The 70,044-nt window shown below is 42.7% G+C and overlaps 3 protein-coding genes across 9 annotated transcripts in view; all 3 read left to right on the top strand.

The window, feature by feature from the left end:
- si:dkey-21p1.3 (collagen alpha-2(V) chain) overlaps positions 1-16,301 on the top strand; it is a 19,716-nt gene extending 3,415 nt beyond the window's left edge. Inside the window, exons 18-54 of the mRNA XM_024421636.2 lie at positions 1-5; positions 102-155; positions 1,255-1,308; positions 1,402-1,455; positions 1,583-1,636; positions 1,764-1,808; positions 1,905-1,949; positions 6,979-7,086; positions 7,197-7,250; positions 7,362-7,415; positions 7,592-7,645; positions 7,735-7,842; positions 7,957-8,010; positions 8,133-8,240; positions 8,366-8,419; positions 8,505-8,558; positions 8,727-8,780; positions 8,885-8,938; positions 9,026-9,133; positions 9,237-9,290; positions 9,932-9,985; positions 10,091-10,144; positions 10,253-10,306; positions 10,412-10,465; positions 10,598-10,651; positions 10,764-10,817; positions 10,932-10,985; positions 11,072-11,125; positions 11,250-11,303; positions 11,420-11,437; positions 11,520-11,582; positions 11,711-11,785; positions 13,790-13,934; positions 14,087-14,193; positions 14,407-14,487; positions 14,574-14,783; positions 15,014-16,301. The exon at positions 1-5 is cut by the window's left edge and continues 49 nt beyond it. Coding sequence (XP_024277404.2) covers positions 1-5; positions 102-155; positions 1,255-1,308; positions 1,402-1,455; positions 1,583-1,636; positions 1,764-1,808; positions 1,905-1,949; positions 6,979-7,086; positions 7,197-7,250; positions 7,362-7,415; positions 7,592-7,645; positions 7,735-7,842; positions 7,957-8,010; positions 8,133-8,240; positions 8,366-8,419; positions 8,505-8,558; positions 8,727-8,780; positions 8,885-8,938; positions 9,026-9,133; positions 9,237-9,290; positions 9,932-9,985; positions 10,091-10,144; positions 10,253-10,306; positions 10,412-10,465; positions 10,598-10,651; positions 10,764-10,817; positions 10,932-10,985; positions 11,072-11,125; positions 11,250-11,303; positions 11,420-11,437; positions 11,520-11,582; positions 11,711-11,785; positions 13,790-13,934; positions 14,087-14,193; positions 14,407-14,487; positions 14,574-14,783; positions 15,014-15,163 — 2,564 coding nt within the window. The 3' untranslated portion in view covers positions 15,164-16,301. The remainder of the gene's footprint in view (positions 6-101; positions 156-1,254; positions 1,309-1,401; positions 1,456-1,582; positions 1,637-1,763; positions 1,809-1,904; positions 1,950-6,978; positions 7,087-7,196; positions 7,251-7,361; positions 7,416-7,591; positions 7,646-7,734; positions 7,843-7,956; positions 8,011-8,132; positions 8,241-8,365; positions 8,420-8,504; positions 8,559-8,726; positions 8,781-8,884; positions 8,939-9,025; positions 9,134-9,236; positions 9,291-9,931; positions 9,986-10,090; positions 10,145-10,252; positions 10,307-10,411; positions 10,466-10,597; positions 10,652-10,763; positions 10,818-10,931; positions 10,986-11,071; positions 11,126-11,249; positions 11,304-11,419; positions 11,438-11,519; positions 11,583-11,710; positions 11,786-13,789; positions 13,935-14,086; positions 14,194-14,406; positions 14,488-14,573; positions 14,784-15,013) is intronic.
- A 477-nt stretch (positions 16,302-16,778) lies between these two features.
- Positions 16,779-26,418, top strand: soat1 (sterol O-acyltransferase 1). 4 transcript variants are annotated; one of them, XM_024421638.2, is made up of 16 exons: positions 17,893-18,110; positions 18,796-18,905; positions 19,800-19,858; positions 20,983-21,131; positions 21,255-21,317; positions 21,465-21,572; positions 21,664-21,946; positions 22,061-22,139; positions 22,244-22,337; positions 22,460-22,505; positions 22,606-22,735; positions 22,916-23,013; positions 23,168-23,266; positions 23,463-23,598; positions 23,710-23,855; positions 24,010-26,418. In XM_024421638.2, the coding sequence occupies exons 2-16, from the start codon at positions 18,797-18,799 to the stop codon at positions 24,082-24,084; spliced, it is 1,674 nt and encodes a 557-aa protein (XP_024277406.1). In that variant the 5' UTR covers positions 17,893-18,110; position 18,796; the 3' UTR covers positions 24,085-26,418. The 4 variants fall into 4 exon arrangements, with proteins under 4 accessions (XP_024277405.1, XP_024277406.1, XP_024277407.1 ...); XM_024421637.2 differs by lacking the exons at positions 17,893-18,110; positions 18,796-18,905 and adding an exon at positions 16,779-16,816; XM_024421639.2 differs by lacking the exon at positions 17,893-18,110 and having other exon boundaries at positions 18,796-18,931.
- A 658-nt stretch (positions 26,419-27,076) lies between these two features.
- On the top strand, positions 27,077-68,911 carry LOC112251019 (tyrosine-protein kinase ABL2). Of its 4 annotated transcripts, none has more exons than XM_024421631.2 (11): positions 27,077-27,841; positions 35,886-35,960; positions 55,722-55,886; positions 57,273-57,568; positions 57,735-58,007; positions 58,307-58,391; positions 58,507-58,869; positions 58,967-59,119; positions 59,258-59,347; positions 60,409-60,600; positions 64,955-68,911. In XM_024421631.2, exons 1-11 carry the CDS (start codon positions 27,631-27,633, stop codon positions 66,727-66,729), a joined length of 3,678 nt encoding a protein of 1,225 aa, XP_024277399.1. In that variant the 5' UTR covers positions 27,077-27,630; the 3' UTR covers positions 66,730-68,911. The 4 variants fall into 4 exon arrangements, with proteins under 4 accessions (XP_024277399.1, XP_024277401.1, XP_024277402.1 ...); XM_024421634.2 differs by lacking the exon at positions 64,955-68,911 and adding an exon at positions 60,126-60,219 and having other exon boundaries at positions 27,083-27,841; positions 60,409-60,545; XM_024421633.2 differs by lacking the exon at positions 35,886-35,960.
- The last annotated feature ends 1,133 nt before the right edge of the window (positions 68,912-70,044 follow it).

Genomic DNA, 70,044 nt, shown 5'->3' with positions numbered 1-70,044 from the left:
CCCCGGTAAGATCCCATCATACTGTATGTGTCCTGTGCCAGAGATGGTCCTGTGTTTAATTCACTCAGAGGTGTGGTTTGACCATGATCCCTGTCCTCTAGGGACCCATCGGAGGAACTGCATCTGACGGGGATACTGGATCTACTGGACTAAGGGTAGGTATTCTACAACTTCAATGATTATTTTCTATTGTTGGCTATTTGGTCATTTTTTGGGACTACTAGACCTTACAGTTGTGATACACTATATATACAAAGGAATGCGGACACCCCTTCAAATTAGTGGATTCAACCTTTTTCAGCCCCACCCGTTGCTGACAGGTGTATACAATCAAACACACAGCCATGCAATCTCCATAGACAAACATTGTCAGTAGAATGCCCTTACTGAAGAGTTCAGTTCCAACAAGTCAGTTCGTCAAATTTCTGCCCTACTAGAGCTGCCCCGGTCAACTCTAAGTGCTGTTATTATGAAGTGGAAACATCTAAGAGCAACAACAGCTCAGCCGCGAAATGGTAAGCCACACAAGCTCACAGAACGGGACCACTGAGTGCTGAAGTTTGTAGCGTGTAAAAATTGTCTGTCCTCGGTTGCAACACTCACTACCGAGTTCCAAACTGCCTCTGAAAGGAATGTCAGCACAATAACTGTTCGCTGGAGCTTCATGAAATGGGTTTCCATGGCCGAGTAGCCGCACACAAGCCTAAGCTCACCATGCGCAATGCCAAGCATCGGCTGGATTGGTGTAAAGCTCGCCGCCATTGAAGTCTGGAGCAGTAGAAACGCGTTCTCTGTAGTGACTCCACCTGCCCAAATCCATAGTACCAACTATAAAAGCTGGTGGAGGAGGAATAATGGTCTGGGGCTGTTTTTCATGGTTCAGGCTAGGCCCCTTAGTTCCAGTGAAGGGAAATCTTAATGCTACAGCATACAATGATATTCTAGACGATGCTGTGCTTTCAACTTTTTTGGGAAGGCACCTTTCCTGTTAAAGCATGACAATGCCCCCGTGCACAAAGCGAGGTCCATACAGAAATGGTCTGTTGAGATTGGTGAGGAAGAACTTGACTGGCCTGTACAGAGCCCTGACCTCAACCCCATCGAACACCTTTGGGATGAATTGGCACGCCAACTGCGAGCCGCAAAGGGGGGACCAACTCCATAATAATGACCATGATTTTGGAATGAGATATTTGACGAGCAGGGGCCACATACTTTTGGTCATGTAGTGTATATTTATATATAATTTCATAGGGAATGGTGGGGAAGACTGGGGCACCAGGGATTCAAGGTCCAGTTGGGAAGAGTGTGAGTATTGTTCTTGGCTATACACACTAATTTACAACAGGCGATGATAAAATGATCATACTGACGAAGCATGGGGATATTATTTGTCAACAGGGGGATTCTGGTGGTAGAGGGATCACTGGTAAGCCAGGAAAGCCAGGAGTCAGGGTAAGTCCTCGTTACCCCATAAACATTCTCTAACTCTTTTACTTAGCTATGTCTGACAAAGCAGTTGTGTTTGTCAGTGTATCAGCGCAATCTTTTTTGTCAGTTTGTTTTACCATCCTTTACATAGGGTGCCAAAGGTAAAGAGGGTCCGAACGGCCTTCTGGGAAATCCTGGCCTGAAGGTACTGAAATGGACCTCCTAAAATACAAAACATTGAAAATTGTTTCCCATAAAGCAATAAAGGAGTTATAAACTGTTTAGTAATACTATAGTGTGGACATAGCTTACTGATATGTTGATTTCGGAAGGGAAACAGAGGTCAAGAAGGTTCGAAGGGGAGACGCGGAAGTCCAGTAAGTGTCAAATTAGTTCTATTCTCAGAGCTTTATAAAGTGTGTCTGACTGAATCTACATGGAGACTCATGACATCTTCTCACATTGTGTTTCAGGGCGTGCAGGGATTGACAGGGATACAGGGATACAGAGGAGCTCCTGTAAGACTAAGCCACATTTTAGTCATTGTAACAGGGGCCATTTTTTTAAATACACGGCAATTCAAAAGTTTTGGTCATTTAGAAATGTCCTTGTTTTTGAAAGAAAAGCACATTTTTTGTCAATTAAAATTACATCAAATTGATCAGAAATACAGCGTCGACATTGTTAATGTTCTAAATGACTATTGTAGCTGGAAACGACAAATTTCATTATGGAATATTTACATAGGCGTACAGAGGCCCCTTATCAGCAACCATCATTCCTGTGTTCCAATGGCACATTGTGTTAGCTAATCCAAGTTTATCATTTTAAAAGGCGAATTGATCATTAGAAAACCGTTTTGCAATTATGTTAGCACAGCTGAAAACTGTTGTTCGGAAGAAGAAATAAAACTGGCCTTCTTTAGACTAGTTGAGTATCTGGCACATCAGCATTTGTGGGTTCAATTACAAGCTCAAAATGGCCAGAAACAAATAACTTTCTTCTGAAACTCGTCAGTCTATTCTTGTTCTGAGAAATTAAGGCTATTCCATTCGAGAAATTGCCAAGAAACTGAAGATCTTGTTCAACGCTGTGTACTACTCCCTTCACAGAACAGAGCAAACTGGCCCTAACCAGAATAGAAAGAGGAGTGGGAGGCCCCGGTGCACAACTGAGAAAGAGGACAAGTACATTAGAGTGTCTAGTTTGAGAAACAGACGGCTCACAAGTCCTCAACTGGCAGCTTCATTAAATATTCCCTCAAAACACCAGTCTCAATGGTCATCAGTGAAGAGGCGACTCCGGGATGCTGGCCTTCTAGGCAGAGTTGCAAAGAAAAAGCCATATCTCAAACTGGCCAATAAAAAGAAAAGATTAAGATGGCAAAATAACACAGACACTGGACAGAGGAAGATTGGAAAAAAGTGTTATGGACAGATGCATCTAAGTTTGAGGTGCTTTGATCACAAAGAAGAACATTCGTAAGACAGAGAAAAAATGAAAAGATGCAGGATGAGGGCTTGACGCCATCTGTCAATCATGGTGGAGGCAATGTGATGGTCTGGGGGTGCTGTTGTGGTGGAAAAGTGGGAGATTTGTACAGGGTAAAAGGAATCTTGAAGATGGAAGGCTATCACTCCCTTTTGCAAAGCCATGCCATACCCTGTGGACGGCACTTAATTTCCTCCAACAACAGGACAATGACCCAAAACACAGCTCCAAACTATGCAAGAACTATTTAGGGAAGAAGCAGTCAGCTGGTGTTCTGTCTATAATGGAGTGGCCAGCACAGTCACCGGATCTCAACCCTATTGAGCTGTTGTGGGAGCAGCTTGACCATATGGTACGTAAACAGTGTCCGTCAATCCAACATGTGGGAGGTGCTTCAGGAAGCATGGGGTGAAATCTATTCAGATTACCTCAAAAAAATGGACAACTAGAATGCCAAAGGTCTGCAAGGCTGTAACTGCTGCAAATTGAGGATTCCTTGACAAAAGCTAAGTTTGAAGGACACAATTATTTTTTCAATTAAAAATCATTATTTATAGCCTTGTCAACATCTTGAATATATTTCCTATTAATTTTGCAACTAATTTCATGTATGTTATTATAAAAAACAAAGACATTTCAAAGTGAAACCAAACTTTTGAAGGGTAGTGTATATACAGTTGAAGTCAGAAGTTTACATACACTTACTGTGTGTTGGAGTCATTAAAACTAATTTTTTGTTAACAAACTATAATTTTGGCAAGTCGGTTAGGACATCTACTTTGTGCATGACACAAGTAATTTTTACAACAATTGTTTACAGACAGTTTATTTCACTTAGAATTCACTGTATCACAATTCCAGTGGGTCAGACGTTTACATACACTAAGTTTACTGTGCCTTTAAACAGCTTGGAAAATTCCAGTAAGTTATGTCATGGCTTTAGAAGCTTCTAATTTTATTTTTTTTAACCTTTATTTAACCAGGCAAGTCAGTTAAGAACAAATTCTTATTTTCAATGACAGCCAAGGAACAGTGGGTTCCTAGGCCGTCTGTTCAGGGACAGAACGACAGATGTACCTTGTCAGCTCGGGGTTTGAACTCGCAACCTTCCGGTTACTAGTCCAACGCTCTAACCACTAGGCTACCCTAATTGACGTCATTTGAGTCAATTGGAGGTGTACCTGTGGATGTATTTCAAGGCCTACCTTCAAACTCAGTGCCTCTTTGCTTGATATCATGGGAAAATCAAAATAAATATCTGAAGGTACCACTTTATCTGTACAAACAGTAGTACGCAAGTATAAACAACATGGGACCATGCAGCCGTCATACCGCTCAGGAAGGAGACATGTTCTGTCTCCTAGAGATGAACGTACTTTGGTGCGAAAAGTGCAAATCAATCCCAAAACAACTGCAAAGGACCCTGTGAAGATGCTGGAGGAAACAGGTACAAAAGTATCTATATCCACAGTAAAACGAGTCCAATATCAACATAACCTGAAAGGCCACTCAGCAAGGAAGAAGCCACTGCTCCAAAACCGCCATAAAAAAGCCAGACTACGGTTTGCAACTGCACATGGGGACAAAGATCGTACTTTTTGGATTAATGTCCTCTGGTCTGATGAAACAAAAATAAAACTGTTTGGCCATAATAACCTTTGTTATGTTTGGAGGAATAATGGGGAGGCCTGTAAGCCGAAGAACACCATCCCAGCCGTGAAGCATGGGGGTGGCAACATCATGTTGTGGGGGTGCTTTGCTGCAGGAGGGACTGGTGCACTTCCCAAAATAGATGGCATCATGAGGTAGGAAAATTATGTGGATATGTTGAAGCAACATCTCAAGACGTCAGTCAGGAAGTTAAAGCTTGGTCACAAATGGGTCTTCCAAATGGACAATGACCCCAAGCATAGTTCCAAAGTTGTGGCAAAATGGCTTAAGTTTAACAAGGTCAAGGTATTAGAGGGGCCATCACAAAGTCCTGACCTCAATCCCATAAACAATTTGTGGGCAGAACTGAAAAAGCGTGTGCGAGCAAAGAGGCCTTACCAACCTGACTCAGTTACACCAGTTCTGTCAGGGGGAATGGACCAAAATTCACCCAACTTATGGTGGGGAAACTCGTGGAAGGCTACCCGAAACATTTAACCCAAGTTCAACATTTTAAAGGCAATGCTACCAAATACTAATTGAGTGTATGTAAACTTCTGACCCACTGGGAATGTGATGAAAGAAATAAAAGCTGAAATAAATCATTCTCTACTATTATTCTGACATTTCACATTCTTAAAATAAAGTGGTGATCCTAACTGACCTAAGACAGGGATTTTTTACGAGGATTGAATGTCAGGAATTGTGAAAAACTGAGTTTAAATGTATTTGGCTAAGGTATATCTAAACTTACGACTTCAACCGTACCAATAATCCTGAATATTTACACTTACGGTCAAAAAATTTGGAACACCTACTCATTCAAGGGTTTTTCTTTATTTTTACTATTTTCTACATTGTATAATAGTGAAGACCTCAAAACTATGAAATAACATACATGGAATCATGTAGTAATCAAAATAGTGTTAAACTTATCAAAATATGTTATAGTTGATATTCTTCAAAGTAGCCACCCTTTACCTTAATGACAGCTTTGCACACTCTTGGCATTCTCTCAACCAGCTTCATGAGGTAGTCACCTGGAATGCATTTCAATGAACATGTGTGCCTTCATAAAAGTTTATTTGTGGAATGTCTTTTCTTCTTAATGCGTTTGAGCCAATCAGTTGTGTTGTGACAAGGTAGGGGGGTATATAGAAAATAGCCCTATTTGGTAAAAGACCAAGTACATATATAGCAAGAAAACCTCAAATAAGCAAAGAGAAACGACAGTCCATCATTACTTTCAGACATGAAGGTCAATCAATCCGGAGCATTTCAAGAACTTTGAATGTTTCTCCGCGCAGTCGCAAAAACCATCAAGTGCTATGATGAAACTGGCTCTCATGAGGACCGCCACAGGAATGGAAGACCCAGAGTTGTCTCTGCTGCAGAGAATACATTCATTAGAGTTACCAGCCGCAGAAATTGCAGCCCAAATAAATGTTTCAGAGTTCAAGTAACAGACACATCTTGACATCAACTATTCAGAGACTGTGTGAATCAGGCCTTCATGGTCGAATTGCTGCAAAGAAATCACTCCTTAAGGACCCCAATAAGAAGAAGAGACTTTATTGGACCAAGAAACACAAGCAATTAGCAATCGAAATTAGGCCAGTGGAAATTTGTCCTTTGGTCTGGAGTCCAATTTGGGAATTTTTGGTTCCAACCGTCGTGTCTTTGTGAGACGCGGTGTGGGTGAACGGATGATCTCTGCATGGAGGAGAAGGTGTGATGGTGTGGGGGTGCTTTGCTGAATACACTGTCTGTGATTTATTTAGAATTCAAGACACACTTAACCCGCATGGCTACCACAGCATTGTACAGCAATACGCCATCCCACCTGTTTTGGGCTTAGTGGGACTATCATTTATTTTTCAACAGGATAATGACCCAACACACCTCCAGGCTGTGTAGGGGCTATTTTACCTAGAAGGAGAGTAATGGCGTGCCGCATCAGATGACCTGGCCTCCACAATCGCCTAACATCAACCAAATTGAGATGGCATATGTGGGAACTCCTTCAAGACTGTTGGAATAGCATTCCAGGTGAAGCTGGTTGAGAGAATGCCAAGAGTGTGCAAAGCTGTCATCAAGGCAAAGGGTGGCTATTTGAAGAATCTCAAATATAAAATAAATTTTGATTTGTTTAACCCTTTTTTGCTTACTACATGATTCCATGCGATATTTCATAGTTTTGATGTCTTCACTATTATTTTACAATGTAGAAAATAGTAAAAAATTAAGAAAAACCCTTGAATTAGTAAGTGTTCTAAACTTTTGACCGGTAGTTTACTACATTGTCCAAACACCCTGGTTTTAGCACTAGACTAGAGCATGTCGTGTTAAGTACTTGATTTCAGAGTTTATGTTCTTAAATGGTGTGTATTGATCTTATTTATACAGGGCATAGCAGGCAATATAGGACCATGGGGTGAGGTGGGCCTCCAAGGGCCACCAGGGGACAAGGGGCCCCCAGGATTAGTTGGGCCCCGTGGAGTTGTAGGTTACCCTGTAAGTTACCTTGACAATTTGATTGATTGCTGTATTCTCAACGATTGTGGGGCGATTGACATTCTCTTTCATTTTGATATCTTCACATTGTGAATGTCCTTAAATTCTAGGGTAAAGATGGACCACAGGGAGGTATTGGGCCATTGGCAGACAATGGGGATAAGGTACAACTATACTCTATACTACTGTATATTCTGTCATTATCCATGTCATTGGGGCATCAGCTGTATCCAGTGTCTTTTTATAATCCTCTGAAATATCCTGTGTTTGTGCAGGGGTCCAGAGGAGCTATCGGACAGAAGGGAGTTGCTGGTGTCGATGGTGAGGAGGTAGATTGATTATACTGTATTGATTATTTAGTCATTCTATTTATTCTAAATCTAGATTTGGTAATCCAAAATACAGGCATAAGATTTTTGACTAAAGAGTCTGATGTAAATCCATTGATCCTCAATGGGTAAAGACAATGATTGCATAAGAAGGGACAAGTGTTGCTGTGCTTTAGGGCCCGACTGGATTGTGGGGTCCAATGGGGCCACCAGGACTGAAGGGGCTACCGGTGAGTATCACAGGATTTATTGATCATGGTTGACAATAACTGTGATATTCAACCGACAAAAGGATCAATATGACATTTGAATATCTTAGGGTGAAAAGGGGAAGATGGGCGCTCAGGGGGAAAGAGGTGGAAAGGGGATCCAGGGAGACAGAGGCAACCAAGGTCAACAAGGACCAAAGGGCCCACTGGGGAAAGAAGTATGTTTTGTGTTTTTTCTAAAAATGTGATTGTGATGGCTCAGAATCAGTCTTCCTGTGAGTTTACAGTAGATCTTTAAAAAGGAGCTAATGCTGGTGTCCTCTGATTCACAGGGATACTTAGGGCCATCAGGGGACAGAGGGAAAGAAGGAGTTTCAGGACTTAAGGTGAGTCACAAACCATCAAACAAGAATTTTTTTCAACCCCACATAAATCCATAAATTTGATTGAAATGAGATGAGATTCCTGATTTCTGATGTCTCCTGATGATGTGGATGTGTCTTGACAGGGCCAGCCGGGTATCAGAGGCCCTACAGGTCTCGCTGGGCGTTACGGACCAGGGGGCAACACCGGAAGAGGCCGTGCCAAGGGAGAGAAGGGGCTCCCCGGAACCACAGTAAGTGTTGTTATGGTACCACTATTTGTAAATATACAGTACAGTATGAAGCTGAAATGTTGCTGAGAAAGATGTTCTGGGTTGGGAATGAGTGTCTGACTGGTGTGTTCTCTCTGATGTTATAGGGGCCTCCTGGAAGGTTTGGGCCTCCAGGCTTAGTTGGACCAAAAGGACCAACAGTAAGGACAGATTTCAAGGCACATTATTTAGAGTTAATTTAACCTGAGAATACATAATAGGACACTTAATGTCCTGTCATTGCAGGGTTTACCAGGAAAAAGAGGAGTCGATGGAAAAAGTGGACTTGGTGGACTTAAGGTGTAATGCACCATTCAATCTGTTACATTTACATGACCATGTTAGTCATTTAGAATATGCGCTTATCCAGATACCTTAAGGATGTTGAGTAATTCATATTATTTAACCAGTTTATATGGATTTGAGTTACCATGATGCAATTTTAATACAATTTGTGTTTGATCCCAGGGAGATTATGGGGAGAGGGGAAAGACTGGGGCTGGTGGTATCAAAGGAGACGTGGTATGTTTTGCTCTGCAACTTTTAAATAAATAACAATTCAACTTTTTTTCATCGTTTTAGCCTCCACATCTACTCTCCTTCTCCTTCCTTTATGTTTTTCTCAGGGATTGCAAGGTCCAAGGGGGAAGAAAGGAGAGTCTGGAACAGGAGGCAAAATGGTGGGATATTTCATTTTGATTTAATACAGAGTTTACTAGCTGTTTTTGATTAAAGTTTGAATATGTTTTGTGGATGTTTGTACACAGGGGACATTGGGAAAGAGGGGGTTCACCGGGTCTCCAGGAGGTAAAGGCAGATCTGGGCCTGCTGGTGCCCCTGGAGAGAAAGGTGGTAAAGGAATAGAAGGGCCAAAGGTGAGAGGTTGTGTCATGCAGTACACAATCCCTCTTGAAATATCACACTCTTCATATGAAGTGGTTTTGTCTGACCTGATTTTCTCATTTATCTTTGATGAAGGGATTGCATGGCAGCCCAGGAAAGAGGGGAGGCAGGGGAGTTAGAGGCAAACCAGTGAGTTGAATCAGTTCTTTCTTTCAATGCTTGCTCTACACTCTACCAAACTCTCTCGCCACAATCAGGGTTGGGTAGGTTACTTTCTAAATGTAATCCATTAAAGTTACTAGCTACCTGTCAAATTGTAATCAGTAATAGAGTTTGGATGACCCAAACTCAGTAAATCAGTCTGATTATTTGTTACTTTTGGATTACTTTCCCCTTTAAGGAATTAGAAGAAGACAAAAGGGATCCATCAAACGCATTTGGTGTGTCATCATAGCAGTCTGACTTATTTTCAGACTTGCTCAGGTGGAACAAACTTAAACTTGCCTCTTTTTCAGCGCTGAATTGAATGTCCTTGAGAAAACAGAAATGTGTCATAATGGGTTTTTTTTTTTTTACAAACATCCTTTGTGAATTTAACATGTAATCCAAGAAGTTATCTAGTTTTTTTTAAAGTATCTTTAATCTGATTACATTATTTTAGCTGGTAACGTAAATGATTACAGCTACAGTTTTTTGCAATCAGATTACATGTAATCTGTTACTCCCCAACCGTGCCCACAATGATTTCCCCCACAATGTATTGAAGCGAAGAGTCAATAGTACAATTTGAACTTTTCTTCTGTGCCACATTTTCCTCCTCTTGCTTATAGGGAGAAGAAGGCCCATTGGGACCGGATGGACCAGTTGGAAGATCTGGAAAGCCAGCAAGTATCCCTATAGGGCAATGATCCTATCACAGAAAATACAATATAATGTGTTATGATGTTGATCCTATTGAGGTGTTTGTTACATTGTCTTTTCTATCTCAGGGACTTGCTGGTTTGGATGGATTGCTGGGGGTTGAAGGAAATGAAGGAGATAATGTAAGCATTGTCTGGTTCCCAAGCATAACCTTAATGTATATATTTGTCAATCAGTAGCCCCAGGACATATTGTCTAATAGATCTTCCTTTGATTCTATTTGTCTCCAGGGTGATATTGGTTACAGAGGAACCCCTGGGAGGTCTGGTCTACCAGGGAAGATGGTGAGTGAAATACAGACTTGACTTAAGCATAGTGTTTTTAAGGCTGTATAAGTACACAGTATGTTGGAACTTGATGCAGCCCTACTCTAATGATTAATGTTACAGGGTCAAAGTGGACAACCTGGATTGAGTGGTGGTCACGGAGCACCAGGGTCAAAGGTACGACCTGTGTTTGACTAAGTGAGATATCCAACAGTGCATGTACATAGAAATACAACAAGAGCTATTTGGCCAAACATCTTTATTTTGCCATGGTTTACATTCGGAACCTTCCACCAATGTTTTGTCAAGGGTAATCTTGGATCAAAAGGAAAACGAGGACCTGCAGGGCCAATGGGGCCAAGGGTAAATACATTTAAAACATTAACGTAAAGGTTTCACAAATCCCTGCATATATTCTCAAACATTTTTTCTTATGCTTGATAACTAAGCATTCTGATATTGCTATTTTGCATAGGGTATTCCAGGGTTTGGAGGAGCAAAGGGGAAGTTTGGCCAGCATGGATCAAAGGTGCTGTATATGTCTCAACACTCAATAACACCTACAGTATGTTATAGAGTAAAACAACAGAATTAGTTTTCTATGTGGTCACATCATCGCTCCTTTATATCTGTTATCTCTCAGGGTCAGGCAGGCGGCAGAGGCCTGCAGGGACATATTGGACCACGAGGAATCAAAGTAGGTCATTTGGAATGTATTTGGAAATCAATGAACCACACCTCATATTTAGAGAGCAGATGACTCTTCAGTCTGTTTTCTTTTAGGGGAATCCAGGACTGCTGGGGAATAAAGGGCGGCTAGGCCCAAAAGGCATACAGGTTAGCTGGTGGTATCTCTTTTCCATATGAATTGTTTTAAAGGAATTATATCCTGATACATGTTGCACAACAGTATCAGCACAAATGTATTATCAATGTATGTCAATGTATTGGTAATTTATAGGGAGACATTGGTCCTCGTGGTCCACCTGGGAAAAAGGGCTTCCCTGGTCTACCTGTATGTATTTTGTCCATATTTCACAAACCTTCTTAGAGTCTCTTCCAGTATAAGTTTGCTAAAATTATGACATTTTGAAGTCTTGTTTGGTAAATTGTGTTTGTTTTATTTTACAGGGTCTCTTTGGAAATAGGGTAAGTAACCATTTCGCATTCTAATGTCTATTGTTGGGTATATTTCCATGGTTTCCATCTAAATCCACCATGCTCTTCACAGGGAATGAAGGGGATACAAGGAATGCCTGGAGTTAAGGGACTGAAAGGTGTGCGTGGACAACCAGTACGTAGAATTATATTATTCATTATAGACTTATGATCCAAATTAGTAACAGTAACTTAATCATCCAGAATGCAGAGTACAGTACATAATGGATCCCATGTAAATGCAAGCCTCCATTTATGTCACAGGGAAAACCAGGTCCTCCTGGCCGTCCAAGAAACAGGCGACCTGGAGCCCTTGGTAAAAGAAGAGGATCCAAAAAAGTTGGTACCCGATTTATTGTAATCTATACCTCTTTATTATACTGTAAAATGGAGGAATCATACGCCACAGTCCACACTAAATGTTTCCTCAAAACAATTGCATAACCTGCACTCCTGCACATAACTTGTTCTGGGATTCATCTGATGGCATTGAGGAGTTTATCACATCAGTCACCGACTTCATTAATAAGTGCATCGATGACGTCCTCCCCACAGTGACCGTATGTACATATCCCAACCATGGGATTACGTGCAACATCCGTTCTGAGCAAAAGGCTAGAACTGCCGCTTTCAAGGAGCAGGACACTAATCTGGACGCTTGTAAAAAAAAATCCTGCTACGCCCTCCAACAAAATATCAAACAGGCAAAGCGTCAATACAGGACTAAGATCGACTGTGTGATCACAATCTCCATAGCCAATGTGAGTAGAAACTTTAAACAGGTTAATATTCACAAGGCCGCAGGGCCAGACAGATTACCAGTATGCGTACTCACAGCATGCACTGACCAGCTGGCACGTGTCTTCACTGACATTTTCAACCTCTCCCTGACCCAGTTTGTAATACTTACAAGTTTGAAGCAGACCACCATAATCCCTGTGCCAAAGAACGCTAAGGTAACCTGCCTAAATGACTATCGCCCCATAGCACATATGGAACCATTAAATACTTTGAAAGGCTGGTCGTGGCTCACATCAACAACATCATCCCAGACACCCTGGATCCCCCAAAAGATCCACATGACACAATCTCTACCTGGACAAAAGGAACACCGATATGAGAATGCTGTTCATTGACTACAGCTCAGCATTCAACACCATAGTGCCTTCCAAGCTCATCACTAAGCTAAGGAGCCTGGGACTGAACACCTCCCTCTGCAACTTGATCCTAGACTTTCTGACGGGGTAGGCAACAACACATCTGCCACACTGACCCTCAACACATGTGCATGCTTGCTTAGTCCCCTCCTGTACTCCCTGTTCACCCACGACTGCGTGGCCGTGCACAACTCCAACACCATCATTAAGTTTGCCGACGACACGACGGTGGTAGGCATGATCACAGACGAACATCAATCTTTCCCTCAACGTCAGCAAGACAAAGGAGCTGATCGTGGACTACAGGAAAGGGAGGGCAGAGCATGTCCCCATTCACATCGATGGGGCTTTAGTGGTGCAGGTTGAGAGCTTCAAGTTCCTCGGTGTCCACATCACTAAGGATCTATCATGGTCCACACACAGCAACACAAAGGCTTAAAAGATTTGGCATTGGCCCTCAGATCCTGAAAAAGTTCAAGAGCTGCACCACTGAGAGCATCTTGTCTGGCTGCATCACCGCTTGGTTAGGCAACTGCTTGGCATCCGACCACAAGGCGCTACAGAGGGTAGTGCGTACAGCCCAGTACATCACTGGGGCGGTATAGAGGAAGGCGCAAAAAATTGTCCAAGACTCCAACCACCCAAGTCATAGACTATTTTCTATGCTACTGAACGGCACCAATTCACCAAGTCTGGAACCAACAGGACCCTGAACAGCTTCTACCCCGAAGCCATAAGACTGTTAAATAGTTAATTAAATAGTTAACCAAATAGCTACCTGGTCTATCTGCATTGACCCTTTTTGCACTAACTTTGTTTCATAACATACGCTGCTGCTAATGTTTATTATCTGTCACTTTAGTCCTAGTTATATGTACATATCTACCTCAATTACCTCGTACCCCTGCACATCGACTCGGTACTGGTACCCTGTTTATGTAGCCAAGTTATCTTTACTCATTGTGTATTTATAATTAAATATATTAATATGTATTTTACTTTTCTATTATTTCTCTTTTTTTCTCTACATTGTTGGGAAGGGTCCATAAGTAATAATTTCACTGTTAGTATACACCTGTTGTTTACGAAGCATGTGACAAATAAAATGTGATTTGATGATGTATCAGTCTTTATTTATTAGTTAAACCTATTGTGAGTCGGTTTTTGGATGGCCCTGTTTTCCCAGCAAACTCGGGCCATGACCAGGAGAACGCTTACCTCACTGCCTGACCAGAACCCAAGCAGCTCCATCAGCTGGCCTCAGGGCAGCAAAGACAGCCCTGCAACCACCTGCCACGAGCTGGGGCTGATTCGTCCACACCTGCAGGATGGTGAGTAGAGCTCAGCAGGTAGCAGTTAGACTGAACACTGAGCTGATGTAGGTAACAGATCTAGTGAAAGCCAACCTCCTCTCCTCCTTTTTACAGCTAGAGTCCTTTGTCCAGTAATATGTTTTGTAAAACTAACAGTCTGATCTTTCCAGGACACTTCTACATGGACCCTAACCAGGGCTGCCCATTTGATGCCGTGCAAGTCTTCTGTAACTTCACTGCAGGAGGGATGACCTGTATACCTCCTGTCCAGTCACAGGTAAGTAGCTGGTCCTGGCATCAGTCAGGACACTGGGGAAAGTGGTTGCACAGAATATCTGAGTATGAATGATTTATCTATAACTTTGCCTCTCCCTTGAGCAGAATATTAAGGAAGGCTTTCTAGTGAGCATCAATTATGGGTCACACCATTTCTCACTTACACGTATTGTTTTCATTTTGAAAAGGCATGTTGTGGTTTATCTTTCTATAGATAATAGGAAAATGGGAACCAGAAAAAAACATGTCAAAAAAGTATATCCAGTGGTTTAGCCAGCTTGATGGTGGCTATAAGGTAAGACATACTGCATGTTACATTTAGAATTCATCTAGAACTACATTACTGTAACTGATCCAAATCATTTCCCCCTCCTACTGTAGTCGGAGTATGCTGGTCTTGATGTGGTCCAGCTCCGATTTCTACGGTTACACAGCCACTCTGCCTCTCAGCACCTGACCATCGCCTGCCCGTTTAACCACAATAGTAGAGAAATCAGGAAAAATGCAACAAGCAGGGTTCTTCACTTTCTGGGTGACTCTGGTGGGGAGATTGGTTCAAGCTATATGACAGTATCGAAGAATGGTTGTGAAGTAAGACCCAAAGAACAATGTAACCCTTTATACACACCAAGTACATTTGTTGTTTTATGTCAGCTACAGAACAACTCATTCTACACAACCATTGTACTTCATGGGCTGGCCACTTGATGTCAGTCAAGACCAATACAAAGACGACAGGGCTACTGCAATGTGAGAACAATGTTGTGTACTGTAATGACAGCCAGGTATTTTCAGCTTGTTTTCCCATGTTTGTCACTCAGGTGGAGGTGGAGGTACGAGTGAGGGGAAGCACAGAGATCCACAGAGGGGACATGGAGCTGCTGCCCCTCAGGGATGTTCGTATGGAGGGAAGGGGAGACCACTGGGACACAGACCTCAGAGCTGTCCTGGGACCTTTGTGCTTTTTGTAGCTTCAGCTTATCCATAGAGAAGCAGCACGCTCTGACCAGTGTATGGGTCAAGAACATTTGGGTGCAATTCCTCTTCAGGACAAAAGAAATCATCATGTTGTGTGATCGCTGTAGCATTTGTGTAATTGTGATAAAAACTAGAGCTATATAATAAAATGTAGTTTTAGAGTTATTTGTTAATCTTATCATGTGTCTTTTATAAAGAAAAATATAAAGCTGTTGTGTTTATCTCCCGCATTTCTATTTTTTTGAATGATTCATTTTTCTTAGTGATGTACTGTGTATATATATGCTTCATATTAGATTCATGTTGTATTTAATTGTTAAGCTTTTGTAAGTATGTCTTTGCTATGAATTGATGTCTTGTTTTTTATTCCTGTCGACTAATACCTGAAGTCTTGATGAACACCAATATCTGGATGGTCTAAACTTCAAATTGTTATAAATTGAAATGTTACTTCAGTTTACTTTACAATAACTTGAGCACACATTTTATGGTTTATACCTCAAATGCAGTAAACAGTAGTACACCCTGTTGTCACAAATGGAATTAACCGAAATATGTGCAATGAATTATATAAATTGTTTTCATAAGATGATGGAAAACTGTTGTAGTAGGCTGCTGTATTTATTACAGAACATAATTTGCAGGACAATAAACCCATGCTGGGTAAAACTGTTGTTCATACAGACAGTGTGCAGTAGGTTACACATTCATACATTGAGGACTTAGGTGTAGGAATGTGTTCTCTCTTGTGGTGTCACTTCCCCATTACACATCCTCTCCTACCATGCTTTTAGACCAGGGGTACTCAACTACTATTTGAGAAGGTCCGGTCACACACATTTCCTAGGCTGCAGTTTTTAAACTAATTTCCTGCAATTCTACACATTACGCCTCCTGTGTTCATATGATACCTTGAGTGAGTCAACAAAATCAATGTGGTCCCCCTGGGTGTCAAGGACCCCATGGGCACAATCTGGCCATGATAACTACAAGGTTTAAATAGCTGATTAGCCTAATTTACCTAACATGGGCTAGTAGTTGATCAACTGGACATTTCTGACAGGTTATATACTGTAGTTTACAAAGACTGTTGTTTAACATTCTGTTATCAATGTTCTCTCTCACCATTCTCCATGGTCAACATAACTTTGGTGACATTTTGCCTAAAGCTATGGAGGACAGTATCAGTGTGTCTTCTGACTGAGGTTTCTTACATGGACAGCTTGGCATGGAAAATAAAATGTAATTTCCCAAATTGCTTGAAAACCATGTAGACAGATTTAATTCACCACGCTATAGCACATGTTTACCATTATACCAGCGTGGTCTCATAGATTAAACGTAATATAGTAAACGTAAATCCAGGAAACTGACATTAGTATTATATGTTACATTTGGTATGGTTACATAAGAAAGAAGCTTACTTAAGGCAAAAATGATATATAACGCAAACGTCTAGCATCCCAAAGGCTGCATGTTCGAATCTCGTCATGGACAACTTTAGCATTTTAGTATGCTGGGGATGACAGTGTCCTGCGCTGCCGCAGCGCTTTACCTAAGTTTGCCCGCCATTTCAGACCTGGATGGTATGGGTGGAGAGAGCAGCAATGGAGAGAACCCCTGCAATGGAGAGATCCACAGTAATGGTGCGAGAATGGAGCTTGATTAACAGGTGTCAGAGCTAAATGCAACACAGGTGGTTGAACAGTTGGAAAGTGTTTATGCTTATGAGTAAGAATGATCTATGTGGGGTGACATTATCAGGATATAGATGGTGCAATTCTTAGGTCATGGGTTGAGCTCTCAAATGTCATTGTTTTATTTCCACATAGTCAATGGTCAGACCTGTTTAAATTCTGAATGCATTTTTCAATTAATGTATACCTAACTATCAATGGGCATAAAAACAGTGGAAGACAAGCTATTATCTCTTTGCTTACTTGCTTGATTGCTAACTGACCTCATTGGAACTGAAAGACCTGGTCTGTCAAAAAGTTAGTTGAGGGTCAGCGGACGGTTGTGATTTGCTGAGCATGCCTTGCTAGCTGGCAGCAGTCAGAGATTTGTCCAGAGCCAATAATATAATAATGTTTGAACCATCATGGTACAGTCATTCAGTACAGTCATTCAGTCATGGGTGTGTTTGAATGGTTGTACAGTGGCACTTGCTTAAACCCCAGCAGGTGTTTCTCACTAGTCATGTCTTTATAGTGGTTACATTTGTTTCTCAAGACCAGTGTTGCCCAGTTCATTTCAAAGTTTTTACATTTCTTATAAAATTATTTTTCAACAGCATTCAAAGGTCAGTTGTTATCTGTAGAGCTATATCTGGTCTAAAGGCTAAATGGTAGTGTAATGCAAACGTCTAGCATCCCAAATGTTGCATATTCGAATCTCGACATGGAAAACGTTAGCATTTTAGCTAATGAGCGATTACTTAGCATGTTAACTAACCCTTACCTTAACCTTAACCTAGCAACCTAGCTAACAGCCACAACAAATTGGAATTTTTAACATACGTTTTTCAAATTCGTAGCATATTGTACTAATTGCAATTCATAACATATCATACAAATTTGTAATTCATATATCATATGAAATGGATGACGGACATCCACAAATTAATACACACCATACGAAATTTAACATATCATACTAAATGGAGTGGCACGGATTTACTTACAGCATAATGTGAAATGCTCTGAGACTAGGTTGCAGCCAGCATACTGGTCTGGAGAGGGAAACTAATAGGCGGAGTGACTATAGATGATTGATTTGGGACTGACCCTCTCGTCATTTAGAGGCAGGGTGGTGGCGTAGAAAAAGAAGAGACATCATCGCATCACGTTTTTTCAACATTGAAGAGATGAGAATGTGATGAAAATTGAAAGTAACAGATTAACACGGGGGTTTCATTTCAAGACAACGGCTCAGTGAAGGGTGAGTAGCATCAATATAGATTGCTAGCCAATTCCTTATCTCGCTAACCAAAAAAAACACCAAACGCCGAACTTGACAGACAAGCTCTGCTAGTTAGCTCGCGCTTGACTGACGTTTTCTCGAGCGATGGAACCACAGAATTTGAACTCTCATAAGAACAAATATTTTTGTGACTTGATTAGCTCGATTGTAGCAAGTTTGTGACGTATGTCCAGGGCACTAGCTACATAGCATAGCATAGCATAGCTTGTTGTTGAATACCTGGCACACTGTGATTTATCCATGATGGTTCGAACATTATTATATTATTGGCTCTGTACAAATCTCTGACTGCTGCCAGCTAGCAAGGCATGCTCAGAAAATCACAGCCGTCCGCTGACCCTCAACTAACTTTTTGACAGACCAGGTCTTTCAGTTCCAATGAGGTCAGTTAGCAATCAAGCAAGTAAGCAAAGAGATCATCGCTTGTCTTCCACTGTTTTTAAACCCATTGATAGTTGGGTATACATTAATTGAAAAATGCATTCAATGGCCACTGATGTTTTCACATTTTGGCGTTATCATGTTTTTTAAGACTAGGAAGTTGAATTGTTTTAACTATTGTGTGGAGCTACATCTAGCTTGTCAGGTGAATATGATTTGTGTGTGTGTGTGTATACATATCTAACATTTTGTTCTCTTACAGGATGGAGAGTGGGGATGACAGTGTCCTGCGCTGCCGCAGCGCTTTACCTAAGATGCCCACCATTTCAGACCTGGGTGGAGAGGGCAGCAATGGAGAGATCCACAGTAATGGTGCGAGAATGGAGCTTGATTAACAGGTGTCAGAGCTAAATGCAACACAGGTGGTTGAACAGTTGGAAAGTGTTTATGAGTAAGAATGATCTATGTGGGGTGACATTATCAGGATATAGATGGTGCAATTCTTAGGTCATGGGTTGAGCTCTCAAATGTCATTGTTTTATTTCCACATAGTCAATGGTCAGACCTGTTTAAATTCTGAGTGAAGATAACCTGGATTAACCCCAAGTACAGTCATTCAGTACAGTCATTCAGTCATGGGTGTGTTTGAATGGTTGTACAGTGGCACTTCCTTAAACCCCAGCAGGTGTTTCTCACTAGTCATGTCTTTATAGTGGTTACATTTGTTTCTCAAGACCAGTCTTCAATGACTCTCAAATGACTAAGCGCCTCATGGAACTTCCCTGACCTGTCCTGTTGCCCAGTTCATTAATGTTTTTACATTTCTTATAAAATAATTTTTCAACAGCATTCAAAGGTCGGTTGTTATCTGTAGAACTATATCTGGTCTAAAGGTTACATGGTAGCGTACTACTCATTTGATCCTGTTTGAAGACAAAAATGGATTTAACCACACCCCAGCTAGCTTGTCCTTAAGGTTCCCTGAGACTGTGCTTATTATTTCCCATGGGGAATAATGGCCAATTGTCCACCCGCTATATTGATTTAGGCATTTATGTAAATATTTAACATGGTATTGTTTACTCATAGTAGGCCTATATTAATCCTCCTCTTCCTCTTGGGTAACCTGGCAACTGTATTGGTCCTGAAGTCATTTAGGATTCATATTCCTCACTGGCACTGGTAGACTTTGGAACTGAATGAATACGAAAGCCTGATCCAGGCTTTATTGCTTTGCGTAAATGACATTTTCTCCATCTATTTCAGGAAAAATGGAAGTGGAGCGACTCATCAGCAAGAAACTCCAACTGAAGAGGAAAGCAGAGGTGAGACTTAAAACAGAATGTGTTGTCAGCAGGTCAAATTTGTTCTGAGCCTGTGATTAGATTCTGAGTTCTGATGTCAAATCCTCCAAACAATGTTATCTGTTCTCACAAGTCACCTGTCCATTGTTTGAGTCCCAATGATTCAACAAACTCCTCTTAGTTCTGTCACTGTTTGTGGATGTGCCTAATCATATATTTTTTTTAAAAGTGTTTTGTGCCTTGCTTCTGCACTGCCAAATCCCTACTAGACTGATTCAATATTTTCCTTAAGCCTATGTGAGCTGTAACATTATCATTTTAACCTGGCGAGCTGCTTAGCCTTGACTGTTTGTTTTCAAATTCTGTCATTATTTGTGCATTAGAAAAAGAGCTAACAACTAGCAGTGAGCCAACGTACAAGGCTATTCTAATCTCCATCTTTCCCACTTTCATGCCTGGAGAATGGAAAGATACAGCAAGATTCAGTTCTGCTTTTATGACGTCCAAACCCTTGTCTGATTTGAGTCCATGGGTATTGCATACCAGTGAGGAAATTACTGAAATGCATTGTAGGGGTCAACCTCGGTGACTGAGTATCCAAAATAAAGTTTCACAGTTAATTGGGAAGTGCAAACTGAAGAGGGCCACTTGAAACATGTATTGATGTATGGTGTAATTGGCTGAACTATGAAGTGTTATTCACATCTTATGAATTATAATAATTATAATAGATGGGTGAAATTAACACGTCCTGTCTTTACTGTACAGGACACCCAAACCCAGAGAGCGCCCTTATTTTCACACAATGTAAGAGGAAGAGAGAATGAGGAAGAGGATTGTTTTCTTAAAGTGATCTTTTAAGGGCAGTTTGTTTAGTATAAAGGTCAACTAACTTCTACTGTGCAAACAGATCAAATAGACAGAACAGTCACCACAGTCTTTCTGGACATGAGGTCATCATTAAAATATATATATATTTTTAAGTGTCATCTCCAGCTTCAAATGGTTACTTTCCGTTCTGACATAATGTTTGTCAATTTAATATTTGTCTTTATGATATGGATTTAAATACAAATTCACAACCATCCTTTTCATTTAACTGAACCCTATGACTTGCTGATTGTGGATGTGTATCTGGTTTACAGCACTTGAAGTTTGACCTGATGAGGCAGTTTGACTCCCAGGTGTTGGAGTTCATGGACAGTCTGATAGAGGAATCGGCCAGCCTGGAGCCTGCTCCTGTCCCTGCTGTCTTCTCCCCTCCTCTGTCCGATAAAGAGAGGAGTAAGCTCAGGTATTAAGCCCCTCACTGCTCCCTTTTGCCTTCCACCCTTCTCCTTTCTGACCTACTCTCTTACTATGTCAGAGGTCAACGTCTATTTAACTAATATTTTGTCAATGATTTTTATTCTATTAGGCATCTCCAAGGGTCATCCCAGGGCCAAGGCAAACAGTTTGTGTTCCGGAGGTCCTTGTTAGAGTAAGTGACGAGTTAATAATAGACTGTGTGTGACTGCTTTTGACAAAAAGCTCCCTCATCGAACACTATATACATTGTGCTTAAACTGAAATGTTGCTGGTTCCGTATTGTTTATGTTTATCATGGTCTATGTCTCTTGTTTCACAGTGAGCTGTTTGAAGTGAACCACATCCGGACCATCTACCACATGTTCATTGCCCTGCTGATCCTCTTCATCCTCAGCACCCTGGTGGTTGACTTCATCGATGAAGGCAGGTGAGGTGTAACACTGACTCTTTACTGATCTCTCTCTTTAAATATAAACTACCACTTGTGTATTGACTCTTCATTCCCCCCTCTTCCCCAGATTGGTGCTCGACTTTGACCTGCTGGTCTATGTATTTGGACAGTTCCCCCTGGTGGTGATTACCTGGATCTGCATGTTCCTTTCAGTGCTGGTGGTGCCCTACAGCCTGTTCCACACCTGGGCCTCTCACTACCATGAGTCCCGCCATGGGACCCTGTGGTCTCTTCTACTGGGCGCTCTCTTCCTGCTCTACCAGGGCCTGGGCCTAGGCTTCCTGCCTACCTTTGTGGTGGTGAAGAACAGCTTTCCCCCTGCATCCTGCTTCATCATCATCCTGGAACAGGTACTCCAAATGCAGGCCCGCCCGGGGCATGACATGTTCTTTGTTTTATTGATGTTCAGTCTACTGATTGACATGCATTGTGATTGGTTGACAACATGTGCTGTCTCCCTGCAGGTGCGCTTGATGATGAAGGCACACTCTTATATCAGGGAGAATGTCCCCAAAGTTCTGGCTTTGGCAAAAGACAAATCCAGTAAGCAACTATGTTTTTTTTTAAGAATCATTTTTATACAATACCTTACATTCAGTTTTTGTTTGTAGATGTATTCAATTTTTTTATTTATTTTTATTCTCCAGGCTCCTCCCCAGTCTCTCCACTCATCCCACAGCTGAGCCACTATATCTACTTCCTCTTTGCTCCCACCCTTATTTACAGAGATAAATATCCCAGGTAAGCAGAGTGGAATGACATAAGACCTAGTTTAAATTAACATACCTCTTGCATGTTATACTCAGCTGCAAGAGCGCTATTTGCCTTTCTGGAAACATTCAAACTCTTGTTTCCCTCTGCAGGAATCCCATTATCAGGTGGAGTTATGTGGCTTCTAAGTTATTACAGGTATGATTTGAGAATCTAAATGAATACCTGAGCATAGTTGAAGACCTTGTCCAGGAGATCAGTTCATTTATGTAGTTTCTCTCTCTCTCTCGTCTTTCAGGTTCTAGGATGTCTCTTCTATGCCTACTATGTGTTTGTGCGCCTCTGCATCCCACAGTTCCGCAGCATCAGCCAGCAACTGTTTGACCTGCGGGCCATGGTCCTGTGTGTGTTCAACTCTATCCTGCCAGGTAACTCCAGTCAACACATCCTCACTTGCAGCTTGTGTCATCGGCACCACAGTATTCCTCCTGCATGTTCATTATATTGTCTTCTGGATCACTCTGTCTGGATGATTCTGTTAACTAACTACAAAAATATTTGAATGAATGGAGGGAAATCATATGTCATCTGTGTGTCTCTCTCTCTAGGAGTTCTGGTTCTCTTCTTGGCCTTTTTTGCCTTCCTGCACTGCTGGCTCAATGCCTTTGCTGAGATGCTGCGGTTTGCTGACAGGATGTTTTACAAGGTACACAGGCAGATGCCTTTCCTCGGCCATATTACTCATTTAGTCAATCACTGACTAGATCTACAGCGCAGTAGTGCCACAGTGTTCACTACACTGCCTCAATCAGCTCTTTGCTGTGTTCTTTAAAAAAATAATATATTGATTTGCTTCACAGGATTGGTGGAACTCCACATCCTTTGCCAATTACTACCGCACCTGGAATGTGGTGGTACACGACTGGCTGTATTACTATGTGTACTGTGACTTCCTATGGGTGAGTGTTATTGTTGCACTTGGCATTAATGTTAATCTCTCTGTTTTTACAATACTTATGAAGTATCCCTCCCATTGCTGTGTAACTCTAATCTTAAACAAGCAAGCCAGTTGAGCAGCTTTGATTTAATTTTGTCCATGCCCGTCTTAACCCTCTGGTCTGTCTGTTTTTTTCCCCCTACTCCACTCCCTGACAGATGTCGAAGAAGAGATTTCGGGCGGCAGGCATGTTATTGGTCTTCACTATGTCTGCAGTAGTACATGAGTACATCTTGGCGATCTGCTTCGGCTTCTTCTACCCAGTCCTCTTCTGCCTCTTCATGTGCTTCGGAAGTAAGACCTTACCTTCATTACAATACAACAGACACAATATAAAAACACAAGGTTTTTTCTGACTCTCAATCCTAACTGCTCATCTTCTTTACTGGGCTGTTCATCTGGCAGTGATGTTTAACTTCATTCTTCATGACCGGAGAAAAGGCCCAATTTGGAACGTGATCATGTGGACTGCTCTGTTCCTCGGTCAGGGGGTCATCATCTGCCTCTACTCCCAGGAGTGGTATGCACAGCGCTACTGCCCCCTTCAGGAGGTATACACCACTGCACATCTAGGAAAAACATTCATTTTAGGCTCATATTTCATAGCTGTTCAGGTCAAGGAGAGTAAATATTTTAAACGATTGAGATGCAACCTTAGATTCAACCAAGTCTTTACATGCCATGTTTTTTTTGTCTTGTTTTTAGCCCTCTTTCCTAGAGCTGCTGAAGCCGCGTTCCTGGAGCTGTCACCTCCAGACCAACCCAGCAGTCGACTCTTGAGGGGCTGTAACTGACATCACATTGAACTACTGAACCGACAACACTCGCCAATCTATTGAATGTGTTTAGGAAGAGCACAACCTCCTGTTTCTTTCAAGCCTTTTTACTTTTTGTTTGACTTAATTCTTTTTGTGTTACACTAGTCATTCTGACTGATATTGAGAGACTGCGTTATTCATTTGAAAGGGCATGGAGTGAGTGAGACATATATAATGGCCTCTGTCATTCACAAAGATGCCTTATTTATCCTTTTAGTTTCATGACAAACCCATTGGAAATCAGGGTAACATAGAGCACAGAAATGTGAACCGAATAAATATATATATATATAAAATATTATTTTTTATTTATAATTTTATTTCCAGCCTGGATACAATTACCATGCACTTTCAATGCCAATATGGTAAATTGTAAAAGTGCTGCTTTTCCCAAAAGTTAACCTCTTAGCAAACATGCAGTTATATATATTTAGCAAATAATTTACTTAACAATTTTTTTTTAATGGAACCCAGACATTTCAAATGTTCAGCCACTGTATTTTGTGTCGTCTATTCTCCAAGGTGTTTTAAGTCATGTTAATGGAGATCAGCGTTGGGCTCATTTCAGAAGTTTGAAATTAACTCCCATTCAACTCATGAGTTTAAATTAGAGTTGAATTGGCTCCACTCCACGGGATGTAGAGTTTGTGTGACAGAAAGTACCTCAAGGAAATTTCACTTGTCATACAACATGAGTTTCATTGAATCTCACAGTTCCAGACACCAAATAATAACTTTTCTCGGGAAATAATGTTTATAACTTTGGTGCTTAGAATAGCCAATTATATTTCTGCCAACCCTTTCATTTGTTTGGCTTCTTTTTGAAGTCTTCATGGTCAACTGCAGGGTTACGCTAATGCATTTTGGGAAATGTATTTTCCTCATTGAACAAAATGTAATCAATTTAATGAAATACAATAACTTTGAATATTCACATACAGGTTTTGTTTCCCTTGATCATTCAGTTTGTCCTGAAAATCAATTGTTTTAACAATTCTATATGCTTGTATATAATGACATGTTTCATGTTCAATATGTATATTTGTATAGACCACCTAATATAGAATAGAGGCATTTGAATTTCTCTGAACTCAATTACATTTCCTTTCAGTCAAGTTTGAATTGCAATTTTGTTTGCTGTTTACTATTTAAATTCAACATTTAAATTGGAATTTGAGGCATTCTCCATTTTAATTCTGAAGTGAGCCTGACCCTTATGGAGATGTTAGATAAGTTTGCTCTGTGTTTACTGCTATGAATGTTTTGTCAGATGTGAAGCCTTACACAAAGATTAATGTTAATTAAGAATATGTATTTATTCAAAAGCAATATTGAAAGTGTTCCTATACCAATCAGAAATTCCACACCTGACCTTGAGTTGGTGGAAACTGCACTGCTGTTGCAGCTGGCTGCTCCGATGTTGCCATTATCAGCATGACTGATGCATGTATTGTTTATTTACTTGATTAGTGCCAATGCCTAAATATACACTTGTGCATTATTTGCTTTTGGCAGAAATTACATCATTACACTAACTGTTGCCATTAATGCTGTAAATTAGGGATTCAATTTCAGCTTCAATCCATGAGTCTGACTTGTCATTTTGTGATTGTCTCTCTATGGAACAGTTTTTGTTTTTGACTCAAACCATGTATGGTGATACTTTAAACCACCAGATGGCGCTGTAATGTAACATTTTTGAATTCCCACTTGTTTCTCATGACAATCTATTTTACTCATAAGTAATTATTTAAGAAGGACCGTTAAAACATTGTTATATAGAGAAACGTGTGTGTGAATGTGTGTGTGTTTATATATATCCTATCAAGAGATTTTGTTGCAAGACTACTTCAGCCTGTATTGTAATTGGGAGACTGTTTACTATTTGTGGTCGTACGTCAGTGGTTATTCGAGCCCACTTTTGAGATTATTATGATGCTCTTTTGATCATTTAGAAAATGAGTGATACTTTTGTTCAGATATTTCTATTTTTGAACAGAGATTGACGTTCCTCTATTTTGCTTGATACATTTATGGAGTTCTAGTGTTTGAAACATTTATTTGGTATTATACGAGATATGTTGTATAATATTTACCATTACAGTGCATTAGGTATATGTCAGGTTGAAAATAAAGCTATAAATCTATATTTTTGGTCTTTAAACCAAACCCTGGGTTAGAATTGAGAGTGCAGCATTTTTTTTTACTTTAAAAAGAACAGTTCGGGTTTTTGATGTCCTTTCCATATAGAATATTGTACATTTCACAATGTCAAGACAATACAAATTTGAATGGATTTTTCTAAATGTTTTTTTTGTCATGAAGTTTATTGTTAATATTTATTAACAAATGGCCACCCTTTTGTTTTTACACTGCTGCTACCCGCTGTTAAATATTTATGCATAGTCACTTTACCCCGACCTACACATACAAATTACCTCAACTAAAGTGTACCGGTGCCCCCTGTATATAGCCTCGTTATTGTTATTTTATTGTGTTACGTTTATTTTTTAAATTTTAATTAGTCAATATTTTCTTAGCTCTATTTTCTTAAAACTGCATTGTTGGTTAAGGGCTTGTAAGCATTTCACGGTAAGGTAAGGTATACCAGTTGTATTCGGCGCATGTGACAAATACAATTTGATTTGATTTAATATAAAATGTAGTCAGTTCAAATCACAGATGTGGGATCCTATCCATGAAATCACACCAGTATGTACACTAGGAATAGGGGGGAGGAGGACATACAGAGGCATGAAACATTAGCTGTCAAGTCAGTGGTATGGAGCCGAACTGTCACTGCCAAAAGAAAACAGCCATAGGTTGTCTTTTTAAGTGTTCTTTGGTAGAAATGGCTTTCACACAAATAACATTTGGTCAATGTTATGACAGTATTTCAAGAGTGTATATTCTAACGTTGAACAATAGACATTTCGTTTTTCCAGAGGTCTTACTTCATACATAAAAGTTGTGAACAATGCAATCATGATAGTAGTTGGTCTAGCGAATCTCGACAGAGGGTCTATGGTTGGTCCTCGAGCTGTCCGCCTAGTGGCTCGGAGGTCCTAGTAATGTTGGGGACAGGGATGGGAATGGAGTTTGGTGAAGGGTGAACCCCCCTTCTTTGCGAAATAGCAAGCTCTATTCTGCGGTAAAGATGGCGGCGGCAGAGGGGGCGCGCAGTGGCCGGAGCACGGCGAAACGACCCTGAAAGGCTCCATATTTCATAGAAACTCGGACGTGGGGGACCGAATATTACTGTCTCGAGATCCCACGGGCCGTTGGCAGAGAGTTGTTTTCAGTGATTTATCAGACTTTTGCTTTATTGTTTGAGGTAAGGTGGGTGGGTTTCACAACGATATAGCTAACAGCTAACGTCAAGCTAGCTAGTTAGGAGACGGGTTGAGGAAGACTTCTGAACAGGCCGCTCCATAATTGGGGGATGTGAACTGGGAGTGTGCAGGGTTGGATAGCTTCGTCCCGAACATCTTTACACTGAACTGCGGGGATGGGACAACAGGTAGGCCGCGTTGGTGAGGGGACTTCGACAGGGCTGCCACCGCCACAACAACAGCAGCAACACCCGGGGAAGGGAAACAGGGGAAATGCCGGGAGGAGACCCCGGGAAGTCAGTAACGTTAGCACTGGAACACCGCCAGGCAGGGTTGCTGCCGTTAACGTGCCGGACCCAGCAATTAATATATTCACCCAGCATTCAGGTAGGAATAGCCACATGGTATTACACAATAGTTTATTTAATCAATTGGTCTGTGCAATAGTAGTCAAACTGTGATTTTTAATTGGCTAGCTAACCAGCCAATTTACTTCTACTAATCAACTCTGTGCTCGTCAACGACGCGTTAGCGGAAATACAACCAATTGCCATCAGTGCCAGCTCTAGTTGTACGGTTAGCCAGCATATGTTTGCTAGTTTTCTTGGTTTCTAATATGTTCTCGTACATTATCAGACAATGAAGTTGAAGAGCACAAGCGTGAAGTGACAATGACAGCTTGACATGTCCCACAAGTAGCCTAATGGTTGTGTGTTTTTTTCTTCATGCAGCTGTCTGGCATGGGCAGGTAACATTGCAGTCAGTGCTACTAACGAGGATTGGGGTTGTTATTCTGATCCCAAACAGAGTGATGAAGAAAGAGCCGTTTCAGGACTACACAGCTGCAAGCAGCAAAGGGACTGTTCACTTCTCCTGCCACTGAGAGATTCTTGTTAAACAATGATCTCTGCCACAAGGGGATGCAGTGGCAATTCCACTCCATTAACTCACTATGGCAGCCACAACAGTCTCACATTTCAGCCTGAAGAGGTTTACACATGCTCGGTTACAACATACTCAGCAGACAATTGCAGCTCAAAGTAATTTTTTGAATTATGTTTGTGTAACTGACTGTAATCCAACATATTCTTTGAGGATACTCTCATTTTCATAGACATTGTAAGGTACTGAAAGACTCACTGTGGTCAAATGATCTAGTTCCCCAGTGACACACTCAGTGGGCTCTGAGGGTCAAACTGGATAGATGCACTCTCATTGTGCTGCTGTCTAGGCCTGTTATGTGTCATTGGCACTCACAATTTGGTCAAGAGAAGGCAATCATTAAGGATCTCCCTGCAGGGAAACCATTATTGCATTTGGTCAGCTCTGAGCTAGAATGAATTGCTGTTGTGTATGTATGCTATTAGGTTCTGTATGACCATTAGGGAAGCATTATGTTGAGGGGGATGTTATTATTCTTTGCATGACAAAGTTATAATATCCATCCATGATTGTAACAACTATCCAGTCTACTGCTTCCATTGAGCTTCTGCTTGCCTAAGGGAAGGTCAGTCAAAGTCTCGTATGAAATCAGATGTGATGTGAATCGCAAGATTGTACGTCTCATCCAATAGTTGTTTTTTCAGCGCTCTGCACTGGGGCAAAGAGATACCTGTCACATCTCCACAATTAAACTCTTCAGCTGGAAACGCAAACCTGAAAAGTGCACACTGTTTTTTAAAATGTCAAGTGTCCTTTTTATAGCTGGATGCATAGCCAAGTTGTTGGAAGGCTGTTAACCTTGTAAACCTTCCATTATATTTTGAAGTATGAAAGCATTTGTTTGTGCAACTCTCTCCTTGACCTAGCATAATCAATTCTAATGTAAGTCTAGGCTATATGATGCAGTTATTACCTGGCAGTGCCACTGTTCGGTAATATCAATGTGTTGTGAAGTCATTGGACCATATGAGTAAATTAGCAATGTGTCAATGTCGAACATGGTTTTGTCTGTTCATAGAATTTGAGCCCTGCACATCTGGCTGAGTTATGTGACCACACACCAAGGCTGCTTTAACAAAGTTATTTTGCAACAAAGCACATTTCCTCCTTCCTTTGCTGAGCAAGATGATTTGAGATCCTTCCTCCATTTTGCCATTTGTGATTGCCACTTGAATAGTTGATCTTTTGTGTGGTTTGTCAATGGTGAAAGGCCTAGGTGTACAGTGCAGTTCTTACCAAATGAAAATGCAATGACTTCGTAATCATGTTTTGATACTGTGGCTATTTTAGATGTATGTCTCAGTCTGTGACCTTTTCGAGGTGTGTGTGTGGTAAGTGTGTACTGGTGTCCATGTTTGTATGGGTTATGCCTGTGTACGTGTCTTTTTTCCTGAAGAGATTCACGGTGGGGACAGACAAGTTTTCTAAATCAATGGCCTCTGCATGTCACTGTCCCCCTAGGTGACTCTGCGCATCCCTGTTGGGTCACGATGCCATTTTGGTATTTCTTTATTTATTCATTGTCTCCGGATCTTAGAATACGTTTCTTTGCAGCGTTATGAAAACTAAACCCTACGTAACTCAGTGGCATTTTAAACCAGAGGGAACGGTATCTTTGATATGTAATATGTAGCCTCAGTGAAAGAAGGTTCACATTCCCCCTAACCACATCATGAGTTTAGAGTGCTCATCCAGTGTAATGCTCTTCCGATCAAGTGAACTTAGAATTCTTCAATCGCATAATGGCTTGTATGGAACTATGGTCTTTCATTTTGCTCTGCCTTGGGCTCTCTCTTGTTTGCAGAATTCACAGAAGTGCTGATTTGGCCATCAAGCCCATAAGCAATTCAGCAGGTTGAGCGGTCAAGAGCAGGTTTCATATACTTGATTAGGAAATGCGCCACTTGTATTTGACATCTCTGCTCTACATGTTCACCCTCTGCCTACCTTCATAAAATGGAATGAATTCCAGGGTAGGCAGGACAGTGGATGGGTGATCTGCCCATTATCCCTGATACATAAACTGATTTGCATTAGGAATGAAATTGGATTAGACAAATCCTCTTTTCTATATGTGCAAAGGCCCCTACAACCAAAATAAGCCTCACAGTACTGCTAATTGACTTTGAGGCAACTGTAAGATTTTAACAAATGTAAACTTGATGTGTTGAAGTAATCATGTCCTTTGGTGGCTTATCTGGGTGACTGGATCCTCTCCCCCACCCAGCAGGTCACCCCAAGTTGCATCGTTCAGCCACTAGAAGGAGCTCCGTCTCGTAATTTTCAGCCCTATAAATGCTGGGTAGTTGTGTTTATTTGCATGTTTACCAGGGTATGTACTATGCTTATGCATGCCATGAAGCGCATTGATTATTGTGGGGGACTATGTTCTGGTAATATAGTACCCTCTGTACTATTGCTTCATTAATTATTCATTCTTGCTCCTCTCTGTGCCTGACTGGTGAAAGCATGAGGCTGGAGACTAAAGACAGCACTTAATCCTGGCTCATTTTCCCCTTCCCAGTGGAACTCATTCTACTCTCATTAAAATAACCAAAGGAAATGGTCGGAGTCGATGTTGCTGCTGTTGCAAATGATACCTGTCCCACCTGAGCTTACATACTCCCACATATATATCATATTGGGACTTTGTTTACCCTACATAAGGTCAAGTTGTTTACTGTCTATCTTGTAAAACCAAGATCAGTGGTTTTCAACTGGTTTTGCTTGGGGAACAAAATCGAACCAGGTTGTCTCGGTCGCGAGGAAATATTCGCATTGTGGAAAAAGAATCACCAAATTACAATCTGCAAGCTATTTTTAATGCTATATTGATAGTAAATGTATCAGTTATAACAAGTTAACAACATTCTCACCTCTTTGACAATAATACAATGGTGCCCATATTCTTGATGAAGAATGTTAATAAATTCACTGACTTTGGACACAAAATCAACCAAAATAGTGCTGCTGTTAGCTCTACAATGAAAATACTGTGATTGAAGACATTTTTTTTCAGAGATTAAATTATTAACAAATGTAAGTTATGTTCAGACTGGAGTGTATGTATGTGTGTGTTTATGTTTTTTTCCTTTATACAAACATATACATAAAAGAAACTGACATCCAGGACCCACTTAAACTACCGTGAACCAAATTTGGGTCTTGACTCACCAGTTGAGAATTGCTGACCTAAATCATATAGGTCCAGATACAGTATGTCATGCTGCTGTTGGTTTTCCAAGTGGGAGACTGGTCTATTGGGCTGCTTAGTGAAGATGTCTGATTTGAAATGCAAAACCAGTTCAGTGTTGACTGGGTGCCAGCACTTGGCCTGGGTTGTGTCTGACTGCTCTATCAGTGCTTATCCAGAGATCCAAGCTCCTGGCTTGGACCCTATTCCCTCAGCGGGACTGAGTCTCTATCAACTATCACTCTCATCCCAGACTACTTGGTTCTCTCTGTGCCCAAAGCTCAGCTCAAATCCTTCATCTTCATTCCCTGTCTTCTCATCTGCCTCTGTGTCATCTTAGTGGAGTTGAAATTGAGCACTGCTTATACCCGGGATAATCCTCTCTGTCCTCCCTCTTCTTCCTCTGCTGTTTAATCACACACCAGAGTCGGCCTTAATCTGGCCTTTAATGTGGTGCAGCCAGGGCCGCCTCCATGCTCTCTTGTGTTGAGCAGTGGGGGTGAGACCAAGAAGCTCAGCCACAGAGGGGGCCAATTTCTCTTTCAATAGACTGGGATAATTTCAAAGAGAATGAAGCGAGTGGCTAACCTGGGTGCTATCAGAAGCCTTTGATACGGTGCCTTGTGCAGGGTTATTTGGGTGGCCAAGCCCTCCATATGGAAGCAATGGGAAAGTAATCTCGTCAAACTCACTGTATTATCACAGGAACATGAATAGACCCACTGAAGTCAGTGTAATCCTCTTCAGCCAGGCCTGAATGTTCATAGTAATTTCAGCAGTTCGAATACCCGAGTCGACAAGGTTAGAAAAAGGAAAAAAAATCTGTGCCCTTGAGCAAGGCATTTAACCCTATTTTGCGTCCAGGGACGCTGTACTACTATGGCTGACCCTGTAAAACAACACATTTCACTGCACCTATCCAGTGTGCGACAATAAAACACAGTGCCTTGCGAAAGTATTCGGCCCCCTTGAACTTTGCGACCTTTTGCCACATTTCAGGCTTCAAACATAAAGATATAAAACTGTATTTTTTTGTGAAGAATCAACAACAAGTGGGACACAATCATGAAGTGGAACGACATTTATTGGATATTTCAAACTTTTTTAACAAATCAAAAACTGAAAATTGGGCGTGCAAAATTATTCAGCCCCCTTAAGTTAATACTTTGTAGCGCCACCTTTTGCTGCGATTACAGCTGTAAGTCGCTTGGGGTATGTCTCTATCAGTTTTGCACATCGAGAGACTGACATTTTTTCCCATTCCTCCTTGCAAAACCGCTCGAGCTCAGTGAGGTTGGATGGAGAGCATTTGTGAACAGCAGTTTTCAGTTCTTTCCACAGATTCTCGATTGGATTCAGGTCTGGACTTTGACTTGGCCATTCTAACACCTGGATATGTTTATTTTTGAACCATTCCATTGTAGATTTTGCTTTATGTTTTGGATCATTGTCTTGTTGGAAGACAAATCTCCGTCCCAGTCTCAGGTCTTTTGCAGACTCCATCAGGTTTTCTTCCAGAATGGTCCTGTATTTGGCTCCATCCATCTTCCCATCAATTTTAACCATCTTCCCTGTCCCTGCTGAAGAAAAGCAGGCCCAAACCATGATGCTGCCACCACCATGTTTGACAGTGGGGATGGTGTGTTCAGGTGATGAGCTGTGTTGCTTTTACGCCAAACATAACGTTTTGCATTGTTGCCAAAAAGTTCAATTTTGGTTTCATCTGACCAGAGCACCTTCTTCCACATGTTTGGTGTGTCTCCCAGGTGGCTTGTGGCAAACTTTAAACAACACTTTTTATGGATATCTTTAAGAAATGGCTTTCTTCTTGCCACTCTTCCATAAAGGCCAGATTTGTGCAATATACGACTGATTGTTGTCCTATGGACAGAGTCTCCCACCTCAGCTGTAGATCAGTTCATCCAGAGTGATCATGGGCCTCTTGGCTGCATCTCTGATCAGTCTTCTCCTTGTATGAGCTGAAAGTTTAGAGGGACGGCCAGGTCTTGGTAGATTTGCAGTGGTCTGATACTCCTTCCATTTCAATATTATCGCTTGCACAGTGCTCCTTGGGATGTTTAAAGCTTGGGAAATCTTTTTGTATCCAAATCCGGCTTTAAACTTCTTCACAACAGTATCTCGGACCTGCCTGGTGTGTTCCTTGTTCTTCATGATGCTCTCTGCGCTTTTAACGGACCTCTGAGACTATCACAGTGCAGGTGCATTTATACGGAGACTTGATTACACACAGGTGGATTGTATTTATCATCATTAGTCATTTAGGTCAACATTGGATCATTCAGAGATCCTCACTGAACTTCTGGAGAGAGTTTGCTGCACTGAAAGTAAAGGGGCTGAATAATTTTGCACGCCCAATTTTTCAGTTTTTGATTTGTTAAAAAAGTTTGAAATATCCAATAAATGTCGTTCCACTTCATGATTGTGTCCCACTTGTTGTTGATTCTTCACAAAAAAATACAGTTTTATATCTTTATGTTTGAAGCCTGAAATGTGGCAAAAGGTCGCAAAGTTCAAGGGGGCCGAATACTTTCGCAAGGCACTGTATATACACTGCCGTTCGAAAGTTTGGGGTCACTTAGAAATATCCTTGTTTTTGAAAGAAAAGCAAAAATTGATCAGAAATACAGTGTAGACATTGTTAATGTTGTAAATTACTATTGTAGCTGGAAACGGCAGATTTGTATTTTTATGGAATATCTACATAAGCGTGCAGAGGCCCATTATCAGCAACCATCACTCCTGTGTCTCCAATGGTACGTTGTGTTAGCTAATCCAAGTTTCTCATTTTAAAAGACTGACTGATCATTAGAAAACCCTTTGCAATTATGTTAGCACAGCTGTAAACTGTTGTTCTGATTAAAGAAGCAATAAAACTGGCCCTTCTTTAGACTAGTTGAGTATCTGAAGCATCAGAATGGCCAGAAACGAATAACTTTCTTCTGAAACTCATCAGTCTATTCTTGTTCTGAGAAATGAACGCTATTCCATGTGAGAAATTGCCAAGAAACTGAAGATCTCGTACAACGCTTTGTACTACTCCCTTCACAGAACAGTGCAAACTGTCCCTAACCAGAATAGAAAGAGGAGTGGGAGGCCCCGGTGCACAACTGAGCAAGAGGACAAGTTTTTATTTTATTTTTTATTTTTACCTTTATTTAACTAGGCAAGTCATTTAAGAACAAATTCTTATTTACAATGACTGCCTAGGAACAGTGGGTTAACTGCCTTGTTCAGGGGCAGAACAACAGATTTTTACTTTGTCAGCTTGGGGTTTCGATATGGCAACCTGGCCTTCTAGGCTGTTCTGCTCATCTTAATCTTTTCTTTTTATTGGCCAGTCTGAGATATGGCTTTTTCCTTGCTACTCTGCCTAAAAGGCCAGCATCCTGGAGTCGCCTCTTCACTGTTGACGTTGAGACTGGTGTTTTGCGGGTGCTATTTAATGAAGCTGCCAGTTGAGGACTTGTGAGGCGTCTGTTTCTCAAACTAGACACTCAAATGTACTTGTCCTCTTGCTCAGTTGTGCACCGGGGCCTCCCACTCTTTCTATTCTGGTTAGAGACAGTTTGAGCTGTTCTGTGAAGGGAGTAGTACAAGGCGTTGTACGAGATCTTCCATTTCTTAGCAATTTCACACATGGAATTGCCTTCATTTCTCAGAACAAGATTAGACTGATGAGTTTCAGAAGAAAGTTCTTTGTTTCTGGCCATTTTGAGCCTGTAATCGAAACCACAAATGCTGATGCGCCAGATACTCAACTAGTCTAAAGAAGGTCAGTTTTATTGCTACTTTAATCAGCACAACAGTTTACAGCTGTGCTAACATAATTGCAAAAGGTTTTTCTAATGCTCAATTAGCCTTTAAAAATGATAAACTTGGATTAGCTAACACAATGTGCCATTGGAACACAGGAGTGATGGTTGCTAATAATGGGCCTCTGTGCACCTATGTAGATATTCCATTAAAAATCAGCCATTTCCAGCTACAATAGTCATTTACGACATTGACAATGTCTACACTGTATTTCTGATCAATTTGATGTTATTTTAATGGATAAAAAATAGGTCCTTTATTTTTTAAAGAAAAGCTTTCTAAGTGACCCCAAACTTTTGAATGGTAGTGTGTGTATACATGTTTTTTTAAATCTAGCGTAGCCGAACTATGGAAAAATTTAACAAATGGCTAATGAAAGGCCAGCTGGTGCTGTATACTGCCTTACAATTTCCATAATATCATGGGGTCAATTGAAATGAGATGTTATATTTTCTGCCTTAGGACTTTTGCTCCGAGTCCCACTTGATCCTGTCAGGCTGATCCTATCATCTCACCTTGGCTGGACTGTGATGCAACGTATGTATACCATTTTGCTTCGTAACTGATGTAATCATCTCTAGGCTTATGTCTCTACACCACACAGAAGGCACTCGTGTCTCTCCACACAGTGGTCCAGTTGGTTTCACATTGCCAAATGTCAAACGAACTAAAACTCCTCATCAAAACCAGGTGTCCATACAAGTAATTTGTTTATTGGACAAAAATGCTCATGCTAAATCATCTACCATTATCATGAAACGCTACTTGTGTGTCCCAATCGTCATATTTCTTTTTCAACAACATGTGGGAGGAAACCGTGCAATAGCCGCTCTAACTGTGAAGTGAATAGCCAATATTCAGTGGCCTATAGCCCCCGTACCCCTAGTCTGCATCGGATGCTCTCATAAATGCGCTGCTATACAGTTAAATCCATATGAATTCAATCACTTTTTGACAGCACCCCTTTTGATTTGAACAAAACATTCCATAAATATTTGCCCATTGTTGAAGTGAACAGAAAGTTACTCTTTGGACCTGAATACCAAGACATCTAAGAGAGAAAGTTGACCTATTTTGCGTACCCCACCATACCATGAAACATCTTCATTACTGGAAAATGAATGGTTGAGATTTGATATAATTTAAAAGCTTACGAACAAGGGTGTCAAACTATTTTATAATGTTTATAACAATTGGTATATTTGAACATTATGTAAATTCTCTAAAAACACATGAACCTCAAATGTTTTTCATATTTGCATATGTTGTTGCTTAGACCTTTCTTTACATCCTGGGGTTTTTGTGTTGTGCCCGCCATCGGTTGAGAAACAACATGCTCTTGAGTACAGGGTGGGTGTCATGTTTTGGCTGATAAATGTACTAAAGTTGAAATTTCAACTTTTCAAATGGTACCACAAAAAGAGTTCCACAAATCAGAGAATGTTGAGTTGAATGGAAATAACCATCCACCCTCCAAAGGAAACTTATTGAAATCATATAAATATTTGTATTGCTTGTAACTGTTTCGGGTAATGCAATTTCTTGTGCTGTTAGGGGAATAACCTGTGTGTAAATGTAATCTGTTGCTGTATTCTTTTGTGTTATCTGTGATCGTTTTGTTTGTCTTGTGTAGTTTCTTAATCATTGTACCTAAACTCTGTGTAAACATGTATACGCAGGGCCCAGCTGTAAAAGAGACCTTGATCTCAGTCTGTGTTCCTTGAAATTAAGGTATAATAATAGAATAGACATGACCATTAAGTTGATATTCGATGGTGGGTGGACCGGCGTCCATCTTTATGGTACTAATTATAATGAACAAAAATATATAAATGCAACATGAAACTATTTCAGCAATTTTTACTGAGTTATAGTTCCTATAAGGAAATCAGTCAATTGATATCAATTCAGTAGGCCCAAATCTACGGATTTCACAAGACTGGCAGGGGAGCCAGGCCCAGCCAATCCGAATGCGTTTTCCCCCAGAAAAGGGTTTTATTACAGACATAAATACTCCTCAGTTTCATCAGCTGTCCAGGTGGCTGGTATCAGACAATCCCACAGGTGAAGAAGCTGGATGTGGAGGTAGTGCGCTGGCATGTTTACACATCGTTTGCGGTTGTGAGGCCGGTTGAACATAGTGCCAAATTCTCTGAAATTACGTTTGAGGCGGTTTATGGTAGAGAAATGAACATTCCATTTTCTGGCAACCGCTCTAGTGGACATTCCTGTAATCTGCATGCTCCCTCAACTTGAGACATGTGGTGTTGTGTGGCACAACTGCATATTTTCGAGTGGCCTTTTGTTGTCCCCAGCACAAGGTGCACCTGTGTAATGATCATGTTGTTTAATCAGCTTCTTGATATGCCACACCTGGCAGGTGGATGGATTATCTTGGTGAAGGAGGAATATTCACTAACAGGGATGTAAACAAATTTTTGCGCACAATTTTAGAGGTGCTTTTTGTGCATATGGAAAAATTCAATCTTTTATTTCAGCTCATGAAACAGAACCAACACTACATGTTGCGTTTTTATCATTTTGTTCAGTATAGAATTAAAAATGTACTTTCAATGTACATTTTCATGGCGTACCAGCTAAGTTACTCTGGTCTGAAGAAATAGAATTCATAGAATGGACCTATGATTAAAATGAAGCCCACTCTGTATTCAAGAGCATGTGTCTCAACCAATGGTCTGCTACAACAATGTAAAACAAATCAGAGTTTACACATCTTTTTATAATTAATGTTAAGGTTGAGTGTCGTCATTTTTATATAATATTTTTTTAAGATACTTTTGGTCATGTGTATGTGGATCACGTGCTTGTCGAACATCTCTTTCCAAAATCATGGGCATTCATATGGAGTTGGTCCTGCCTTTTGCTTCTATAACAGCCACTACTCTTCTGGGAAGGCTTTCCACTAGATGTTGGAACATTGCTGTGGGTACCTGCTTCCATTCAGCCGCTAGCATTGGTGAGGTCAGGCACTGATGTTGGGCGATTAGGCCTGGCTCGCAGTCGGCGTGCCAATTCATCCCAAGGGTGTTAGATGGGGTTGAGGTCAGGGCTCTGTGCAAGCCAGTCAAGTTCGTCCACACCGATCTCGACAAACCATTTCTGTATGGACCTCGCTTTGTGTACGGGGGCGTTGTCACGCTGAAACGGGAAAGGGCCTTCCCTAAACAGTTGCCAAAAAGTTAGAACCACAGAATAGTCTAGAATGTCATTATATGCTGTAGTATTAAGATTTCCCTTCACTGTAACTAAGGGGCTTAGCCCAAACCATGAACAACAACCCCAGACCATCATTTTTTCCTCCTCCGCCAAACTTTACTGTTGGCACTATGCATTGGGGCAAGTAGCATTCTCCTGGCAGCCGCCAAACCCAGATTCATCTCTCGAACTGCCAGATGGTGAAGCGTGATTAATCACTCCAGAGAATGCTTTTCCACGGCTCCAATGGCGGCGATCTTTACACTACTCCAGCCGATGCTTGGCATTGCGCATGGTGATCTTAGACTTGTGTGTGGCTGTTCGGCCAGGGAAACCCATTTTATGAAGCTCCCGACTAACAGTTATTGTGCTGACGTTGCTTCCAGTGGCAGTTTGGAACTCAGTAGTGAGTGTTGCAACCAAGGATAGACGACTTTTAGAAGCTTCAGCACTAGGCGGTACCGTTCTGTGAGCTTGTGTGGCCTACCACTTTGCGGCTGAGCCTTTGTTGCTCCTAGACGTTTCCACTTCACAATAACAGCACAGGGCAGAAATTTGATGAACTGACTTGTTGGAAAGGTGGCATCCTATGACGGTGCCACGTTGAAAGTCACCGAGCTCTTCAATAAGGCCATTTTCATTTTTGTCTATGGAGGTTGTATGGCTGTTTGCTTGATTTTATACACCTGTCAGAAACGGCTGTGGCAAAAATACCAGAATCCATTCATTTGAAGGGGTGTCCACATACTGTGTCTATGTAAACTCAGCAAAAAAAGAAACGGCCCTTTTTCAGGATCCTGTCTTTCAAAGGTAATTTGTAAAAATCCAAATATAACTTCACAGATCTTCTTTAAGGGTTTAAACACTGTTTTCGATGTTTGTTCAATGAACCATAAACAATTAATGAACACGCACCTGTGGAACGGTCATTAACCTCTCTGGGATATGTGGAGCCAAAACCCAGAGAAAATGCAGAGCGCCAAATTCAAATAAATTACTATAAAAATCTAACTTTCATGAAATTACACATGTAAGATACCAAATTAAAGCTACACGTGTTCTGAATACAGCCAACATGTCAGATTTCAAAAAGGCTTTTCGGCAAAGGCAAACTATGCTATTATCTGAGCATAGCACCATAGTAAACAAAGCGAGAAAACATACAGTGGGGCAAAAAAGTATTTAGTCAGCCACCAATTGTGCAAGTTCTCCTACTTAAAAAGATGAGAGAGGCCTGTAATTTCCATCATAGGTACACTTCAACTATGACAGACAAAATGAGAAAAAAAATCCTGAAAATCACATTAGGATTTTTAATGAATTTATTTGCAAATTATTGTGGAAAATAAGTATTTGGTCACCTACAAACAAGCAAGATTTCTGGATCTCACAGACCTGTAACTTCTTCTTTAAGAGGCTCCTCTGTCCTCCACTCGTTACCTGTATTAATGGCACCTGTTTGAACTTGTTATCAGTATAAAAGACACCTGTCCACAACCTCAAACAGTCACACTCCAAACTCCACTATGGCCAAGACCAAAGAGCTGTCAAAGGACACCAGAAACAAAATTGTAGACCTGCACCAGGCTGGGAAGACTGAATCTGCAATAGGTAAGCAGATTGGTTTGAAGAAATCAACTGTGGGAGCAATTATTAGGAAATGGAAGACATACAAGACCACTGATAATCTCCCTCGATCTGGGGCTCCACGCAAGATCTCACCCCGTGGGGTCAAAATGATCACAAGAACGGTGAGCAAAAATCCCAGAACCACATGGGGGGACCTAGTGAATGACCTGCAGAGAGCTGGGACCAAAGTAACAAAGCCTACCATCAGTAACACACTACGCCGCCAGGGACTCAAATCCTTCAGTGCCAGACGTGTCCCCCTGCTTAAGCCAGTACATGTCCAGGCCAGTCTGAAGTTTGCTAGATAGCATTTGGATGATCCAGAAGAAGATTGGGAGAATGTCATATGGTCAGATGAAACCAAAATAGAACTTTTTGGTAAAAACTCAACTCGTCGTGTTTGGAGGACAAAGAATGCTGAGTTGCATCCAAAAAACACCATACCTACTGTGAAGCATGGGGGTGGAAACATCATGCTTTGGGGCTGTTTTTCTGCAAAGGGACCAGGACGACTGATCCGTGTAAAGGAAAGAATGAATGGGGCCATGTATCGTGAGATTTTGAGTGAAAACCTCCTTCCATCAGCAAGGGCATTGAAGATGAAACGTGGCTGGGCCTTTCAGCATGACAATGATCCCAAACACACCGCCCGGACAACGAAGGAGTGGCTTCGTAAGAAGCATTTCAAGGTCCTGGAGTGGCCTAGCCAGTCTCCAGATCTCAACCCCATAGAACATCTTTGGAGGGAGTTGAAAGTCCGTGTTGCCCAGCAACAGCCCCAAAACATCACTGCTCTAGAGGAGATCTGCATGGAGGACTGGGCCAAAATACCAGCAACAGTGTGTGAAAACCTTGTGAAGACTTACAGAAAACATTTGACCTCTGTCATTGCCAACAAAGGGTATATAACAAAGTATTGAGAAACTTTTGTTATTGACCAAATACTTATTTTTCACCATAATATGCAAATACATTCATTAAAAATCCTACAATGTGATTTTCTGGATTTTTTTCCCCCTCATTTTGTTTGTCATAGTTGAAGTGTACCTATGATGAAAATTACAGGCCTCATCTTTTTAAGTGGGAGAACTTGCACAATTTGTGGCTGACTAAATAATTTTTTGCCCCACTGTACACTCAATTGAAATTTGGTAGCATTGCCTTTAAATTGTTGAACTTGGGTCAAACATTTCAGGTAGCCTTCCACAAGCTTCCCACAATAAGTTGGGTGAATTTTGGCCCATTCCTCCTGACAGAGCTGGTGTAACTGAGTCAGGTTTGTAGGCCTCCTTGCTCACACACACTTTTTCAGTTATGCCCACAAATTTTCGATAGGATTTAGGTCAGGGCTTTGTGATGGCCCCTCCAATACCTTGACTTTGTTGTCCTTAAGCCATTTTGCCACAACTTTGGAAGTTTGCTTGAGGTCATTGTCCCAGAAGACCCATTTGCGTCCAAGCTTTAACTTCCTGACTGATTTCTTGATGTTGCTTCAATATATCCACATAATTTTCCTCCCTCATGAAGCCATCTATTTTGTGAAGTGCACAAGTCCCTCCCTCACAACATGATGCTGCCACCCGTGCTTCACAATTGGGACGATGTTCTTCTCCCCCCGACCCCTTTTCCTCCAAACATAACGATGGTCATTATGGCCAAACAATTCTATCTTTGTTTCATCAGACCAGAGGACATTTCTCCAAAAAGTGCGATCTTTGTCCCCATCTGCAGTTGCAAACTGTAGTCTGGCTTTTTCTTATGAGGTTTTGGAGCAGTGGCTTCCTTGCTGAGCGGCCTTTCAGGTTATGTCGATATAGGACTCGTTTTACTGTGGATATAGATACTTTTGTACCTGTTTCCTCCAGCATCTTCACAAGGTCCTTTGCTTTTGTTCAGGGATTGATTTGCACTTTTCGCACCAAAGGAAGTTCATCTCTATGAGACATAATGCATCTCCTTCCTGAGCGGTATGACGGCTGCGTGTTCCCATGGTGTTTATACTTGCGTACTATTGTTTGTACAGATGAACGTGGTACTTTCAGGAATTTGGAAATTGGTCCCAAGGATGAACCAGACTTGTGGAGTTCTACAATTTTCTTTCTGAGGTATTGGCTGCTTTCTTTTGATTTTCCCATGATGTCAAGCAAAGAGGCACTGAGTTTGAAGGTAGGCCTTGAAATCCATCCACAGGTACACCTCCAATTGACTCAAATGATGTCAATTAGCCTACCAGGAGCTTCTAAAGCCATGACATCATTTTCTGTAATTTTCCAAGCTGCTTAAAGGCACAGTCAACTTAGTGTATGTAAACCACGGGAATTGTGATACAGTGAATAAGTGAAATCATCTGTCTGGTAACAATTGTTGTAAAAATTACTTGTCATGCACAACGTAGATGTCTTAATAACCGACTTGCCAAAACTATAGTTTGTTAACAAGAAATTTGTGGAGTGGATGAAAAATGAGTTTTAATGAATCAAATCAAAATTTATTTGTCAAGTGTGACGAATACAACAGGTGTAGTAGACCTTACAGTGAAATGCTTACTTACAGGCTCTAACCAACAGTGCAAAAAAGGTGTTAGGTGAACAATGGGTAAGTAAAGAAATAAAACAACAGTAAAAAGACAGGCTATATACAGTAGCGAGGGTATAAAAGTAGCGAGGCTACATACAGACACCGGTTAGGCTGATTTGAGGTAGTATGTACATGTCGATATGGTTAAAGTGACTATGCATATATGATGAACAGAGAGTAGCAGTAGCATAAAATAGGGGTTGGTGGCGGGACTCAATCCAGATAGCCCGGTTAGCCAATGTGTGTGAGCACTGGTTGGTCGGGCACAATTGAGGTAGTCTGTACATGAATGTATAGTTAAAGTGACTATGCAGGAATGATAAACAGAGAGTAGCAGCAGCGTAAAAATAGGGGGGGTGCCCACAATGACAATAGTCCGGGTAGCCATTTGATTACCTGTTCAGGAGTCTTATGGCTTGGTGGTAAAAACTGTTGAGAAACCTTTTTGTCCTAGACTTGGCACTCCGGTACCGCTTGCCATGTGGTAGTAGAGAGAACAGTCTATGACTGGGGTGGCTGGGGTCTTTGACAATTTTTAGGGCCTTCAGGCGTGTCAAGGTCCTGGATGGCAGGCAGCTTAGCCCCAGTGACGTACTGGGCCGTTCGCACTATCCTCTGTAGTAGAGGTTGACCGATTTAATCGGAATGGCCGATTTAATTAGGGCCGATTTCAAGTTTTCATACCAATCGGAAATCGGTATTTTTGGGCGCCGATATTTTTTTATATTTTTTTTATTTTTTTTTACACTTTTATTTAATCTTTATTTAACTAGTTAAGAACACATTCTTATTTTCAATGATGGCCTAGAAACGGTGGGTTAACTGCCTCGTTTAGGGGCAGAACGACAGATTTTCACCTTGTCAGCTCGGGGGAACCAATCTTGCAACCTTACAGTTAACTAGTCCAACGCAATAACGACCTGTCTCTCTCTCGTTGCACTCCACAAGGAGACTGCCTGTTACGCAAATGCAGTAAGCCAAGGTAAGTTGCTAGCTAGTATTAAACTTATCTTATAAAAAACAATCAATCAATCATAATCACTAGTTAACTACACATGGTTGATATTACTAGATATTATCTAGCGTGTCCTGCGTTGCATATAATCTGACTGAGCATACAAGTATCTGACTGAGCGGTGGTAGGCAGAAGCAGGCGCGAAAACATTCATTCAAACAGCACTCTTGTGCATTTTGCCAGCAGCTCTTCGTTGTGCGTCAAGCATTGCGCTGTTTATGACTTCAAGCCTATCAACTTCCGAGATGAGACCGATAAGTCATACAGAAAATGCAACCAAACAACACATTCCTGAATGTGTTATTATGAATTTACTTTCTCCCTGACACTGAAAACTTCATGTAAAATATGACTCTGATCATTGTACAAGAAGCCCATTTTCTGGCTATTTATACCAGAAAGAGCGTGGTGGGACTCCCCATAATAGAGGAATAAAACATCAAAGTGGAGTATGGCTGGATAGTTAGCGCGCGCTACTCACTCTGAGCCTTGGGGTGGTTGTTTCCCTTGCTCTGCATGGGTAACGCTGCTTTGATGTGGTGGCTGTTGTCGTTGTGTTGCTGGTTCGAGCCCAGGGAGGAGCTAGGAGAGGCACGGAGGCTATACTGTTACACTGGCAATACTAAAGTGCCTATAAGAACATCCAATAGTCAAAGGTTAATGAAATACAAATGGTATAGAGAGAAATAGTCCTATAATTCCTATAATAACTACAACCTAAAACTTCTTACCTGGGAATATTGAAGACTCATGTTAAAAGGAACCACCAGCTTTCATACGTTCTCATGTTCTGAGCAAGGAACTTAAATGTTTTCTTTCATGGCACATATTGCACTTTTACGTTCTTCTCCAACACTTTGTTTTTGCATTATTTAAACCAAATTGAACATGTTTCATTATTTACTTGAGGCTAAATTGAATTTATTGATGTATTATATTAAGTTAAAATAAGTGCTCATTCAGTATTGTTGTAATTGTCATTATTACAAATACATTTTTTTTAAAGTTTTAAATCTACCGATTTAATCGGTATCTACTTTTTTGGTCCTCCAATAATCGGTATCGGTATCTGCGTTGAAAAATCATAATCCGTCGACCTCTACTCAGTCAGAGGCAGAGCAATTGCCGTACCAGGCATTGATGCAACCGGTCAGGATGCTCTCGATGTTACAGCTGTAGAACCTTTTGAGGATCTCAGGACCCATGCAAAATCTTTTTAGTTTCCTTAGGGGGAATAGGCATTGTCGTGCCCTCTTCACGACTGTCTTGGTATGTTTGGACCATTCTAGTTTGTTGTTGATGTGGACACCAAGGAACTTGAAGCTCTCAACCTGCTCCACTACAGCCCCGTCGATGAGAATGGGGTCATGCTCGGTCCTCCTTTTCCTGTAGTCCACAATCATCTCCTTTGTTTTGGTTACGTTGAGGGATATGTTGTTATTCTGGCACCACCCGGCCAGGTCTCTGACCTCCTCTCTATAGGCTGTCTCGTGGTTGTCGGTGATCAGGCCTACCACTGTTGTGTCTTCTACAAACTTAATGATGGTGTTGGAGTCGTGCCTGGCCATGCAGTCGGGGGTTAACAGAGGACTGAGCACACACCCCTGGGGAGCTCCAGTGTTGAGAATCAGCGTGTTAGATGTGTTGCTACCTACCCTCCAGGATCCAGTTTCAGAGGGAGGTGTTTAGTCCCAGGATCCTTAGCTTAGCTTTGAGGGTACTATGGTGTTGAACGCTGAGCTGTAGTCAATGAATAGCATTCTCACATAAATGTTCCTTTTGTCCAGTTGGGATAGGGCAATGTGGAGTGCAATAGAGATTGCATCATCTGTGGATCTGTTTGGGTGATATGCAAATTGGAGTGGGTCTAGGGTTTCTGGGATAATGGTGTTGATGTGAGCCATAACCAAACTTTCAAGGCATTTCATGGCTACGGAAGTGAGTGCTATGGGTCTGTAGTCATTTAGGCAGTTTGCCTTTGTGTTCTTGGGCACAGGGACTATGGTGGTCTGCTTGAAACATGTTGGTATTACAGACTGACAGGGACATGTTAAAAATGTAAGTGAAGACACCTGCCAGTTGGTCAGCACATGCCCGGAGCACACGTCCTGGTAATCCGTCTGGCCCCGCAGCCTTGTGTATGTTGACCTGTTTAAAGGTCTTACTCACGTCGGCTACGAAGAGCGTGATCACACAGTCATCCGGGACAGCTGATGCTCTCATGCATGCCTCAGTGTTGCTTGCCTCGAAGTGAGCATAGAAGTGATTTAGCTCGTCTGGTAGGCTCGTGTCACTGGACAGCTCGCGGCTGTGCTTCCCTTTTAGTCTGTAATAGTTTGCAAGCCCTGCCACATAAGACGAGCGTCGGAGCCGGTGTAGTACAATTCAATCTTAGCCCTGTATTGACGCTTTGCCTTAATGATGGTTCGTTGCAGGGCATAGATTCCCGCACCTTGAAAGCGGCAGCTCTACACTTTAGCTCAGTGCTAATGTTGCCTGTAATCCGTGGCTTCTGGTTGGGGTATGTACGTACAGTCACTGTGGGGCGGACGTCCTCGATGCACTTATTGATAAAGCCAGTGACTGGTGTGGTGTACTCCTCAATGCCATCGGAAGAATCCCGTAACATGTTCCAGTCTGTGATAGCAAAACAGTCCTGTAGTTTAGCATCTGCTTCATCTGACCACTTTTTTTTATAGACCGAGTCACTGGTGCTTCCTGCTTTAATTTTTGCTTGTACGCAGGAATCGGGAGAATAGACTTGTGGTCGGATTTACCAAACTAATGTATGTAAACTTCTGACTTCAATTGTGTGTGTGTATTATCGAATAGCTTGACAACCCTGTTTTGTCAGCTTTAAAATGATATCCAACTCCACCATTTATCTTTTCCAGTGATTAAGACATGGTATGTTGGGGTATGCCAAATGGGTCAACTTTGAGCACTTTTATCTCCTGAATGTTTTGGCATTCAGCTCCAAAAAGTCACTTTCTGACCACTTCTTCCATGGGCAAACATTTAAGGAATGTTTTCTTTTAAATCAAAGGGTATGTAGTTATTGAATTCAAATGGATTTACCCATATTGATACTGCATTTAATTAAATGTTATCTGTCAAACAACCAATAATACTGCGCTGCTGGTTCTTTTCCTGTGTTTGGTCCGGACTGCGTTCTCACCTGCAGCAAAACGCACCATGGTACGAATTGAATCTGACCGAGACCACCCTTTCTGGGTGAACCACGGTGCGTTTTTAGTGCTCTCCTGAGTGCGAATAGTGTTCACACCAGTCCAAACTAACTTAACTAAGTGGGTAAACCAAAGTTCAGAAAAACCTCTCAAAACCAATTCGGTGTGAAAGCCCCCTAAAACCAGAAAGCTCAGACTCATCTTATTAAATACTTCCCACCGCTTGAACCTGTGTCATCACCTGGATCCTGGCTAGGTTGGGTTAGCCAGGGTTAGTCATCTTTACAGGAATCTGGTAGTTTCATATTAATCAATGCTCTTAGGTTTCTCCTGCTTTCATACCCCACCACACAACCTCTTAGAGTACTTTACACGTTTACTCTTGAAAGAGCCTGTGGCTAAGCATGTTATTGTGTTAAAGGCAGGTGGGGACTCGGTACTATAAGGGAGAAGGTAGGAGCATCTCTGGCTTCAAACCTGTCATTTGTTCTCTGAGATGAAGAGGAGGATGTAAAGTGAGCATCACTCATGGTGTTCTGTTCTGGCATTCCACCCAGGTCTTTGTTGTGTCAATGGGAGAGTGACTGGGAGGGTCTGCCTTTGGCCCTGGTGGGGGAAACACTGACTGGGACAGGTTCTCAGAAACAGTGATCCAGTAAACACTGTCTAGAATAGATTCTCAGGAACAGGGACTCTTCTCCTGAGTGATGCTGCTGAGTGGTGATTAGTTAGTTACAATATCACCCCATCCGATTGGGAAAGACCCTCCTATCGGTCTGCCTGTCTGAGCCTCTCTTGGGATCTGCTGGATCGTATCCTTATGGTGGATGATGCCAATCATACCTCCACCCTTCTGCTGTGTCACAGAGCCCAGCCCAGCACAACACAACGGTAGACTACTGCCAGACCAGGAAGAACAAGTACTTCAGGTAGTACAAACTGAGTGAACCAATGAGCTGCACACATGTTACAAAATAGAGGTTCTCTTTAAATGTTTGTAGTAAACAGAAGGAGCAGGCACATCTATGGAGGCATGCCAAATGCCATGACTTTCAAGTGACTTAATTTTCCACTCATCACTTTTCATTGTTCCAAACTAACAATACTGTGTACTGTAACTTAGCATTTTGCAGGAGTTAATTGAGACAATAATAGTGTGGTGTTGTATTTTGGTTTTGCTCACACAAACATCAACATGAACATGGATGGAATATTTTTCAGCCTCACTATGTGCATCCTGAAGAGGAAGATTAAAGGCAGAATGTGAGGCATTGTGGATGGCCTTCCTCTAGTCCACTGCAGAGAGTTATATAGACCAATACTTACTGTTTTGTGAGTGAGCCTGGAGGGACGCACTTACTCCACATTAACCAATTAAAGGGCCATGGTGGGCAGGCAGTGGGCTAGAGCCCCATTATTAGGGTGACTGATTTACACTGTCCAGTCTGTAATTGCTGTATGCCTAGTGGAGCACAGGCTATAGATGAATGGTACATGGTGTTTCCCAACACCCCGGTGTCTCATTATTTGCTCACTGACATTTATGGGAATAGGATGTAGATGAGTAGGGGGGGTCCTGCCCGTAAGGCTTATTACTAGCACAGCTAAGGCGCTGGCCAGACCTAAAGGGCTCTGGTACTGTCCTCTTCCATTATGGTTTGTACAACCATCACCACTTCTAAAGCCCCTCAAATCTGTCTGGATCAAACTTCAGCTGTTCATTTGAATCCCCCTGATTAGGAAAAGTTGGGAATCAATTATGGTAATTGTGAGTGTTTCCTAAATGTGTTGGCCTAATTCAATAGTTGGGTGATCTGTGTTTTTAAGGAAGGTTTCGTGATTTAGAATTGTCTGTTTTTTTGGGTTGTGTTTATTGTTCTAAATGCTTTCCCCAGCAGTGCTGTTGAACAATGTAACTCAACTCTGGTAGAATATTATTAGCCCCTGCTGTGTTGAAATCAGGTTGCATGGAAGACTTGTCAAGTTGATACTAATGCTCACTTTGCCTGGAGGTAATAAATTAAGGATGACAATCCACTTTTCCTAATCAAACCAACACCCAGAGATCGACTCCCCACTGTTGTGATTTGATGTGAATGGGTCATTTATGTGTCCTCGTTAACAACAACAGATGGCTACTGCCAACTCTGCCTCTCCTCAGCCACTCAGCCTCTACACTAGATTGCTGCATGGGGATCTCTGTCTGTACAACTGCCCTCTTCAGAGTGGAGTTGAAGTGGCACTGTCCTCTGCAGTCCATGTCTGTTCAGCTAAAAGCATGTCTGTCTGTTCTGATCCACTGTTCCTCTAACCAAAGGCCTGTCTGTCTGTTCTGACCCACTGGTCCTCCTGCTAAAGGCCTGTGTCTGTTCTGATCCACTGTTCCTCTAACCAAAAGCATGTCTGTCTGTTCTGATCCACTGTTCCTCTAACCAAAGGCTTGTCTGTCTGTTCTGATCCTCTAACCAAAGGCCTGTCTGTCTGTGTTCATCCCACATTAATTCTCTGGCTGTTTGGCCCGGCAGCGACAGGATTTGTCTTGTGTGCCTCTCATCCGTGACATTGTCTCAGCTTATTGTTAACATTTCCTCCAGCTCTCTATCTGAAAGCTGTGATTATTCAGGTGGTATTTATAGCCATGATGTTGCTTTGTTTTGCTCCGTGGCTAAAGATATTCCCAGGCCAGCGGGCAGTAGTACATAATACTGCTTGTGGTTTAGACGGTTTCAGTGGTGTCTCCTTCTAATACTCATAACTAGCTAACTGTTTTACACTGACTGAGGCCTGGTCATGTGTTGGGTTAAGCTATGTATTCTGACAGGGCACAGTGAAAGGATTCACATGTGGTCCTGCACAGGGATTGGGAGGGTGCAGAGGTGGCTAGTTCAGCTGCCACTTGCCTGGACAGACCCTACCAACAGCTGCAAGAGTGGTAGAGGGTGGGGTAGGGTGACCAGGGGGGTCGGTCTCTCAATATGCCCATTGAGCTGAAGCAGAACTGGAGGGGCACCACTGTCTCAGCTGTCTGGGGCTGGAACTGTGCCTGCTGCTCATACCCAAACACTGGTCAAGTCCCTGCTCACAGTCCTCTGCCCTCTGTAACCGCACAAAGGCACACACACATGTGCACACGCACCCATACAGGCACACTGACAGGCACACGACGTACCTCATGCATGACATACCAACTGGTGTGGGTCAATCTCAAGTTGTAAACAGCTTCACTGAGGAATAGTCAACCAGATTCAGCTGCGGGCGGAATTTTTTGAGGATGGTCAAGGGGCCGGAACATAATTACAAATCATTTGTAAAATATTTGACTAAAACACAACCATTTCAAACCATGCTTACATTTGTATGTGATGACATGTATCTCTCTATTATGCGTGGAATACTTGGAACAGAGTTGGTATTTTTACTGTCTTATGTCCAAAATATATACAGTACCAGTCAAAAGGTTGGATACACCTACTCATTCCAGGGTTTTTCTTTATTTTTACCGTTTTCTATATTGTAGGATAATAGTGAAGACGTCAAAACTATGGAATCATGTTGTGACCAAAAAGGCTTAAACAAATCCAAATATATTTGAGATTCTTCAAAGTAGCCACCCTTTGCCTTGATGACAGCTTTGCACACTCTTTGCATTCTCTCAACCAGCTTCATGAGGTAGTCACCTGGAATGCATTTCAATTTACAGGTGTGCCTTGTTAAATTAATTTGTGGAATTTCTTTCCTTCTTAATGCATTTGAGCCAATCAGTTGTGTTGTGACAAGGTAGGGTGGTATACAAAAAATAGCCCTGTTTGGTAAAAGACCAAGTCCATATTATGGCAAGAACAGCTCAAATAAGCAAAGAGAAACAACAGTCCATCATTACTTTAAGACATGGTCAGTCAATGTGTAAAATTAAGAACTTTGAACATTTATTCAAGTGTAGTTGCAAAAACCATCAAGCGCAATGATGAAACTGGCTCTTATGAGGACCGCCACAGGAAAGGAAAACCACATGTTAACTCTGCTGCAGAGGATAAGTTCATTATTTACCAGCCTCAGAAATTGCAGCCCAAATAAATGATTCACAGAGTTCAAGTAACAGACACTTCTGAACACGAACTGTTCAGAGGAGACTGCGTGAATCAGGGCATCATGGTTGAATTTCTACAAAGAAACCAGTACTAAACGACACCAATCAGAAGTCTTTCTAGTCCAAGAAACATGAACATTAGACCGGTGGAAATCTGTCCTTTTGGTCTTTGTGAGATGCAGAGTTGGTGAGCGGATCTCTGCATGTGCGGTTCCTACCGTGAAGCATAGAGGAGGTGGTGTGATGGTGCTTTGCTGGTGACACTGTCAGTGATTTATTTAGAATTCAAGGCACACTTAACCAGCATAGCTACCACAGCATTCTGCAGCGATACACCATCACATCTGATTTGCGCTTAGTGGGTCTATCATTTTTATTTAATTTTTTCAACAGGACAATGACCCAACACACCTCCAGGCTGTGTAAGTGCTATTTGACAAAAAAGGAGAGTTGTGTAGTGCTGCATCAGATTACCTGGTCTCCACAATCACCGAACCTCAACCTAATTGAGATGGTTGGAGATCGATCGCAGAGTGAAGGAAAAGCAGCCAACAAATGCTCAGCATATGTGGAAACTCCTTCAAGACTATTGGAAAAACATTTCAGGTGAAGCTGGTTGAGAGAATGCCAAGTGTGTGCAAAGCTGTCATCAAGGTAAAGGGTGGCTACTTTGAAGAATCTCAAAAATAACATATATTTTAATTTGTTTAACACTTTGTTTGGTTACTACATGATTCCATATGTTATTTCATAGTTTTAATGTCTTCACTATTGTTCTACAATGTAGAAAATAATACAAATTAAGAAAAACCTTTGAATGACTAGGTGTGTCCCAACCTTTGACTGGTACTGTATAATTATTACTTTTATTGCTCACAACTTGGGGGGGCAAATTTTGGTCCGCGGGCTGCCAGCTATGGAACCTTTTACATGGTTTTGCCAAACGGTGGTTGTTGCTTAGTTGTTAATATTTCAGGGATCAGCTATATTTCTTTCATCATTGATTGACCAAACTCTTATTCAAAGATCAATCTTAATTGATTAAAAAAATGGACTGATTGAATTAATACATTTAGCCGTTTTGAGTCTGAGTCTTTGAGTTGAAATTCTCCAGCTCTCAGTTAAAAATAGGCTTGAGGCTGACTGAATAAAAATATTTGTAATAGTGTGATATGCTTGAGCAGTGTTCTTCTGACATTAGGAAATTCAGGGCCTGTAGCAGTTGTAGTGCCTCTTGCCCCCCCCCCCGCCTCCCCCTGGAGGCTATGAGTGTGTCTCAGCAAGTGGCATCTCAGCAACAGCCATCTGCTGTTGACCTCAAGACTGTCCCTACCCCTCGCTCTGCTCTGTTCCTCAAGAGACCTCCACCACAACTCACCTCCCCCAGTGAGCTCAGATTTCCTATGTCTCACACACAGCGAGCCCCTCTCTCCCTCTCCCTCCCTCCCACCCAGTCCCTCTGGAGGTTTTAAGAGAGAGGGAACTCGTCAGACGTCTGTACTAGGATTGTCCTGGCTGGGATTGTCCTTGCTGACTGGGTCAGGCATCTGTACTGGGATTGCCCTGGCTGACTGGGAATAAGTGGAAGATGTACTGGGAGCTGTGGCTGAGCCAGTTGACAGCGACAGACCTGCATCATATGCTGGTGGGGAACAAAGGTGGGAGAGCATCAGCTCTAGACAGGGCAGAGTCACACCTGACCACTAGGCCAGTTTAATGTCCTTAGGAGATGTCCTGACGGATTAACTATACTGCTGCCATGTAGTGTACTGTGTAGTTTGCTTGCTGAATGGAGAAATGTGTACTTAAGTAGTTCTGCGTGTTTAGAATGGAGCAATGTGTACTTTAGTAGTTCTGCGTGTTTAGAATGGAGCAATGTGTACTTTAGTAGTTCTGCGTGTTTAGAATGGAGCAATGTGTACTTTAGTAGTTCTGCGTGTTTAGAATGGAGCAATGTGTACTTTAGTAGTTCTGCGTGTTTAGAATGGAGCAATGTGTACTTTAGTAGTTCTGCGTGTTTAGAATGGAGCAATGTGTACTTTAGTAGTTCTGCGTGTTTAGAATGGAGCAATGTGTACTTTAGTAGTTCTGCGTGTTTAGAATGGAGCAATGTGTACTTTAGTAGTTCTGCGTGTTTTAGAATGGCACAAGGCGTAGTTCTGTGTGTTTCCTGTTTTACTCTCTTATTTCACGTGTGACACTCATTAGGCTGGATTTGGAGATCTGGGTCATTTGATCAACTTTTTATTTGCCTACCTCCTCATGCCTTTTGCACACAATGTATATAGACTCTCCTTTTTTTCTACTGTGTTATTGACTTGTTAATTGTCTACTCCATGTGTAACTCTGTTGTCTGTTCACACTGCTATGCTTTATCTTGGCCAGGTCGCCGTTGTAAATGAGAACTTGTTCTCAACTAGCCTACCTGGTTAAATAAAGGTGAAATACAAATAAATAAATAAAAATATGCAGGACTTCATAGTTGAGGTTAAGCTTTAATTCAACTCAGTCTTACACAGTGTATATCTTAAAGGGCAAGTTCACCAAAATGCCATATTGGTTTCCTTACCCTGTATGCAGTCTATCGCCAAAGGATGACCGCGATCCATTTTCTGGTTTAGTTTAACATTTTAGCATTTGGAACAAATCCCATTCAAGCCATGGGACCAATAATAACATTTTTTTGCGCATCATGTTCAAATCATCTATCAGTGACTTTGTTGACCTTCACAATACATTTTAGATACTTTTGGACATGATGTGTGAAAATGCTAATATTTGTCCAATGACTTAAATGGGATTTGTGCCACAAATGCTAAAACTTTAACATGTGGAAACCGTGCCAGAGAAACCAGACCAAAGCATGGATTGCTGTCGTACCTTGTCCATAAACTGCTGTGAACTATCCCTTTAACTTCTCAGATGCTATTGTTTTTGGGCAATTCCACTGTAACAGAGTGACACTGAGACTTTTAAAATGTATGTCAAACAAAAACCAATGATGGCAATGAACAGTGCAGCAGATGCGAAGTTTGGTAACAGAATGACGGTTTGCCGTTTGTGCCGTCATTCTGTTACCAAACTTTGCATCTGCACTGTTCTTCAAGTAAATGTTTATGTAACGTTTTCAATGGAAATTGTTAAGTAGTCCTTGTGCACAGAGTTGTATGGTTTAACTTTGCAAATATTGTTTTTTGTTTAAAATGTCAAAGTAAACCTTCTTATCGCGTCTTATCGAGTCTTATCGCCCCAAATAATGGCCAAAAGACACCCACGGAAGAAATAGCTAGGAAGATGTTTGGTATTATATTTATTGAATATTATCTGAATCCTAGATATTAATATGGCCAATTTGGGTGCCATCAATTAGCTTAATTTCTCAGATCAAATTATATTTTCACAAAATGTTTTATGAATGTTAATTGTATCTGTTACTGACTACAGAAACTATTCCAGAACAATCTGGATGTCAAAATCCTCTTCCTTGTGCTTTTTGAGTTGGAACGACCCAGGAAGTGTAATTAGGAAGGGATGATGCCTTTCAGAAATTATATTTACTGTAACATTAGCTACTGACCACCACAGACTGACACTGATGGTGCCAGTCACTTACTGTACTGTAGATGTATCACTTAAACTTTGGTGTAGCCAGTCATTCCTTAGTTGTATCGGGGTAATTCCATGGTAACGGAGTGAAAGTAGTCTTTGTGCATACAGTTGTATAGTTTAACTTTGCAATCATTGTTTTGCTTTTTACATACATTTTATGCCAACTCTCGACTTTCTTTTCAATGCCTCTTTCATCCTCTCCCCTCTACCTGTCTTTAATTCACTCGTCTCCCTCTCTCCCTAACAGTAGGTAAGTCCCACTCAGCAGCTGCCCAGACATGCTTTAGAGTTTGTTGGCAGCTGTTAAGGAGTTATTGAGGCTCAGGCATGTTGTGTGGGCGTGGTGACCCACAGACGCCGACAGAGCCCCTCCCCACAGCTACTACACTCTTTACATACAGGCAGGGAAGAAGAAAGTAGTGACTTCCTGTAGGACCTAGTCCTCAGATCTCAGATTAGTGTGTTTGGAAAGTGAAACGAGTCAATGTTGAGCGTGGACATGCAGAGTATGTATTTGAGGACCCTTCAACCCAGCAGCAGTTTTGAGGAAGAGTGGGTTAGGCTGACATGCCGGCCCTACACTGGGGTAACGGATGTGGACGGGCCCAACTTAGCTCTTTCTGTTTATGTTGGTAGACACCAGCTGCCTATTAATTGGACAGCTATTGATATTAAGCTAGCACTGGTAAATGGTAGCCTATTTCACAGTTGATTAGTGCAGATTGTTAAAGGAACAGAAACTGATTTTTGGGTGAAATAAAGAATTTAAGGTGGGATTTAGGTGGGCCATTGGAAAGGGATGCATGTTTGGGGTCCCTAAAAGGTAGGTACGTGTTTTGTTAGGCATACCTGGGGCACTCATGTGGTTTATGTATTTTGAACGTGAGATTTCAACAGATATTTTTAGGCCGCTTGACTTTCACTGAACCATTCACCAACCACTTTCTTTCTCTATCGCTCCCTTTCCCTCCCTCCAGAGGCCCTCCACCGACCCTTCGGCCTGGACTCGGCAGCGTTGACGGAAGCGGTGCGCTGGAGCTCCAAGGAGAACTTGCTGGGTGCTGCCGAAAGCGACCCTAACCTCTTTGTTGCACTTTATGACTTTGTTGCCAGTGGCGACAACACGCTGAGCATTACGAAAGGTATGTGTTCTGAAAGAGATTTTTATCAATAGCTGCCGTCCCAATAGATAACCTGGTTTAATTTCCTCACCCTGCATCATCGCAAACCACTCCTTATCTAAAGATGATTTGCTTCGAGGTATGGGGCCCCTACCTTCTGCAGGGGAGGTCAGTTCTTCAGGAGATTTCCTCCAAAATACGGTACCATGGTACCCTCCAGTGAACTATGTTTGTTTATTCCAATCCTTGTTCTACTTTCCCTTTTTATTTAATCCGTGTCCCTGTTTTCCCCAGCAGCAGTTTGCTGATCAAAGAGCTGTCTCCTGGGTAATGCGCTTAAAATCATAATATTTTGGAGAGTCAGACTTTTTAATTAACAGATATAAAAGCATTAGCTAAAGATGGAGAAATATCTTTAGCCGATGCCTGCCTTCACCAGTCGCCCCATTGCTGCTGCCTGAGATGGAGCTAATGTTTAGACTGTGAGTCACTGCATGCCCAAGGAAGAGGCAGGCAGGCTTGCCCTCCCACACTCTTGTTAGGCTCTAATGCACTTTTAATGTGGAATCCTTTCAACTGTAATAATAACAGGTGCATAAACCCAGGAGGGTTTATCCACCTGCTGGGTGATCAGAGAGTGACTTGGTGGCCCTGCCGCCCTTAATCGCTGTCTCAGATCAATGCCATGTCTCAGATCAATGCCATGCCTCAGACCAGTAATGTCCACCGCAGGCCGCCTGACATTGTGTTTCCACCCGGAGCTCTCTGGCTCCCCACGGTGTGTCGCAGAGGAAACTGTCTAGTGTGACTGGTTAGGCCAGCCCAATGTTTTTCTGCCTCCCCGGCTGTCCAGTGTCAATAAAGCCTGTAGCTATATCCTCTGTGGCACCAGAGGGTATTGAGTCTGCAGCATGTTCAGCTCAGGCCATGATGTACAGGGAGAGTGCGAGAGAGAAGAGAGGTTAAGTTGCAGAAAGCTTGGCGGCGCTCCCTGTCCCCTCTCCAGGCCGTGTCTTGTCGCTGCCATAACAGCTCACTGTCATTATCCTCTCACAGGGAGCAGCTTTGAAGGGCTGCAGGGAGCTGCTGGACAGCCAGGGCGTGTTTCAGCTACACAGACACACAGCTCCTCTATAGTACTGCATTCTCTGTCTCTATTTAAGAGGCACTCCCTCCCGTCTCCACCGTTGACCTCATAGGACGCAAACAAAGCAGCAGTCAAAGTCACTACATGCGTAGCCCAGACCTACTTTTTGGGACTGTATTAAATGAAGCATCAACGGGGGCCATTTAAACCTTATGAAGGAACCAAAAACTTCAAGGGATGCTAATGTCCTAAAGTGTCTCTAAATGTTTGAAGATGATGTCCTTTTACCTGACTCTGTCTCCCTGTCCCTCTCTGCCCAGGTGAGAAGCTGAGGGTGCTCGGCTACAACCAGAATGGGGAGTGGAGCGAGGTGCGCTCCAAGAATGGCCAGGGCTGGGTGCCAAGCAACTACATCACGCCTGTCAACAGCTTGGAGAAGCACAGCTGGTACCACGGGCCCGTTTCACGCAGCGCTGCAGAATACCTGCTAAGCAGCCTCATCAACGGCAGCTTCCTGGTCCGGGAGAGCGAGAGCAGCCCAGGACAGCTGTCCATCTCCCTGCGCTACGAGGGGCGTGTCTACCACTACCGCATCAACACCGCCTCAGATGGCAAGGTAGCTAGTGTCTGGGACCTACAGATGGGCTGTCTCTCATCCTTTTCTTCACTTTTGTTGTGAAACTACTCTGCCCCTGCTAATGTTCATGCTCTGTCTCTGTTGGCCATCTCTTGTTTCTCCTCACGGTGCTGACCCCTGTGTGTCCCTGTCTGTCTGTCCCAAGGTTTACGTCACAGCAGAGAGCCGCTTCAGCACCCTGGCCGAACTGGTCCACCACCACTCCACCGTGGCCGATGGCCTGGTCACCACGCTCCACTACCCGGCACCCAAGTGCAACAAGCCCACCGTCTACGGTGTGTCGCCCATCCACGACAAGTGGGAGATGGAGCGCACCGACATCACCATGAAGCACAAGCTGGGAGGGGGGCAGTACGGAGAGGTGTACGTGGGAGTCTGGAAGAAATACAACCTCACCGTTGCAGTCAAAACACTCAAGGTTGGTCTCTCTATAAAGATTGGTGGACGCATGTAAAATCTCCATCTTTTGTGTGTCTATTTTGTGAAATCCTCTATGGGATTATGTAATATGAATGGGATGTGGTTTTTAGTGGTTGATGGTTACCATCTGCTGGTGAAATATGGTATTACATCAACATGCAACTTAATGGGGGCAACGACTACTGTTGGAGATATGTTTATTCACAGTTGAACTTGTTCTGCTCACCTTGGTATCCTGATACTAAGATATTGAATGAACCCAGTGAATATTGACCTTTCTGCTTGTTTGTCTTCCAGGAGGACACTATGGAGGTGGAGGAGTTCCTGAAGGAGGCAGCAGTCATGAAGGAGGTGAAACATCCCAACCTGGTGCAGCTGCTAGGTCAGTGCTGCTCACAGTACAGCTCCACTTACTAACAGCACATGGGTTTTCTACCGGCTGTTTCTAGACTCAAAGTGTAGTTACCTCTGACCTCTGTTGGCTTGCCTCTGTCCAGGTGTGTGTACATTGGAGCCTCCCTTCTACATCGTGACAGAGTACATGCCCCATGGCAACCTGTTAGACTACCTGAGGGAGTGTGACCGGGAGGAGGTGAACGCAGTGGTGCTGCTCTACATGGCCACGCAGATCTCCTCTGCCATGGAATACCTGGAGAAGAAGAACTTCATCCACCGGGACCTGGCGGCCAGGAACTGTCTGGTGGGGGAGAACAGCGTGGTGAAGGTGGCTGACTTTGGGCTGAGCAGGCTGATGACGGGGGACACGTACACGGCCCACGCCGGAGCCAAGTTCCCCATCAAGTGGACCGCCCCCGAGAGCCTGGCCTTCAACACCTTTTCTATCAAGTCTGATGTGTGGGGTGAGTCAGAGCCAGATTTTCAGTCATCGCGTGTACTAAATCAGTCAACATTCGTGTGAGCGTGTTTCTCATCCTCTGACGGACTCTCGTCCCTCAGCTTTCGGTGTGCTGCTGTGGGAGATAGCGACGTACGGTATGTCTCCGTACCCAGGGATCGACCTGTCTCAGGTATATGACCTGCTGGAGAAGGGCTACCGCATGGAACAGCCAGAGGGCTGTCCTCCCAAGGTCCATGAGCTGATGAGAGCCTGTGAGTGAGCACTGCACTGAGTACACACACACAGTCCCTCGCACTATCATCCATTCACGTATGTCCTGCATAGAAGGTCTATAACCTAAATTGTCAATGGAGTAAGAAATAACATTAACTTTTTTGGTGTGATATCAGGCTGGCAATGGAGCCCGTTGGACCGACCCTCGTTTGCCGAGACCCACCAGGCTTTTGAGACAATGTTCCACGATTCCAGCATCTCTGAAGGTACTTGTACGACACAGTCACATTACTACCCTCATGGCTGAAACACGGTCAGATACGACACAGTCACATTACTACCCTCATGGCTGAAACACGGCCAGATACGACACAGTCACATTACTACCCTCATGGCTGAAACACGGTCAGATACGACACAGTCACATTACTACCCTCATGGCTGAAACACGGTCAGATACGACACAGTCACATTACTACCCTCATGGCTGAAATACGGTCAGATACGACACAGTCACATTACTACCCTCATGGCTGAAACACGGTCAGATACGACACAGTCACATTACTACCCTCATGGCTGAAACACGGTCAGATACGACACAGTCACATTACTACCCTCATGGCTGAAACACGGTCAGATACGACACAGTCACATTACTACCCTCATGGCTGAAACACGGTCAGATACGACACAGTCACATTACTACCCTCATGGCTGAAACACAGTCAGATACGACACAGTCACATTACTACCCTCATGGCTGAAACACGGTCAGATACGACACAGTCACATTACTACCCTCATGGCTGAAACACGGTCAGATACGACACAGTCACATTACTACCCTCATGGCTGAAACACGGTCAGATACGACACAGTCACATTACTACCCTCATGGCTGAAACACGGTCAGATACACTTCTCTTGGAGGTATTTCTGCTGCCTGACTATTCAAGCCTGTCAGTTTTGGCACTAAAGCGGATGCATTTGTGGACATAAGAGAGATAATGGCCATTAATGATGCGTAAACATCTCCTGTAGGGCCTTTTCAGAGTGGTACAGCATGCCTGGTGCCTCAGGGAGAGACGGAGGATGATATTTGAGTGAGGATGAGGAAAGGGCAGGCTGAACTGAGGTGAGGGGAGTACAGGGAGAACGAAGGGTTTTCAGAGAACCGTTATAAACTCAGCATTGATTTATTCAGTTATTCCAGTTAATGCAGTACTACTATTTCTAGCAAGGGATTCAATGTGTATAACGGTCTAATGTAAATGTCCACTTCATTAAGCATTCCTTTCCTGTGGCTCCCTCTCTCTCTCTGTAGAGGTAGCAGAAGAGCTGTGTAAGACGGCCTCCTCTGGCCACGGCCCGTCACCACACTCCTTCAGCCACGACATGCCCCTGCTGCCCTCCAAGTCGCGCACGCTCAAGAAGCATACGGAGAACAAGGAGAACATCGAGGGGGGTCTGGATTGCAGGCAGGAGACACACATAGCCAGCACCCACAGCCCCTCAGGTACCTGCCTTGCCCGCCACCATGCCTGTAGACTGAGGACAAGGGCTGCTGTCACAGGAACACCTCACCCAGTAGTCACCACAGGTGGTGCCATTACACAATCACAACAGAGAAAGGGTTTGGATTAAAGGCATTCTCAATCCTCTCTCTATCTTCCTCCCTTACCTGAAGGGCTGCAGGGAGCTGGGTAAATAGGTCTGTTTGTATGCGTCTGCGCTCATGTCTGTCATCTTTTTTATTAACATGACGATTGAGGATTTGAATTGTAATCCTCCGGTCTCTGTCTGTTGCATCCACCCCACACAACACACACAACTCTAAAGATCACTAAGAATGACTGCATACGTATGTACCAATACCTCAATTAAAAGCAGATCATATTTTGTATGGTTTTTGCCATGTTGTCATTCATGTTTTATTGCATGTTTTCTTGTGTAAAAACCAAAGGCGATTTATGTTCCTGTCAACCCTTATACTCTCATCTCTCATTTACTCACTCATTTCTCTGACTCAGGCTGTTGCCTTGCTCACTCTGGCGCTCATCTATTACACATACATCTCTAGTACAAGCTGTCACCACAAAGTTATTGAAACAGGGATGGCTCTGGAGATGGAGGATATGGCTGTAGTCAAAGCAAATTGGCAGCCAGCCTGTGAGATTCAATGGTTTTGGGCTATGTCCTCTGTTCTCTGCAGGTCTGGTACCTGTTTAACTCCCTGTCCTCTGTTCTCTGTAGGTCTGGTACCTGTTTAACTCCCTGTCCTCTGTTCTCTGCAGGTCTGGTACCTGTTTAACTCCCTGTCCTCTGTTCTCTGCAGGTCTGGTACCTGTTTAACTCTCTGTCCTCTGTTCTCTGTAGGCCTGGTACCTGTTTAACTCCCTGTCCTCTGTTCTCTGCAGGTCTGGTACCTGTTTCTCCCTGTCCTCTGTTCTCTGCAGGTCTGGTACCTGTTTAACTCCCTGTCCTCTGTTATCTGCAGGTCTGGTACCTGTTTAACTCACTGTCCTCTGTTCTCTGCAGGTCTGGTACCTGTTTAACTCTCTGTCCTCTGTTCTCTGTAGGCCTGGTACCTGTTTAACTCCTTGTTCTCTGTAGGCCTGGTACCTGTTTAACTCCCTGTCCTCTGTTCTCTGCAGGTCTGGTACCTGTTTCTCCCTGTCCTCTGTTCTCTGCAGGTCTGGTACCTGTTTAACTCCCTGTCCTCTGTTCTCTGCAGGTCTGGTACCTGTTTAACTCCCTGTCCTCTGTTCTCTGTAGGTCTGGTACCTGTTTAAATCCCTGTCCTCTGTTCTCTGTAGGCCTGGTACCTGTTTAACCCCTGTCCTCTGTTCTCTGTAGGTCTGGTACCTGTTTAAATCCCTGTCCTCTGTTCTCTGTAGGTCTGGTACCTGTTTAACTCTCTGTTCTCTGTAGGTCTGGTACCTGTTTAACTCCCTGTCCTCTGTAGGTCTGGTACCTGTTTAACTCCCTGTCCTCTGTTCTCTGCAGGTCTGGTACCTGTTTAACTCTCTGTCCTCTGTTCTCTGTAGGCCTGGTACCTGTTTAACTCCTTGTTCTCTGTAGGTCTGGTACCTGTTTAACTCCTTGTTCTCTGTAGGCCTGGTACCTGTTTAACCCCCTGTCCTCTGTTCTCTGTAGGTCTGGTACCTGTTTAAATCCCTGTCCTCTGTTCTCTGTAGGCCTGGTACCTGTTTAACCCCTGTCCTCTGTTCTCTGTAGGTCTGGTACCTGTTTAAATCCCTGTCCTCTGTTCTCTGTAGGTCTGGTACCTGTTTAACTCCCTGTTCTCTGTAGGTCTGGTACCTGTTTAACTCCCTGTTCTCTGTAGGTCTGGTACCTGTTTAACTCCCTGTTCTCTGTAGGTCTGGTACCTGTTTAACTCCCTGTTCTCTGTAGGCCTGGTACCTGTTTAACCCCTGTCCTCTGTTCTCTGTAGGTCTGGTACCTGTTTAAATCCCTGTCCTCTGTTCTCTGTAGGCCTGGTACCTGTTTAACCCCCTGTCCTCTGTTCTCTGTAGGTCTGGTACCTGTTTAAATCCCTGTCCTCTGTTCTCTGTAGGTCTGGTACCTGTTTAACTCCCTGTTCTCTGTAGGTCTGGTACCTGTTTAACTCCCTGTCCTCTGTAGGTCTGGTACCTGTTTAACTCCCTGTCCTCTGTAGGTCTGGTACCTGTTTAACCTGTAGTGACGCCCAGCCCGTAAACGGGACCGTTATCATCATCTGACACTAATTAGCATAACGCAACGGACATAAATCTTCCTAGAAAATATTCCTATTCATGAAAATCACAAGTGAAATATATTGGAACACAGCTTAGCCTTTTGTTAATCACCCTGTCATCTCAGATTTTCAAAATATGCTTTACAGCCAACGCTAGACAAGCATTTGTATAAGTTTATCATAGCCTAGCATAGCATTATGTCTTGCTAGCAGCAGGCAAACTTGTCACGGAAATCAGAAAAGCAATCAAATTAAATTGTTTACCTTTGATGAACTTCGGATGTTTTCACTCACGAGACTCCCAGGTAGACAGCGTAAGTTCATTTTTTCCCAAAAGATTATTTTTGTAGGCGAAATAGCTCTGTTTGTTCTTCACGTTTGGTTGAGAAATCCCCCGGAAATTGCGGTCACCACAATGAAAATACTGCCCCCTAACACCAAGAGGTTAACTCCCTGTCCTCTGTTCTCTGCAGGTCTATTACCTGTTTCTCCCTGTCCTCTGTTCTCTGTAGGTCTGGTACCTGTTTCTCCCTGTCCTCTGTTCTCTGTAGGCCTGGTACCTGTTTAACCCCCTGTCCTCTGTTCTCTGTAGGTCTGGTACCTGTTTAAATCCCTGTCCTCTGTTCTCTGTAGGTCTGGTACCTGTTTAACTCTCTGTTCTCTGTAGGTCTGGTACCTGTTTAACTCCCTGTCCTCTGTAGGTCTGGTACCTGTTTAACTCCCTGTCCTCTGTTCTCTGTAGGTCTGGTACCTGTTTAACTCCCTGCCCTCTGTTCTCTGTAGGTCTGGTACCTGTTTAACTCCCTGTCCTCTGTAGGTCTGGTACCTGTTTAACTCCCTGTCCTCTGTTCTCTGTAGGCCTGGTACCTGTTTAACCCCCTGTCCTCTGTTCTCTGTAGGTCTGGTACCTGTTTAAATCCCTGTCCTCTGTTCTCTGTAGGCCTGGTACATGTTTAACCCCCTGTCCTCTGTTCTCTGTAGGTCTGGTACCTGTTTAAATCCCTGTCCTCGGTTCTCTGTAGGTCTGGTACCTGTTTAACTCCCTGTTCTCTGTAGGTCTGGTACCTGTTTAACTCCCTGTTCTCTGTAGGTCTGGTACCTGTTTAACTCCCTGTTCTCTGTAGGTCTGGTACCTGTTTAACTCCCTGTCCTCTGTTCTCTGTAGGTCTGGTACCTGTTTAACTCCCTGTCCTCTGTTCTCTGTAGGTCTGGTACCTGTTTAACTCCCTGTCCTCTGTTCTCTGTAGGCCTGGTACCTGTTTAACCCCCTGTCCTCTGTTCTCTGTAGGTCTGGTACCTGTTTAAATCCCTGTCCTCTGTTCTCTGTAGGCCTGGTACCTGTTTAACCCCCTGTCCTCTGTTCTCTGTAGGTCTGGTACCTGTTTAAATCCCTGTCCTCTGTTCTCTGTAGGTCTGGTACCTGTTTAACTCCCTGTTCTCTGTAGGTCTGGTACCTGTTTAACTCCCTGTCCTCTGTAGGTCTGGTACCTGTTTAACCTGTAGTGACGCCCAGCCCGTAAACGGGACCGTTATCATCATCTGACACTAATTAGCATAACGCAACGGACATAAATCTTCCTAGAAAATATTCCTATTCATGAAAATCACAAGTGAAATATATTGGAACACAGCTTAGCCTTTTGTTAATCACCCTGTCATCTCAGATTTTCAAAATATGCTTTACAGCCAACGCTAGACAAGCATTTGTATAAGTTTATCATAGCCTAGCATAGCATTATGTCTTGCTAGCAGCAGGCAAACTTGTCACGGAAATCAGAAAAGCAATCAAATTAAATTGTTTACCTTTGATGAACTTCGGATGTTTTCACTCACGAGACTCCCAGGTAGACAGCGTAAGTTCATTTTTTCCCAAAAGATTATTTTTGTAGGCGAAATAGCTCTGTTTGTTCTTCACGTTTGGTTGAGAAATCCCCCGGAAATTGCGGTCACCACAATGAAAATACTGCCCCCTAACACCAAGAGGTTAACTCCCTGTCCTCTGTTCTCTGCAGGTCTATTACCTGTTTCTCCCTGTCCTCTGTTCTCTGTAGGTCTGGTACCTGTTTCTCCCTGTCCTCTGTTCTCTGCAGGTCTGGTACCTGTTTAACTCCCTGTCCTCTGTTCTCTGCAGGTCTGGCAGCCACTCTGCTGGCAGGGGATGGCCGGTCAGGCAGCTCTCCTGCTCTGCCTCGGAAACAGAGGGACAAATCCCCCAGCAGTCTCTTGGAGGACTCCAAGGAGACCACGTTCACACGGGACCGCAAGGCTGGCTTCTTTAGTTCCTTCATGAAGAAGAAGTCTTCCTCCAACTCTCCCTCTTCCCAGCTGCAGCAGAGCCTGCCTACGCCACCCAAGAGGAGCAGCTCATTCAGGGAGATGGAGACCCAGCCTCACAAGAAGTATGAGCCCACGACTGGCTTTAGCGCCCCTCCTCCCCCCCTTCCCCAGGCAGATGGCCTGGGCTTTTCACCATCCCACGGAGAGGGGAACCACGTCCAGTCACGCTGCTGTGGAGCCACTTTTGGACAAAAGGCCTCTGCCAACCACACCTCTGGGGCGCCGCCCTCACAGGTGGGCAGTAGTAGCAGCAGCTGGGCAGGCCTGGCAGGCTTCTTCACCCCCCGCCTCATCAAAAAGACCTTAGGGCTACGGACTGGCAAGTCCACTGGGACCGAGGAGGGGGGTCGGGGAACCAAGCCCTTCCCCAGGTCCAATTCCACCTCCTCCATGTCTGCAGGGCTGCCTGACCTGGAGAGGATGGCTCTGACTTTACCCAGGAACCGCAGTAAGCCTCCTCTAGAGCGCACTGCCTCCACCACCTCGCAGCCTGAGAACGGGGCAGCACACACCTCTGAGACCCTTCTCCGTAACATGGATGAGGGCACAGCTCAGATCAGGGACCGGCCTAAAGCCAAGCTGCTTCCCCGAGTGGTGGGGGGAAGCTCTGGGGTGGTGAGAGCTCCTGGCGTTGGGAGTGAAGCAGATTCATATTGTCCCTCGGGGACCCTACGGGGTAGGGAGGTTCAGGCGGCAGGAGGACAGGACCGTCAGGGATGGTCGTCCCCCTCCAAAACAGTGGGATCAGGCCTGTCAGCGGCTCCACACAACCACAAGGTTCCAGTGCTGATCTCGCCCACACTCAAGCATGGCTCGGCCGATGTGCACCTGGTGGGGATGGACTCTCAGGGGAACCGCTTCAAACTACTATCAGAGCATCAAGCGGACCGGGACCGACCACGGCTGGTCAAGCCTAAATGTGCCCCACCTCCCCCTCCCACTCTGCGCCTCCTTGGACACTCCTACAGCGGGGATGGAGAGGAGCAGGCCGGGGTGGCTGTGGAGGTCAATGGTGATGGGGTGAAACGGCCGGGACGAGTAAGGGAAGTTGGAACAGGGAGACCGTCAGTGCCGCCACCACAAGTGCCTCCACCTCCTTCAGCCTCTTCTTCCTCTGCCAACAACACTACCCCTACTAAGATGGCTAATGGTGCCACCAGCACTGGCTCATCCACAGTCCCCTCTGGTGGCTCTAAGCTTCTGCGTCGGACTCGGCAGCAGGCAGAGAGGGTTCAACCAGAGACTATCAGTAAGGAGGCTCTGCTGGAGTATGCTGAGTGCCTGAGAGGTGCCCTCCACAGCAGCCCTGAGCCCTCCTCCAGCAGCCAGGTCCTAGACGCTGCCCACCAGCTGCTAGACTACTGCTCAGGCTACGTGGACTGCATCCCACAGATGCGGAACAAGTTCGCCTTCCGGGAGGCCGTGGGCAAATTAGAGCTCAGTTTGCAGGAGCTGCGGGCATCGTCCTCCTCTGGAAGCGGAGGAGCATTCAGTGGCCCGGGGGCTAGCCCTGCACTGGACAACTTGCACACCTGCATCAAGGAAATTAGTGATGTGGTTCAGAGGTAGCCTCCGGACCCTTTCAAACATTTCCTTTTGTATTCCCTTTGTTGGTTCTATTAACATTTTGGGGACAGAGAACAATCTCAGAAGTACCTCAGAAAATCACTACAAATTGTTTCTCTTATTGTTTACAGTTGACTCTTTCTCAAAAATGCCAGTGGAAAACAATGTTCTATTCTTTGACATAAACTTTGTTGATACCAAACTAGAAAATAATTGTTTTGCCCCAAATTGTAACTTTTCCACCAGGTTTTAAGGCCTTTCTTTTAACTGGACGTGGAGTATATCAGCAACGTTTTCAGTCCCAGAGTTGATAAAGAACAAAGTCAGTTTGAGTATCTGTCATTTAGTAACTCAACCAAGAAACAAAGTGGAGAATAATGCATTCATTCTCCTGGCAACAATGAAAAGAGTCCCTGTGACAGGATGTCACTGTTCAAAACTATTGTCACCTGGGACATCGATGAGTGTTCCACATAATCAGGTCTACTTTCTCTGCCATTTGGTTTGATTATTTCAATGTCACAACATTTGAATAGAAAATGTAAGCATTTCAATATTGATGTCCAAATTCCCTTGCACATGACCTAGCTATATGTTTGGAGCCTATGAGAAGAGCGAAGAGAGTGCAGGGTAGTACATGAGCAGGTGGTTTGGGACAGTTTCTAAGTGTCCTTGGACAGTGCTGAATTCCCTGTGGCCCTTTCCCTCAGTGCCTATAGTTTCTTAAATGTTTGAAAATCTGCAAATACAACTACTCCTTGACAAAATACTGATCTCATCACAAACTACAGTATGTCAGTGATTTATTTGTACATTATTTGGTTTTAACTTTGGAATGGCTTTATGTATGAACTTGAATTTTAAATTATTGTTTTTTTATTAAAAGCACAGACCTATTTTAAAAATGTTATGTAAATATTTGCTTAATTTCATATCCAGGAAAAAGTGAGGTCACATTTGCTTGGATAAGTGTTTGACTCTAAAAAGAAACCGTAGTAGGAAGTTTATCACAGGACTGAGGCCCACCCCTCCCTCCACAACCCCATCTGAACATCTGCAAAATGAATGTATTATGTATTGTTATCTTCCTTTTTTGAAAAGATGCCTGGTCATCATTTCAATACCAACATCAGTCAATGCTTATGGTCAATTTACAAAATGGATTCTTAAAGCACGTTTTCTGTTTTGATATCCCTTAGTAGGTGTCATCTCTACACAAACATTTCCATATCAGGTTGCTGGATGTAATTTCATCCTTTTTGTTCTATTGTGCACAAATAACAAGTTTCACCTGTGTCTGCAATCATTTCTCAATAATAATTTGGCTAATGAATCAAGCAATCAAAAACAAAAAAAGCTTGCTTATAACAGTGCTCCTCAACTGTTTGAAAATTCCCTGAATCCCCACTTGAGATGTTGGAACCCTAAGTGTATCAAAAGGGGATCATCGCGCTCTCCCAGAAGCTTGACTGGTATGTAAAACCCACAAATTCAGGCAAAAGATGTAATGGGTCTGCACTCAAAAATATGTCCCATAAAACCTACTTAATTTATCCATCCCTTCGCTCTTCCCTGCGTCAGGCACAGACGTCTCGGCCCTGTTTGTCGGAACCCTGAGTGTACACTGGATAAAGCCGATGATATAGTAGACATTGATTGGTATATTGCATTTCATCTTAGTATAAACTCTAGTAGTGCCCAATATATTTTCACATTTCATTCCATTGTGGTACACTACCTATCGAATCCAGCAGATGAGCTTCAGTGTGCCTCAGGTCATTCAAAGGTCCTCTTGACTAATAGCATGAAATAGTTTATTTTCACTGGGAGGTTCACCTATTATTATTATTATTATATATTTTTCTTTTGACACTGGATACAGCAATGTTTTTCCTATGGTTCTTGGTGCCTTTTGTGAAAGATATTTTATGTATAGTGCACTACTCAGTCAAGAAACGGATATACAGCGATGTGTAATTGTAAATATCTTGTGCTTTTGTTTTCAGATGACAGATTTTGCAATGATGTTGTGGCCAAGTATAAATATCACTACAACGTGCATTTCTATTACTGGGAGTAAACATTTTGTTTTTTAATTTAAAACTCACATTTAATAGTATATTACTGTGAATTTCTCCCCATCAGTGTTAAACTTGATATAAATAAAATGTTGGAACAATTCTAAGGTCCTTTTTATATTTTTGATTTGTCAAAATGTTCAAGATTTATCCAGAGAGCGAGTATTCTTTTGATTAATAGCATACATGTCATTGACCTGTTGGATCAGAGCCTGATAATGACCAATGCATTTACTACTCTTCAGGTCAGTATTGAAATGACTTTACTGTAAATATAATACAATTGGTGGGAGGAATATAATGATAGCCCAGGGGCAGTTAGGGGTTGGATCATTTTCTGGCATGTGATTCAAATCCTTCTCAGTTTAGGGCACATCCTGAGCACAGGATCGCATCTGCGCCTGGAACTACGATCTAAAATTTCCTTTTGAAGAATAAATTGTTCTGAAAAAAATCTGTGCAACCCTCCGCTGAATTTGACATTGGGATGTGGCCCTCGGCCTCGGGATAATAAAATGCCTACCCCTGCTCTATGATATAGGCCTATAAGAAGCTACCTGGGTGGTGGTCACCAGGGATGTGGTGCTGCTGTAGTGAGGGGGGAGCGGTGCTCCCTCCCTTATTTCAATTTGAGTATACACAGAGTTGATTGTAATATTTCTGGATTCTAAATGAATTATTTAATTACTGAATTTTCATAAATGATAGAATGACAATTAAAATATTGCTACAAGCAGCAATTCCAGGGTTCAGCTGTGGCACCACTTTGCCACCACCAGGAAAAATTGCCCTAGGATGAGCTACTAATGTACTGTTACCAGGGTTGCCAAACATCAGAACTCAAAATCAAAAACTGATCATGCAATATGCTTTATGTATTTTGGACAATTTTTTTAATGATGTTGACTACTTTAAAATCAAGTAACCCAATCGCCCTCAAATGGTCTCATGGATGGAATGTTTTTCATATTTTTCATAATTTCATCATTAATAAAGCCGCTATGACCTTGCATTAATGTTTTTCCTGTCCAACAGCGCCACCATGCGGCGCAACTGAAACATACTTTATAGGTTAGCTCGACTCATCACTGAGCATGTGACACATTTCATCAGTTTGAGAGAGTTTTTGTATGGAGGTCAATGAGTGTTGAATTTAGTTAACAAAAAATGGAATTGCTTATTTGATAGAACAGAAATGTTGTAATTAAGTTGTTACAACTGTACTGATTATAAGTAGGAC

The sequence above is a fragment of the Oncorhynchus tshawytscha genome, linkage group LG05 (genome assembly GCF_018296145.1).
Source record: "Oncorhynchus tshawytscha isolate Ot180627B linkage group LG05, Otsh_v2.0, whole genome shotgun sequence".
NCBI lineage: Eukaryota > Metazoa > Chordata > Actinopteri > Salmoniformes > Salmonidae > Oncorhynchus > Oncorhynchus tshawytscha.
This window is presented reverse-complemented; position numbering and strand designations above follow the sequence as displayed.

What these genes read in the sequence shown, in the direction of transcription:
- soat1 (XM_024421638.2), top strand. Translation starts at nt 18,797, where the DNA reads ATGGAGAGTGGGGATGACAGTGTCCTGCGCTGCCGCAGCGCTTTACCT. An exon ending in TGGAGAGATCCACAGTAATG is followed by an intron (nt 18,906 to 19,799) that starts GTGCGAGAATGG and finishes CATCTATTTCAG; the next exon opens with GAAAAATGGAAGTGGAGCGA. An exon ending in AACTGAAGAGGAAAGCAGAG is followed by an intron (nt 19,859 to 20,982) that starts GTGAGACTTAAA and finishes TCTGGTTTACAG; the next exon opens with CACTTGAAGTTTGACCTGAT.
- LOC112251019 (XM_024421631.2), top strand. Translation starts at nt 27,631, where the DNA reads ATGGGACAACAGGTAGGCCGCGTTGGTGAGGGGACTTCGACAGGGCTG. An exon ending in ACACCGCCTCAGATGGCAAG is followed by an intron (nt 57,569 to 57,734) that starts GTAGCTAGTGTC and finishes GTCTGTCCCAAG; the next exon opens with GTTTACGTCACAGCAGAGAG. An exon ending in TATCAAGTCTGATGTGTGGG is followed by an intron (nt 58,870 to 58,966) that starts GTGAGTCAGAGC and finishes CTCGTCCCTCAG; the next exon opens with CTTTCGGTGTGCTGCTGTGG.